This window comes from Lynx canadensis, chromosome D2 (genome assembly GCF_007474595.2).
Source record: "Lynx canadensis isolate LIC74 chromosome D2, mLynCan4.pri.v2, whole genome shotgun sequence".
NCBI lineage: Eukaryota > Metazoa > Chordata > Mammalia > Carnivora > Felidae > Lynx > Lynx canadensis.
In genome coordinates this window covers 8,308,193-8,379,506 of record NC_044313.2, presented here as the reverse complement: position 1 = coordinate 8,379,506, position 71,314 = coordinate 8,308,193, and the positions used below count along the sequence as shown (strand labels likewise).

Below are 71,314 nucleotides of genomic sequence, written 5' to 3'. Positions count from 1 at the left end.
GCAGTTGGAGAAAAAAGGGCCGTTACTTTCAAAAAGGGGAAGGAACAATAACAATAATGACTGACTCCCCCCAGTAGTAAACAGGAAGCCAGAGGGCAATGAAAATAACATCTTTAACGTGTTAAAAAGGACAAAATAAAAAGTAGCCATCTAGAATTTTATACCCAGTGAAAAATCTTTTAAACATAAATGGGAAACAGGATGTTTCCAGACACAGCAAAAGCTGAGATAATCCAAGAAATACTAATAGGAATTCTTCAGGCTCTAGCAAAACAAGCTCAGGCAGAAGTGCAACACCACAGGAAAGCAGAACTGGAGACTATTTGTAGGTTGTTTCCTCATTAGCTGCACCATGGCAATTCCGAGTGGATTGCAGGTGCTTTTACTGTAGCTCGGAGGCTTATATCATCCGTAACGGAGCAATACTGCTGGCTAAATATTTTCTACAGAAAAAGTAGTCATGATTATTTTGTAACAATAACTGAAGAATCATTGCCATTTTCAGGGGACTGATACCTGATCTGCTTATATGGGTCGGATATGTTTCATGACAATATCACTATTTGTGGGGGACTTGTTTAAGCATTGTCTTAGGTGTGGGTAATAGCTAAGTAAATATTAAATGCTTTCATGTGAGTGTGGGATGTTTGCCTCATATTTTCCCATTTGTATGAAGAGCTCTTGGAGTGGTATGTTTTAAGTAAGAATAGGCAAACTTAACACAGATAAATTTGAAAATGTACATATGGGACAATGCCTACATGTCCAAGTATATGCTGCAGTGTTGTTCAGTTCTTTTTTTTCCTTTTTGCTTATTAAAAAAAATCCCTAGGAGAGCAAATATGTCTACTACTTTTACATTTTAAACCTCAAATTCCTAGCAGTTAAATATTTTAAATCAGAATATTTCGTTTTAAATATTCATTTCCTCCATGGAAAATCCATGATATTTTTCATGGTGTAGTTCTAACTTTTACTGTGATTTTTTTGTTTTCTTTTCCTACAAAATCTTAGATTTGTGTGTTTTTAAAATTGTTGTTCACTGGTTAAGTTTGAACTTTATTTTGTAGCTGGTGTGAATGTAATACCTACCTTTCTTCAGGATTTTTTGTCTTTTACCAAAAAAAGGAGATGAGTCCATACACTGAATTTTAAAGATGTTTTTAAAGAAGATCTTTTTTATTTGTTTTAGTTAGTTAGCTTATTTATTTATTTATTTAGAGACAGAGAATGTGTGAGCATGGGAGGGGCAGAGAGGGAGAGAGAGAGAGAGAGAGAATGAGAGAGAGGGAGAGGGAGAGAGAGAATCCCAAGCAGGCTTCACACTGTCGGCACAGAATGGGTTCAAACCCACAAACCATGAGATCACAGCCTGAGCCAAAAAGAGGAGTTTGATGCTTAACTGACTGAGTTGCCCAGGTGCCCCTGACCTGAATTTTTAAAAAGCAAACATTACACTTCCCTAAAAATGGTTGAGAAAAAGATAAATTAAATCTTCAAAGTATCGAGCCATTTACATTTATTCAGATTCTGCTCCCATAATTCAAAATGTTTTCATTGTAATAAATGCACACATAATAAAAATTGATATTTTGTCTTTAATAAATACAAATCTGAAATGTGCAGAAATGCTTGATTTTGATTTTTTAATCGCTCCCAAATTACTTAGCAAAGTAGACAAGATGCTCTTGTTATGGGCATTTATTTATAGTTTCATAATTTTTCTACTTAAATGTTCTGTAATTGTGGAGTTTTTTGTATTCATAGTAATTAATGCTTAATTGTTCCCATATTCTTCTCTATCTCTTATGGGTGCTTTTTTTAGAATCACCATCATTTTTAAAAGATGGACTTTTTTTTTATAAAGTTGTTTCTCCTGGGTACAGAAAAATCACTCTAGAAAAGCAGTGCAGAGCTAAGCTGCTGACACAAGCTAAATGGAAAAAGAATACAGAAGGTTTTTCCTCCATATCAGCTGAGTGTTGTGACTGAGTGGAATGATTTAATAAGATTTCTGAAAGTTCTTTTTTAATCATTAAGGAATCTTTAGTAGGAAATAAAACATAAGGTTACCAAAAAAAAAAAAAAGGTGAAAGTAATAAGATAGGAAAAAATATATAATTTGCCAGGCAAATATTCATAAAAAGAGAGCTGGAATAGCTATATTAGTTTTAAACGAAAGTAATGTTAAGGTGGAAAAAAAATGGCATGAAGGATAAAGAAGTTCAGTGCATAATGGTAAAAGAAAAAGTTCTCTGAGAAGAAATAACAATTCTAAATTGGTATGTTTCCAGTCATACAGTCTCAAAATAGATAACAAAACAAAAACAGAAAGAATAAGAATCCATCCATCAGGTTGGCACAAGCCTTCATTTTTTTTTTCTATATGTGGAGCATAGCTGAAGGAAGCCACAGCTGCAGTGACTTTGGAAAACATCTGCACGTGGGCAAGGACACGGATGTTCACCTACTGAAACCTTGCTTGTAATGAGGAAAAAAATGGAAAGTGCCTAAGTGCCCCTTGGCGGGAGAATGGAGAAAGCTGGAATATTCACGCGACCGGCTAACACACAGCAGCTAAGGTGAATGAGTAGACCCTCATGCCACGAGGTGGGGGAATCTTGAAAACATAATGTTGAACCACCACAGAAGCCCTGATGGTTTATTGTGTTGTTTTTTCTGCATAACATTTCCTCTGACTGGTGGCACAGGGATGCCTGCATCCCTGGATGGGGGGATCTCAGGGCTTGGGCACATGTCAGACGTCACCAGCGTGTCCTCTGGAGATGTGGTTCTGGCAGGCAGTGTGCCCACTCTGGAGTGCACTCAACACAACCGCTTGGGAATAGGTGCACTGGGGGGGAGGGCAAGTCCAAAGTAGGTTCATGGAGAAATTCCCCTTAGGAGACTCAGAGAGAGCACCTGGAAGAGACCTTTTCAATCATCTGTGGTGCTCCCCCACCTCCTCACTCTTCAGGTAGAGAAAGAGGACTTGGAGAGGATCCCTACCCCCCACGCCCGAGGCCAGCAAGTGCAGCCAAGTGTGCGTGCACTCAGGTCTGTGAACAGCACGGGTAGATTCTCATCATCATGTGAGGCTGGCCAAGTTCTGGGTCATGTTCTGCATCTTGCAAAGCAGAGGGGCTCCTTTTGCCCTTTCTTCCAGTAGAAGAGCATTACCGTGAATGAGGCAGAACGAGCAATGTGTCAGGTGTTTCCCGGGGTGAGGAGAAAGGTGAATTCTCCCCCACCGCAGAGCTCGGACATTCAACAAAGAATTCAGATGCCAGGCTGCCCTAGAGCTGATGTGTTTATCAGGTGTGGAAAGTGGGGGAGGGAGCAGCATTAGAGAGTGAAGAGAATACTATATGACAATGAACCTGTCTGCATGTGGATCTAGGCCATGAGTAGGGTAGAAGAAGCATAACACAGAAGCTGGAGGAATCAGGATCTCAGTGTTCCCTCTCTGTTCCCTCACCTGTCACAGTTGGTAGAGAAGTTCCTGGGAGTGTCTTTGTTTCCCTTAGAGACAGGGAAGGGGCACAGAGTCTGGCCCATGATGGTCACTGGGGCAGGGACATCTGTGACCAATGGCTCCCCCATTGCCCACCCTTTCTCTGATCCCCCAGCTCTGGGTACTCCAACCATGGGACGCTGCAAAAATGGTGGAGAGTTAGACTTGGGCAGGGGGGCTGGGGGTCAGGCAAACAAACTGAAAGCAAAGCCCAGGGCCAAGACTCTGTGCCACCAGTCTTATACTCGAGAGAGAAGTTTCAAACAGAAAGCTGCATGCCCAGAGCCAGCGGGACCTGCAGGATCTCCCAGGGGATCCTAGGAATATGCCGGCTTGGCATGAGCTCCTGAAGAAATGCTATTTTCACTTTGGATGGTGGCATCTGGAAAAACATGATTGAGGAAAATCCCAGAGGGAGCAAAAGCTGTTCTGTGCCGACTCAAAAGTGCCCACGATTTCTCTTGAACTTAGGAGTTCTTTGGGCAATTGACCAGTAGGGCTGGACACAGTCGCCCCACCTCAGTTACGACATTTGGTTGAACACCACTTTCTAAAAGCCACCTGCCTGTTACACTGGGTGCATGTGTAGACTAAGAGTGAACTGACTGCCCTTCCATCAAAAAGCCATCCTGGTTGGTTTCCCCACTGCTGACACTGAACTGAATTTTCAGTCAATAGATGGCTCTGACCTCACTAACTGACCGGTTTCTGAACATAGTTGTATAACTGGGTGGGGCTTGTCTCTAGATTCATCAGAGCCCGAAGCAAGGTCAGATACGTCAGCTGAATCCTAGCATTTTCCAAACACAAAGGCATTCAATCGTTTCCTCAATCCATCAGTCTCCAACTTGCAGTCCACCACTGACCCACTAGTACTACCCGCAGCTAGGATACCAGTGCAGTGGACAGAGACAGTCCTTCTCAATGAGGAGAAGATGAGGGCTGGAGGTTGGGGAGGAGAGTGGAAAGAGAGGACATGTGCATCCCAGTGGAAAATCAGTGCCCTAAAGCCCCTTTCCTGCAACACTACTTTTGAAAGTAAAGATGCTGCAGAATGGAAACTCACTGCTCTTGACCCTGGGTTTTCTCTGCACATCTCCTCTTTGGGATGAGACAATTATCTCCATTTCACAGATGAATACACTGGAGTCCAGAAAGCGGGCATGACTTGGCCAAAGTCACACAGTAAGAGAAGAGTGGAGCTGCTCTGACATCCTCCTGAGTTGGGATGCAAAGCTCTTTTTGCCACATCGGCAGAGCCCACAACTTGTAGTGGTGGACATTGTACAAATCCAGCGACAGGTCCAAAGACTTACAAGGTCTAGTCTGTCCTTGGGGGGCTTTTGGCACAGCTGAACAGGGAGGAGAGGTCAGAATGATTGCATGTTACTGGCCAATGTTATATCCCCACATAAGGTCACATGAAAGAACAAATGAATAATAGACACAGCACCTGCTTCAGTATTTAGGGAGGGGCAGATGGCATTTAGAGAAGGCTTGCATGTGTCACACTTCACTAGATCTCCCTCCAGGAGAGGACCCAGATCCCATGTCTGTCTATGGTCTTGACACCCATCACAGTGCATGGCATCAAACAGGGGCTCAGGGCACGTCAGAACTAAGGAACACGCAAGTGACTTGGGGGAAGGGAAGCCCCCTCATCCGACTCACTTAGAAGCCTTTTGCTATAGGTATTCATGCAAAGTGGTTATAGTTATTTGCTCTATTATTCTTTGCAAAGTGGAAACAGTAATACTACCACCTCCCTCATTTTTGTAGGGCTAAAATGAGATAAAAAAAGACAGAGTGGACGGTCATAGCTAAGGCTCTCCAAAGTAAAGACTCATCCAGAAGACCTGCTGGCCCCAGGTGGCCGTCACAGCTCCCGGCACAAGGATCAGACGTGGCTTTAACACCTACCAGGTGAATGGACCAGGCTGAGTTTTGCATGTTTACAGTTTTCCTAGACTGGTTTAACTTCAAAAGAGATACAAGACAGAAGTAGCCTTGGTCAAGACAAACACTCTTTAATTGTTTATCTCTTGTCTTTTTAACTAGACTTCTTGACAGAATAGGCTGTGTCTAATCCCCTTTACTAACTGTTGAGGGGCCAAGCACTACCTGCTATGGGGGTTGGCTATCACCGACCTCTGCCTGATAGTTCCATGAACACACATTGAACCCATATTCATGCATTTATTCGTTTACTCATGGATTCAATAAATGCATCATAGTCACTAACTCTGCCAGCTACTGAGGACATAAGAATAAACAAGACCCGACTTAATATTCAAGGAGCAGAGCTCAGCGGAAGATGCAGAGATGGGCACCAAAACCAGCAGGTACAAGGACAGGTGCATTCAGAGCATGGCGCTCAGTGTGGTGCAACCCAGAGAAGGGACCCAGGGAAGGAAGTCCAGGGATGAGGGGCTTGAAGAGCCAAGGAAGGCTTTAAAAAAATTAACCTTTGCTTTAGGTCTCGAATGATGGCCAGGGGAGAGAAGGACAAGGCTTGTGAAATTACAGAGATGTCCATGAGATTATTAGTTAGTGAACAAGTGATTTTATGTGCGTGTAATGCAGGATGGGTGCCTGAGTTGGAAGGAGGAGAGGCTGGCTGGGGAGATGAAGCTGGGCCTTGGGGCTGTTGGGCTGGAGCCACAGATACCATGCTGAGGAGTTCAGACTCCATTGTAGGAACAGTGGGGTGAGCAAGCATCTAGAGGAGGGAAACAATCTAAGATGCTGTGGGCAGTGGTCAGGAATAGAAGGGACAAAGGTAAAGGAAGGAAATCAGGAGACTGTTGCATACCTCCAGGCCTGAGATGAATTCTGAACCAGAATCTGAGTTCTGAATCAGAGCAGTGATGCCAGGCTGAAAAAGGAAAAAGTACCTTGGTTTGGCTGTGTCCATCAAGAGGAGGGATTACTCATCTCTCTGGTACCCTTGACCTCTTTAACTACAAACTTAGGTTGGGTCAGCTGGACTTCAAACTGGATGAACTTAAAAGATCAAAATTGCCATCATTTCCTTGGTTAGGTAGCTTTGGAGACACATAAACTTGGACTGTGGTTTGACTTTGCATCAGGTTGGCCCCATCACGGGTGATTCATTCAATAAGTTACTCACTGCTGGAGGCTTTTGAGCAGAAGTTGGGGGGAACACTTGAGAGCTTTTTCCACTGGGAGATGCTACATTGGATGATCCCTACAGCTCTAAGACATAATATTCTGTGATTCGAATGCCCAGATAGACGGTCAAAGAAAAGTCCTGCCCTTGATGGGCTCATGTTCTGAGGACCTCCACTTGCAGCTCTGGGGCAGAGTGGAGTCTGTGTGATGTGACTGCACATGACAAGTTTCCCAGTGAAAACCAGTGCTACTGGTGACTCATCTTGTTGCGATGTCTTTCTGAGCTGCAGGAACTCAAGGGTGAGGTACACAGTTCACCCCCAGAAGGAGAAACTAGGCAGGGGAGAGAGTGTCAAAGACAACTTCAGTTTTCTTTGTGCCACATTTGACATATTCTTGCCTTTGTCAGCACTTCCTGTGCAACATCCTTTTCTAAAATGAGCAAGGAAGTCCCAGTGGAGCCTGAGGTGACTAGAATGCCACCAGCTCAGTGTGGGGTGGGACTGTTCCCCTGGATGACTAGGGTCATTTGAGTAGGAGACAGTGAAGGCAAGTGGGGAAGATTCCTTCCCTGCTGGAGCTGAGGTTAGATTTCCTGGGGTTCCATATTTTCTGGCCTGCACAGCATGGCTCAGGATCGAGCACAATGATCATAATTTGCTCAGACAATTCTCAAAACTGTCATGCTGGCTTTTGGGTCCACATCCAGATGGTCAGTGAGAGGACAACTGTCCCCGGACTCCTGGGAGCACTGAGGGCAACTTGACATTTGTCCTCATTCTCAGCTGATATCAGCCAATGATCCTCATGATGGAAGTAGTAAAGTCAGTGGGGGCTGCCTCATCACCTCAGTGCACCTGCCACCCTTGGCCCCAACCATGCTCTGTAACCTGCCTTGTCTTCCTCCTGTTACCCCTGTCCTAGGGCCACTCTTTGCCCCTCATGCCCCTCCAAGCCTCTGAGATTCCCCTTCCTTGGCATGCCAATCTCCTGCAAATCCAGTCACAAAGAACTCACCCCCTTTCCTCCAAACACCCCCAGACCTTCATACTTTTTGTCTCTCTTCATACTGAGCCATCAGTCTTGCCCGTTTCATACTGTTGACTTCTTACCCTTCCTCTGAAGCCCAGTTGGAAGGCCACTCCTTTCGTGAAGGCTTTTCCTAATCCTTGGTTGAAATGAAATTCTCTTTGGAGCTCTTACAACATGTTCTACCTGTACTGAGGCAGTGAAACCTCTCTGCCCATACTCCAGTGACCCAGATACATGTCCCATATCATTTCCACAAGCTCCTTGAGGTCATAAATAGAATCTTATCCAAATCGATATCCCTAACTCCATGTGTGGTACCTCTTACACAGTAGGCACTTCAGTAAGGATTATGACAATACAGGTCATGATGACTAAACTCTCCAGCACACAGTCATGCCTCAGATCTGGAGACTGGAACATTCCACGAAGGGCATATATTACCTGTGGAAGTTCCCTCCAAAGGCACGATGGGTTTACCAACACAATCATGAACAGACTCTGTTTATTATACACAGGCATAGTCTTACAATTTCCTTTAATAATACTATCAAAATGAGTGTCCTTTCAGTTTATGAAAAATTCCTTTTTCCTTTCACATTATGCAAAATCCATGTAAAGATGATATCCACTCAAGGGAAATAAATGCGGCAGGAAGTTCTCCTCCAACACCTCTGGGCTGGAACTAACTCTGCACATACTTCAACCCCCGTGCTCCGGGACTTTTGCCTCTGATGACAAAAACAAACAGCCTCGTGAAAATGGAAACGGCCTGTCAATTGTTTGCACACTGAGAATTTGCCTAAGTGCTGGAAATAAAATTGGCTACATTTTCACAGGTCGGACCCAATGTTTTCTGTCCGAAGAGCTATGGCAAAACTGGGCACAGACCAAACACAAGCTATTTGAAGAGTCCAAACGGCACACAAAGTTGGTATTTTTCCCTGGCATTAAGAAATGGAAAATAATTGAAAGCCAGGAAGAGAAAAGAAGCATTTGCCTGCACTGGGGAAAGAATGGAACCAAGCAGTTCAGTTGGCCACTGGAAAATGGAATATGAAGCGTATTTGCAACAGCTTCCTGATGGTCTCTGCCTACAAACCTGAAGTCTTCCGAAGGTTCCCTTTGCTCCTTTTCAGACCCGAAGCCCGGGTGCATCCCCAGGAGGTGTCAGAGGCACCCACATCTACATCTCCTCGGGGGCTGCACGGGGCTGGGACTGATACGTGCTGTCAGCTCCCCTGGTGGGGCTGGACCCTCTGGACTCTGGGAACCACAGCCCGAAGCTTTCTTCTTGCTGTCTGAGGGGACCTGAGCTGGGAAGCGGTGACCAGCCAGGAGGGAGGCCAGTGTCCTGGCGCAGGGCTCTGTTGCCATGGTTTGAGCCTTCCGTGGCTTTGGCTGTCAGTAGAAAGTGACGTGTGGAGATCCAAGGCTATCCCTCCCGCTTCCTCCTGACAGCCTCCTCTCGGAAGTGACTGCCGGGTTCCCATTCCTTTAGAGGAGATTGGGCCCACGCAAAACTCAGGGATCCATTTGTCAGAATTCTACTCCTAATGAGGGAAGTTTCAGCTGCTTTAACAGCCAGTTTCTACAAACTTAATTAGGTTGGCCATGCGGTCCGTCTAATCCATACCTTCCGATTGCTGCGCATGCAGGATGGGCGAGCATTAAATATTAGGAGGTTTTCTCTGAATTTCTCTGATCTCTGATATGAGGCTTTGCTACTGACCTTTCTTAAATGGCACTGTCGAGCCAGATGACTTCCACCCCTGGGGATAACCCTTCTGGGGAATGTAGAATAGCAGGTGAGGTGGCTCCCGTGGCAGTGCAAAGCTTTCTGAGGCAAGGGACGCAAAGATGGCAGTGTGGTTCGCTGGCTAGCCCCCAGCACAAAGAGGGAAATGAGAGCCACACGCAGAGACAGCTCTCAATGTGGGTTTCTGCCTTGCTCACACAGTTGGACATGTGCCATGGAATTGGGGACATTGGAGAGATCCCATGCCTCTCAGATCTTACTGGAAAGCTATCTCTTCTCTTAAAAGAGTAGGGAGCAGAGACTTCTAGCTACAAACTCTGCTGGGGTCAAGGCTAATAGGCCTTTGTGATGGATTCCAGTCTTGAACTCCCTGAAAGTAAACTTGCAAATAGGTTAAGTGAAAGGACAGACCTCATGACTGTCTGGGGGCAGCAGAACAAAGAGCAAAGAGTGGGGTTTACAAGTCATTTCATCTGACCTGGAATCCCAGCTCCTCCCCTCCCCAGCAGGAGGGAAGGGGAGATTTCATCTCTCCTGGCCTTAGTAAGCTCATTCACAAAGTAAGATGCTAATAACTCCCTTGTAGCATTGTGGAGAGGATGATGCAGAAAGTCCTGAAGTCTAAGAAGAGCTCAGTTAAGATGAGTTTCTACTTCTCTTGGCAGAGCCTAAGTCAGAACTGGAGCCATCTTGGGGCCTGGGTGGCTCAGTTGGTTAAGCGTCCAACTTCAGCTCAGGTCATGATCTCACAGTTCGTGAGTTCGAACCCCACGTCGGGCTCTGTGCTGACAGCTCAGAGCCTGGAGACTGCTTCGGGTTCTGTGTCTCCCTCTCTCTCTGCCCCACCCCACTTGTGCTCTGTCTCTCTCTATCTCCCCAAAATGAATAAGTGTTAAAAAAATATTTAAGATTATAGAAGAACTGGGGCCATCTCTGTGGGGGTTGGAATATGGTCTTCTTACCCAAGTGCTGGGGATGGAAGGGCAGGCCAGACTGCTATCATCCGGGGCTGGTGACAGGCAGCCAGTGGAGGAGAGCAGCTCCAGAAGCCTCAGGGTCGTCCCCTGAAACTAGGGGCAATCAGCTATGCACTCACGTATTATTTAGTGAGCGCTCTTTCTGTGCCAACTACGATGGTACATGGCTCAGGGAATGCCACGGTGAGCACGTCCCATGCTGCCAGCCTTGTGGAATTTACAGGCTAAGGCAGTGTTTGAAAAACAAAGAGCTGACCCTTTTTAAAAGTTGTTTTCTGGGGCTCCTGGGTGGCTCGATCGGTTAAGCGTCCAACTCTTGATTTCAGCTCAGGTCATGATCTCATGGTTTGTGAGCTCCAGCCCTGAGCTGGGCTCTGTGCTGACAGCGTGGAGCCTGCTTGGGATTCTCTTTTTTCCTCTCTTTCTCTCTGCCCCTCCCCTGCTCGCACATGTGCTCTCTCTCTGTCTCAAAATAAATAAATAAACTTCTTAAAAAATTGGGTTTTTTTACTTGAGTATAGTTGACACACGATGTTATGTTACTTTCAGGTATTCACAACATAGTGATTCAACTTCTCCGCATATTATGCTATGCTCACCAAATGTGTAGCTACCATCTGTTCCCATATGACGCTCTTACAGTATCATTGACTGTGTTCCCTACGCTGTGCCTTTTATTCCCGTCACTTATCAATTCCATGACTGGAAGCCTGGGTCTCCACCCCCACCTCCAACCCATGTTTGCTTATCCTCCACCCCCCTCCCCTCTGGCAACCACCAGTTTGTTCCCTGTACTTATGGGTCTGATTCTGCTTTCCGTGAGTATGTTTATTTCTTGGGTTTTTTTTTTTTTTCAGATTCCACATATGAGTGAAAATCATATGGAACTTTTCTTTCTCTATCTGACTTCTTTCATTTAGCGTTATATTAAAAAGCTGATTTTAAAGTTTATTTCTTTAGTTTGAGAGAGAGAGCCAGCATAGGGGAGGGGCAGAGAGAGAGAGAGAGAGAGAGAGAATCCCAAACAGTCTCTGTGCTGTCAGTGCAGAGCCCTTTGCGGGGCTCGATCTCACAAATCGTGGGATCATGAACTGAGACAAAATTAAGAACCAGACGCTTAATCGACTGAGCCACTCAGGCTCCCCAAGAGCTGAGTTCTAAATGAAAGTGTTGATTTAAGTTATTCTTATTCTAATGTCATTTAAATCTATTAAAATATAAAACTACATATCAATTCCTTGATTTTGTAGGTAACTTTTACACAACTAGGGAAATAAAGCAGATTAACAAATAAAATAAAACTGGAAAACCAATCGCACTTTAATCATCACAATTTGAAGTGACATTTGATGTGGTTTTCCTGAAGCTAACCACCCAATATGGGTTTTAAAAGTAGAATGATATTGCCTCACGTCGTATTCAATCTGAATATTTACTTTAATAAAATTTATGCATCCACAGAATGGGAAGAATTATTTTCAGATCATATATCTGATAAGGGCTTTCTATCCAGAATATATTAAGAACTCTTACAACTTAATAATAAAAAGACAAATAACCAATTGAAAAACAGGCACAAATTTGAACAGACATTTCTCCAAAGGAGACGTACAAATGGTCAACAGGTACGTGAAAAGACGCCCCACATCGTCAGTCATCAGAAATGCACATCAAAACCACAATGAGAAACCACTAGAATGGCTATAATCAAACAGTTGGACAATGACATGTGTTGACAAAAATGTAGAGGAATTAGAACCCTCACGCACTGCTGGTGGGAATTTTAAGTGGTGTGGCCGCTTTGGAAAAGAGACAGTTTTAGAAATGTTCCACACGGAGTTACCATAGGACCCAGCAATTCGACTTGTAGGTATGTAAACAAAAGAATTGAAAGCATTCGTTCACATAAAAATGTGCATATGGGGGCATCTGGGCCGTTCAGTCGGTTAAGCGTCCGACCTCACCTCAGGTCATGCTCTCACGGTTTGTGGGTTCAGCCCCGCGTGGGGCTCTCTGCTGTCCATGGGGAACCCACTTTGGATCCTCTGTCGTCCTCTCTCTGCCCCTCCCCTGCTCACGCTCTCTCTCTCAAAAATAAACATTTTAAAAAATGTGCACGTAAGTGCTCATAGCAGTGGTTCATAATGGCCAACGAGTGAAAATTTCCAAATGTTCGTTAACTGATTAATGGATACACAAAACATGTTTATCCTTACATGGTGTAGATTGTGTGCACACAATGGTCTATCCATACAATGGAATATTATTGGGCCATCAAAAAGAATGAAGCCCTGATACCTGCTACAGCATGAATGAATTTAAAACCATGTCAGATGAAAGAAGTAAGTCACAGGAGACCACAGATTGCCGGATCCCATTTATATGAAATGTCCTTAGACATTAGGCAAATGAATAGAGACAAAAGTTAGTGACTGTCTAGGCTGGGCTAGGGTGGGCTGGGGTGGAGGGGGGAGTCACTGTTCATGAGTATGGGGTTTCTTTTTTTTTTAAGTGTATTTATTTATTTTTAAGAGAGAAAGTGAGAGTGGGGGTGGAGAGAGAGAGAGAGAGAGAGAGAGAGAGAGATGCTGTCAGCACAGAGCCCAACACGGGGCTCGATCTCATAAGCTGTGAGATCACGACCTGAGCCAAAATCAAGAATTGGACACTAACCAACTGAGCCACCCAGGCACCCTGAGTATGGGGATTCCTAACTGTGGTGGGGGCAGGGAACACATCTACAAAATTAGATGTGATGGTCGTACCACCCTGGATAGACCAAAAAACACTCAATTATAACTTTAAATGGGTGAATTGTACCGTATGTTCATTATATCTCAGTAAAACTGTCAAAAAGGTAAAGAGAACACCTGCCCAGAATGCCTGAAAAAAATAAAGGTGTTGTATCCAGTGGCGTTAATTACCCAGACACTGTTTTCTAGGGCTGGATCCGGAGCCTCCGTATAGAACCGAAACTTTCCATGAACAATCCATGAATGTCAATTTTAATGAGGTGCCCCTTGATAACTCAAAAGTTATCTCAGGGCATCGAGGATGGTTAGCATTGGGGAAATTGAGTCGGGGAATTAAATGGGTGCCTAATCTGATGACTGGTGGAAGTGGGAACAAAACGTATTTACTACCGTCGTTGAAAGCTGGTACACGTGGAGATGAATCCCCACACTGGGCAGGTTTTCTGGCAAGACTGTTGCACACGAGGGCTGGGAAGATTCGGTTCTTCTCAAACACCGTCATGGACAGGCGCCCGGTGCTGCCCACCTCTTTTCTGTCCACCAAACTGTCTATACAGGTATCCTAATATCCCCTGGTCCTCACCTGGCCCAAATGTGATTATAAACACATGTGGTGACATTGCAAGTCTTGGGTAGAAATAGGTTTTTCAATGACCTCCCTAGAAATTGTGTGTGTGTGTGTGTGTGTGTGTGTGCGTGCGCGCGCGTGCGCGCACGCACACGGACACACATGTTTGTCATGCCCATACAGATACACAATTATTGTAGAGAAATCTCAGACCTGATTAAAGAAACTCAGATCAAGGGTTTACAGTGCCAGGAGTTTGGAAGGGAGACAGTGAAAATAAAAGCGAAGGTGCATGGGAGAGAATGGGTCCGTGGGCTTGTTGGGATACTGGGTTGGGGGCTTTACTGGAGGGGGATGGGCCAGAGTGAGGCACCGCAGGTTGGTGGGGGGTGGGGGGCTGGGGGAACCAGGCTTTAAGCCAGAAGGATTTGAAGAGGAGAGTTTAAGTGCTAAAATGTCACTCACCCCTGCTGCCCCATCAACTTTGCCTTAATGGACTCTGGAGGCAGCCCCTGGACCTTTTTGCTTTCATCCGGAGATTTCCAGCCACTTTCAGGTAAAAAGAAGAAAACGAACAGACACAAAGAGCCTTTTGGAAGGCACAGCCCACGACCCAGCAGCAGAAGTCTTCCAAAGAGCCACCAGAGGGGCTGGCCTGCGGCCAAGGCCTCGGGCCTGCTGCTTTTCCACACCTTCTTTGGTTCCTGGGGGTGGAAGGGAGAGAAACCAACTGAATGAGCTGAATGCCAGGCCGCTGATTAACATTCTGCATAAAGAAGGACTGAGACATCACTCCCTCTCTTAAGCAGCCTAAATGGTGGGGTGGTGCTGGCGTGTTTTCAACTTGCGCAGCCAACGTCCAATCTGTAGACCCCTCCTGGGCCCGAGCCTTTCCTATCCCCTTCTCTCAGTGCCGATGCCCCGGGAACAGGAGCCCAGGTAGCCAGAATGCTCTTTTGTATTTAGGACATATGACAGCACTCGTTGTGCTTTCAAAAGGCAGGTGTGACTGTAGCTGCTGTGGTTCTGGGAAGCTGAGGGGTGAGTCTAGATTGGGGGTTGGCAGGTCGGGGGGGCAGAGGGCGGTGGGGAGAGTTTTCTGTGGCACAGTTTTCTATCCTGGTGAGTCGGTGTTCTGTGCCCCAGCACCTGGGCCGGGATCTGGGAGACAGCGTGAGCGGGCTGGCGTGCCCAGGTGATAGGAGACCCCTTCTACCGAGTTCCCGCTTGCGGAGGCCCCCGGCATGGGTGATCCCGGGGTCCTGGCATCTAGGCAATGCCACCCAGCAATCTGCAAACAGGTATTGGACGCTTGCCACGGATGCGGAGAGGAGCTATCCAGCACGCTGGCTCGGGTCATATTCTGCCCCTTATTAGCTACACAGCCTGGAAAGTTACGGAGCCCTGTTTTCATCCATAAAGTGAAGATAACAATGGCTAGGGATGAGATCGTGATGGTAAATGGTGACACTGCCTCCCTGCCCTCAACCCCCAGCCCCAGAGGGGTGCTCTCCTCACCTCCTGATCTGGTTACAATCATCGCCTACTTTATGCCTGCTTATGATTTGCACGCACATCACCTTAAAGGATCATCCTCCAAACTGGGCTGGGGCACGGGGGTGGGTCTGGCTTATTATTGCTGTGTAACTGATGAGGAAACTGAGACTTAGAGAGGGGAGGTAACTGGGCACAGGTCCCAGAGCTGAGTTTTGTCAGCCCAAGCTCCCTGGGCTGTGCCCTCTGCTGCCCCCTGTGGGAGTGGGAGTGGAGGGTCCCCCTCTTGCACTGCACCCCACCCCTCCATGAGCCCTCAGCCCCCTGCTTCACTGTGAAGAACGGCCATCCCTTTCCAGAATGTATGCCCTCCTAGTGTCACGGTTCAGTGTTTTTACACAGGTAACATTAATGTACCTTGTTGCAAAAGAAGCAAAGAACGTGAGTGTGTTTGGAATGGGCAAGAAAGGTCCCTCATCAGCCCCCAACCTAATATTCTCCACACCCAGCCTGCCTCCGTGAAGGTTCTGGAACATCTCTGCAGCCCTCTTGCTAAGCTTCTCCATGCACGTACATGCATATATATGTTTTCATATGAATGTTGCCATACAACATATATTATTCTGAGAATTGATCTCAGTAATATGTCTGGGAGAGCCTTCTAAATCAGTGTCATTCTAAAGGGCTTTGCAGTGATCCCTTGTGTGGCTGATCTCTATTTTGCCAGTTCTCCAGTGACCGGCATTTAGATTGCTTCCTTTTTTTTTTTTTTTTCTTTTGCATTTTAAATAATGCTGCAATGACCACTCCTAGACCTTGGGCTTTGGGTAGATGTACAAAAATTTTGGCATTATACCATTTTACAGATGAGAAAAACGAGGCTGGGTGAGCTGAAGGGGTTTGCTGGGACCAAAACATGGGTGTTTATAATCTTCCATCAATGCTCTCATTCTTCAGAATTGTCAGACTTCCGCAGAGGGAACGATTCTCTCTGCCACATGAAATTCTGAGCACAGGTCACTTCCTCCTGTCACCCCATACACAGCAAAGCCCTGACGACCCACTGCCTGCTTAAACCTGCTCACTGCCCCCATTGCCTTCAGCACAGAGTCTCAGCTACGCCAGAAGTCTGTGCGACCCGCAGCCCCTCACCCCTCCAGTGCATCCCCAATGCCTCTTGCCGTTGAGAGTAGCCGGGCGGGCCTCTTCCATGTTCCCTGGCGCTCCTCCCATACCCCTGCGTGGCCCTTGTTTTTGAACTTCCTTTTCTATGCCCCCGATCACTAAGTGAACCGCCCTCAGCTCTCAAGTCACCTTGATCTGCCGTGCCCCCAAGAGACCTCCTTGTGTCCCTCTCAGACACTCCCAGCCTAGATGGCATCCGTCTACCTGCCGGTCTCACACCAGACACGAGCTACAGAAGAGTAAGGGCTGCTTCTGCTGATATGCCTGTGGCAGTGGTGTTGGCTCAGCAAGAACTATGGACTTGTGGAACGAGGGCATGAGTGCCCGAATGTGCAGCAGTCACACTCTGCCCCCCCGGGTTCCCTGAGAAGCGGAGGGACATCAGATACTCTGTGGGAGCACTGATACTTCAACTCAAGTCCACCCCCAGTGTCCGGGAAAGTCACAACCCAGAGAATTAGCCACTCACTTCACTTGATTCTATTTCTGATGCCGCAGTGACCACAGGACCAGAGTCTCTCAGTGGAAGGGGAAGAGAGAAAGGAAGGAGGCCAAGAAGGAGGGACAGAGATGCCCGGAGGGGCCATTGGTGAAGATGTCTTCGGACACTGGCACCTCAGTGGTTGTGCGTGTTGCGTGCTTTTCAGACGGCCGGTTGTGTTTGGAAGCCATGGATCATGGGGCGTTTGTGACGGCAGCGGGGAAGGAGCGGCAGAAGGAGCCATGACAGCGTGTGGTCACAAGTAAGAATCTCCTTGTAATCTGGGTACGGAAAGGACCAGCCCCGCGGATGCACCCCCTGCAAAGATGGGCAGAACTGGCGTCCCCCTTGCCCGGCGCATCTTCCTGGCACCGCTGGCTCCCCGGACATCGGCGCTGGGAACCGATGGAGAGCCTGCTGCCCAGGTACCGGCCGACCCAACAACCGCAGCATGTGGGTTTAACATTATTCCTGCCAAAGTGCATTCCTGCGATGTGGTCATTATCGTCTCCACTGTGCACCGGAACCATGGACATTGGAACTTGGAGGGATGAGCAACACGTCCCCAGGCTCGGGAGGTCCCAGCCTGGCCTGTCTGTCTCGGGGGCATCGTGGCTGGTTCTGCAGAGTGCCCGGAGGGTAGAGACAGAGGGGTGGGGGGAACCATCTGCAGTTCTCTTTCCCTCCCTCTCACCCAGCTTCCTCTCTCCCCCTCTGCCACTTTCTATGCCAAGCTTCTTCTCTGGAACAGACCCTGTGAGTAATTGCTCCTGGGAGCACGCAGTTCCCAGGAAAAGACCCTGCTGCCCTCGCGGAAGGGTCTGTGTAGCTCAAGCAGATTGAATGCTCGAGGACTGGGATATTTTTGATTTTGAGGCAGGTGGCTGAGGCAAGATAATCCCTAAAATTAGAGAAATGTGTAAGATATATTCTTTAGACTCTGGAGGAAGACTTCCTGCCCGAGACAGGCACATCCCTGCATCCCTCAGCCCGCAGCCAGCCTGGAAACGCCCCCCCACTCCCGCCCCAGGGCGTCCTAACGAGTTCCAGGGCAGCAAATACCCATCTTTTGTAGGTGGTTCAAAAGCTAGGATAATGCAAAGACCCCTTCAGGTTCAAAAGGGGTTGAATGACAGGTCCAACCCGTATAGGAAGGGACCAGAAGATCCAGAGAAAGGCTGTCACAACCCAGAGAGGGGAGGGATGAAATCAGAGAAAAAATGGCTGTATTTGTTAAGAAGCACTGATCAAAATTAAAGTGAGAAAACTGGTTACAGAAAATGCGGGGAGAGGGAAATAAGTTCAAGACACCATAAGGAAGCAGCCGGACAAATCCAGCTGGTGGGTGTGTCTGCAGGGGGCCTGACCTGGTGTCCTCCACAAGTCTGTCCCTTAATGGGGACTTGACTGAGGTAATAGGGACCCAGGGACATAGCAATATTCCCTGGGTGGTCCTCCATCAAATTCTGCTTTGAACGAGCCAGCTCCAGAGAACACTGTTGGGTCAATCCAGGAAATGAGAATATGGTCTGGGGACTAGATGGTATAAAAAATGTTCCCAAGCCAACAGCAAAGTAGAGATTAGTTACTGAAAACAATTGGATTATAAAACACGACGTGCAGAATGATCTCATTTGGGTGAAGTAAAAAAGGAAGGGTATGTACTGAGGTGTTAGGGGTGGAAAGCTCTGTGTGGTAGGAATGTGATAACTTTTCATTTTTACTTTCGCTTGACTGCATTTCCCCTTTTCCATTATGCACATGCAGGGATCCTGGTCTAGTCTCTCCAACAAGTCTGTTACTTTGCTAAGTAACAGGGACCCAGAGACAAAATGATATGCCCCGAGTGGTCCTGCAAAACTTCTGAAACAATGAAAGATTCGTTTAGAAGCCAAACGGTTTGGGCAGTATTTCTAAGCATGGCAGACAAAGGGTTAAGAACCCCTTGGACTGGCTAGAATATACCACAGGGAAAATGGAGACTGGGGGCCCAGGACACAAGTAGAAAATCCACAAGGAAATGTAAATGACAGAGCATTTGAAAAGGTTCAGCCTTGGGGCGCCTGGGTGGCTCAGTAGGCTTGACTCAGGTCATGATCTCACGGTCCATGAGTTTGAGCCCCGCATCAGGTTCTGTGCTGGCAGCTAAGAGCCTGGGGCCTATTCGGATTCTGCGTCTCCTTCGCTCTCTGCCCCTCCCCCCACTTGCGCTCTGCCTCTCTCCCTCTCTCCCTCTCTCTCTCTTTCAAAAATAAATAAACATTAAAAAAAAAGAAAATGTTCAGCCTCATTAGTAATCAAGGAAATGCAAACTAGAACCATGAACCAAATCTCTCTCCATCAAATTACTAAGAAAAATGGAAAGAGAAAGAATAACCCAGTTGAGGCTCTGAGAGAAGAGGGGCTGGTGTGCGCGCCCCCTTGCTGCCTCCATCACGAGAGTAATTTGACCGTAAACTTCAGGATCCTTGAGGTTGTCTGTGTTCATGAACTCCACAGCTAAGGAGATTTCTTTGAAAAAGAATCATAATATGAAAACACGGGATGCTTGTTACAACATCTGAAGAATTAAAACTCCAATCGTATGGCGTGTGAAGGATGCTCAGGTGGACAATGACAGTTCAATCGACAACCCAAGGACGTTGATATGTGAGACAGTCATTAGAACATCAAGTAAAAAGGGCAACTGACTACTTCATCCTCATCAAGAAAATCGAAAGAGCAACAAGACGCCTAGGAAAGGCGGATGAAGAAATGCCCAGGAATGTTTCCATCTCTGCCTGGAGGAGGGAGGTGTGTGGTCAGCTCTTTCCTTATTTCCAAATGTGGATGTATGCCTCTTCCTTCCATCGTGAGGAGCTAGAGAAAAAGGAAAAAGTCAATCGTGAAGGTTTATTGTTTGCTTGTTTTTTTTTCCAGTAAAGTTGAGAAAGCTCTCACTGTAGGAAAATCAACCCAGCCAGAGGCATGAATGACTGCTGCCAACCTGCTGGTCAGCTCTTCAGATGCCTGGGAGCCTCAGGGGCCTCCACATCCAGGATGGGCTCCTGTGCAACCAAGGGAAAGGACATGGGGTCAAGGGGCTCCCGTGCAACCAAGGGAAAGGACATGGGGTCAAGGGAAAGGACATGGGGTCAAGGGAAGCCCAGGACATGGATGTCCCGCAGAGGCATAGGAGCAGGCCTTGCGGAGGTGACTGTGGTCAGCCCCATGCCAGAGCAAAGCCACCGTGGGCAGAGGGGTGCCGAGGAGATTCCACCCCCTTGTCCACAGGACACAAGAGCTTCCAGAGCACCCGCCACGGTGGCCTGGAAGGCAGGACCGAATCGCATGGTTGCATCCCCTGTGGCCTGCTCCAAGCTCTGAGTCCTGGCCCCAGTCCCCCTCACATGCTGCTGCCTCTGTCGCCTCCTGGTGGGTGGCACTGGGCAAGGCGTGTTTTCTCCTCTATAAAGTGGTGCATTCACTCCTTAGGACTGTCCTAACCAATCACCAGGCATTTATTCTCTCACAGGTCCGGAGGCCAGAAATTTAAATTCAAGGCCAGAAACGTTGATAGGGCTGTGCTGGCTCCAGAGGTTCAGATTCAGATCCCTCCCTGTCTCCTCCAGCTTCTGATAGTCGCTGGTGGTCCTTGGTGTCCTTGGCTTGTAGCAGCATCACTGCAAACCTGTGCTTGTATTTCTACATGGCTGTCTTTCCTCCATGTCTGTGCGTCTGTGCCCCAGACTTCCTTCTTCTTATGAGGATAGCAGACCTTAGATTGGGGGCTCACCCTAATCCAGCATGACCTCATCTTGACTGATTAGCCCTGCCAAGGCCCTATTTCCAGATAAGGTCACAGTCTGAGGTGCAGGGTGGACATGAATTTGGGGGGGGGAACTGTATTCAACCCTGTGTGGGTGGAGACACTAGTCACACCTACCTTATGCAGTTGTTTGAGCTTTAAATGAGTTAGTACAGATAAAAGTGCTTAGAACGATGCCTGACATGTAGAACGCACCATCTAAGCAATGATTATGCTTCAGCTGAAGTCTGAAGCTGCCTTCTGGAAGTTTCCCTTCTCATAGGGAGATATTCAAAGATGCAAAACAGCAGGATGGGGTGCATGGTGGCTACCCAGGAGCCTCTGTAGTCCTCGGGTCTGCGCTGGGCCACCCTCACCTCTGTGGGGGTGTGGCCCAGCTTCTTGGGTCACCCTTATTGCTTTTTTGTAAGGTTTATTTATTTATTTCGAGAAAGAGAGAGAGAATGCGTGCACACAAGTGGGGGAAGGAACAGAGAACGAGAGAGAGAGAGAGGGAGAGAGAGAGAGAGTCCCAAGCAGGCTCCATGCCATCAGCGCAGAGCCCAATGCAGGGCTCGAACTCATGAACTGTGAGATCATAACCTGAGCTGAGATCAAGAGTCAGACGCTTAACCAACTGTGCCACCCAGGCGCCCCATCACCCTTCTTGCTTCTCAAAATGCTGTCACTCCCTGTTGGCAGCCACACCCTGCCTGTACAGGTTGAGGGGCTCAACCACACCAGGTGTCCACAAAAAAAAACCAGGGTCACACTGTTACACCTCCTGCTCCCTTCAAAAGGGAAACTTGGTGCCCTCTTCATCCTGCCATGGCCATGCCCCACGGGCTGCAGTGGACCCCATTGGAAAACCACCTCGGACTGATCTGCTTTCAGCTAAACTGGGGGCAAATGTATTTTATACTCTGGAATTTGCTCTCAGCCCCCGGAAGAACTCTCATTGGTCATCTTGTCCTCTGCACAAGTATGCAGCTCAAAGACGACAACTGATGGGCACTGCTTTCCGACTTACAGCTAATCTGTCTTCTCCAACAGCATTCCTGACATAAGACGGTGGTGCTCATGGCTTGGGAGTGAGTGCCGGATACAGCTGGGCCATTCAGGGCCCTTCCCTTGGATTTGTTCATGCCCAACGGCCAGAAAGGACTGGGTCCCCTTGGGAGGTAGTGGATGACATGTGAGGCTTATAGCTCTTCACTCATCACATTGTCTACCAGACAAATGAAACCAGCACAGAGAAAAGAGCTGACATAGAGAGAGGCAGGGGGCAGATGGGGACAGAAGGCGGAGGATGGTGCAGGGTTCCCGGGGTTGCTTACAGGGGTCTGTGAGGTACAGATACTCCCCAAACCGAGGTTAGGTGGCACCCCAGTTTCTTTCCAATAAATCTCTTCTTTTGCCGAACGAGTTCACATCAGGTTCCTGTCCATGAAAACACAACATTCTTCCTAAAATAACCAGCTATATGCTTGGGACTTGGGGTGTAGTGCCTGTTCTCTTGGGACAGATTTTTTTTTTTTTTTGAGGAAAAAGAGAAAATTGAATAAATGATTCCATCTGTGACCAGAACTATGAAAAAGAAACTTCAGGGACCGTGAGGTTTGATGCTACTGCCTTGGGTTTTAATGTAGGCTCTCCTGTTGCTACGGGAAAGAAAACAAAGAAAGAAGCGTGTGTGTGTGTGTGTGTGTGTGTGTGTGTATGATCAAACACAAAGACAGCATCCTGTCAGCCCTTGCTGAACGTTCAGAAATAGCCGAACAATCTTCACGAACAACAATGTGCTAAGTCGTCCAGGGTTTTGTTTCTCAGGTGTTGATGGTGACAGGTGTTTGCTAAATTCAGCCCTCGTCAGCTCTTCAGGGCGTATCTAACTGTATTTCACACAAAGACTGGTATGATGAACAAAAATGGAAGCCCTCCCAGCTAGGGATGGGGAGAGGCGAGGGGGTCCTCTTCTGATCAGAGGGGGCACTGCCACATGACCCATTGCCCACACACCCGAACCTTGTGTCGACAGGTGGCCTCGTTCCAACAGGATCAGTATCTACTGGGGCCGTCCGTGTGTGGCTACTGGCATCCAGCACCTTAACTCTGAGGCAAGGCTGAGGAGTAACAAGTGTGGTCTTTCCACCTGAGATACTGCAGACTCCCCACAGCTGCAGGTGCTCTCACAGTGCATGTGCATAAACTGTGCCTTCCACCTTAGCAGGCGCCTACTATGGGCGCATATCAGCCTCGAGGGCCAGGATTATAGCGCCTTTATCTCATGCCTTCAGTGAGGTCAAGGGACCCTTTGTACTGTGCCGAAGGGAAGAATGAACGCACCCTTGCCACATGGGAAAGTGAATGGAATTGCTTTATAATGACTTCTTAGAATTAGCTTATGAACACAGAGCTGATGCCCTAAATAATCAATGAAAACTAACTGTGAACTTCTCAAGAGACAAACAAACACTCTTACAGGGCAAGACTTTCTATAGGATTAATCCCAAAGCCCCACACCCTGAGGAACCCCACCCCAGCTTACTTGTATGAGCTCAATCCCTTCCACAAGAAAAGAATCTCTTGATTTCCCAATGGATTTGTACAGTAAGCCTTATCAAAAACCCAACCAAACTCGGGGAGCCAGGGCCCTGGGTCTTGACCCAAGTACCGTGTGACTCAACGTTAGGGCTTTGGCCCTGCTGGGTTCCCGTAGTTGGAAGCTGCAGTGATAGGGTAGGAGACAGCCCAGGGCAGTTTTGCAGGACTTCAGGACCATCAGACTGGCCTGCAATTCTGTTGTGGGCAGCGTACCCACTGATGGAGAGGATGCAATATCTGAAACCACTGCCAAGTCCACCTGGACACAACTGACCTGAGCCTGGGTAGAGCGAGTGGAAAGCTTCTGGAAGTAGTGGGAGGAACTGGCCAGCGGCCGTGAGCCTGCTCTCCTGAATTCACAGCTGACTGTTCCCGTTCCCTCTTTTGGTCGACAAAAGAGGTGTCCCAGCCTAGAGGCCACTTGGCAAAGGATATGGGCTTTGGAGCTAAATAGACCCCGGTCCTAATGTTGGACCTGCCAATTCTTTTTTATTTATTTATTTATTTATTTATTTATTTTTGGGACAGAGAAAGACAGAGCATGAACGGGGGAGGGGCAGAGAGAGAGGGAGACACAGAATCGGAAACAGGCTCCAGGCTCTGAGCCATCAGCCCAGAGCCCGACGCGGGGCTCGAACTCACGGACCGCAAGATCGTGACCTGGCTGAAGTCGGACGCTCAACTGACTGCGCCACCCAGGCGCCCCGGACCTGCCAATTCTTACTGAAGAACTTGGACCAGTTCTCCCAAACTCCATCTGTGAAATGGGGATAATAATGTGCTATGAAGTAGAATGACAAAATAGCATGGAATCACCTAGTATGGGAGTTGGGGAATCTGGGTGCTGGGCGTGTAACAGATGGGAAGGAGAGAGGGTCTTGCAAGGGACAGAAGGAGGTTGGTATCCACAAGAAGCCAGGAACTTGTCTCAAGGCCAATTTTCCTGGGCTGCAGCCAGATGAGCTCTTCTTGGGGCCTGGGACAATCTCAGCCAGGACAATATCACTTCCTGATTGCCTCCAGGGTCCCATTGAGGGACCAGGCCCTTCTGCCCTGTGTCCACAGACACGTGGTCCATTCCTAAAAGAGTCCTTCATTGCTGCTAATACACCCTGAAGTGAACCACCCAGGAGGACAGGGACTCAAAAGGAAGAGAATACTCACCTGGAGCCCAAGTGCTTTCTGGCCAACCTTCTCCCTCTTCATCCATCAGTGTTGGCCCCTGATGGTCCCTGTTTGTGAGACTTCTCATTGGCAGCTGCTTTGATGCATATCTCACTATCTCAGCATTACTAAGGGTGTTCTTTTTGAAGGCAAGTAAGTTACACTCTCTTCATGGGAAATGTAGCTCTTATCCCAAATCTCTCAGGAGCTATGGGACTAGGATGGGGGGATCAATTCACTTCATGTCTTGTCTTTTCTTTTATAAAATGGAAGTAAAGAGGGAGCCATTGATGCCGGGGGGTGTGGGTGGGGAGACTAGATTCTACGTCCCAGTGCAACCCTCACTAGTCTCATAATTTCCATCTGTAAAATTTGGAGGCTGCTGTAGATTATTCTCAAGGTCATATTAGCTTTCTATGGCCATGGCTCTCATGATATGGGCTTGCCTCATGAAGGACTTAGCTTTTAGTCATCTGAAGGGGAGGAGGCCGGAGATGCCTCGGGGGCACCAGATCATTCAAAATCCAGACTTCACCTCCCCAGCAATTTGGGCATGGAACTATAAGACCATGCGCTCAAGGAAAGACCGTGGGTTGCCAACAATAACCAGAAGGCTCTTGCTACACGCAACCCCAACAAAAGTGTTTTGCTAAAAAAACAAACAAAAAAAGGTTTTATTGACAAAATAGAAAGCTTCAGTTGGAGCTTTGTGCTGGCTTGGCCAGAACAATCAGTGTTTCCAAAGGCATGCAAGTCTTCTCTCAAAGCGTGGAAGGGCTTTGCCAAGAACCCTGCTCTTTCCTGAGGCCCACTTCTCCGTGAGGCTCCCTGCTCCAAACCTGGCCAATACATTGCATTCTCCTAGGCCAGCTGTTGCTGGTGGTACATTAGATCAAACCCTCTCAGGGGATGATGCTGACAGGGTGGGAAGAGCAGATGAAGGTTCAAATCCCAGCTCATCTGTAAAATGGGGATAATAATACCAACCTGTCTTTTGCTAGGCAATCAAAGTGAAAGCAATGCTTGCCAATGGGATTAGTAATACTTAATTTAATAAGATCCCTAATCTTATTAGAGAATGCAAGCACTAGAAGGTCAGTATGTGGAAAGTCTTCTGAATGTGATGTAGGAGGAATCCCTGAGAGCCTGTGTGTGGCCCACTTGCCTCTTTACCCAGCAGGTGAGCTTAGTCCTGAGCCTTTCTTCTGGGGTCCAGGAGCTGCTTAGCAATACGAAGACCAAATTATCTCAGCCTGGCATGAAGGATGCTTGTCCCTGGCTGCTGTGTTTGGCCCCCAAACTCTTCTCTTTCATGCTTGATTTTATACTATTATGGTGGTCCTCTCTGGTCAGTGCAGCCTGGCTCCCCTACACTGTGGCGTCAGGCGTGGGGACAGACACTTTCTGTCACCAGTTTTCATAGAGGGCTTGGCCTGGCAATGAAGTGTGTGTGGTGAGGTGGACCAGCATTTCCCAACCACAAGTTCTAGGAAGACTCTAACCTTGCTGCTTTCTTCCCTACTGCCTCTCCCATCTAGGCTGCCTCTCTCTAACACTCTCATGGAGCAGTGGGAGGGGCTCATGAAATGACATTTGCAAAGCACCTGAAACATCTTCTTTCTATTAAATAAATTGAATCCACACTTTAAAACCTTCCAACAAAAAAACAAATAAGTAATACTAAGTCTATGCAATATCTTTCAGAAATTAGAAGAGAAGGAGCACTTCCCAACTGATTTTCCTTTTTTTAGTGTTTATTTATTTTGGGAGAGAGAGAGAGAAGGCGCATGTGTGTGAGTGCGGTAAGGGCAGACAGAGGGAGAAAGAATGCCAAGCAGGCTCCAAGAGGTCAGCACAGAGCCTGACACGGAGCTGGATCTCAGGAACTATGAGATCATAACCTGAGCCGAAATCAAGAGTCAGCCGCTCAACTGACGGAGCCACCCAGGTGTCCCCACAACTGATTTTTCTGAGGCTAGTATTACCCTGATATCAAAACTGGGCAAAGATATTACAAGGGAAAAAAAGTAGACTAATGTCCTTCATGAACATAGATGTAAAAATCCCCCACAAAACACAAGCAAAAGGAATTCAGCAATATATGAGGAATAGCATATCAAGACCAAATATTTTTCCCTAGTAAAGTAAGGCTGATTCAACATTTAAAATCAATGTAATTCACTATATTGTGATTAAAAGAAAAAATATATGATCATCTCCATAGATGCAAGATAAGACTTGACAAAATTCAACATCCATTCATGATCCATACCACTGGTAAATTAGAAACATAAAGGAACCCTCTTAGCCTGAGATAAGGCATCTACAAATCACTTACAGGTAAACACAATGGATGGTGAAAGACTAAATGTTTCCACCTCAGACTGGGAACAAGGTGAGTGTGCTCACTCCAAACCAGTGAGATATGACAACCAAAAAGAAATAAAAGGAATCCATGTTATGGACAGTAAGAGTGCTTACATAGGAGGAAATCCCATGGAATCTGCAGAAAATCTTCTGGAAACCATAAAGGAACTTAGGAAGTTCTCAAAGTCAACATACAAAATCAATTCTATCATCTATCTATTTATCCATCTATCTACCTATCTAGCCTATCCATCTAAAAGCAAGGAACAATATGAAATTAACATAGCAACGTGGCATAACTTAAATAGCGTCAAAATATGAACTCACGCATAAATGAATTTAGGTATAAATATAACAAAATGTTTTCAGGACCTGTATCTGGAAACTCGATAGCATTAATGAAGGAAATCAGAGAAAATCTAAGTAGAGAGATATATTGTGTTTATGGATTAGAAACCTCCATGTTGATAAGATATTTATTCTTCTTGAATGTTCTACAGATTCAACACATTCCCAATCAAATCTGAATATGATTGTTTTGTAGATATCAACAAGCGAATTCCAAAATCTGTATGGGAAGAAGCAAACAGATTAGTCTAAATAATCTTGAGAAGCAAGAACAGCAAAGCGGAGTCACAATAGTTTATTTCAAGACTTATGATAGGAATTGAGATGTGATATTAGTGAAAGCGTACGTGTATCAGTGAAATAAAATAGGGCATCCAAAATAAGACCCACAAATCAATGAAAATATATTGAATCGCAAAGACAATTCAACGAAGAAAGGATGGTGTTCTGAACATGTGGGTGCTTGGGCAATTGGATATACATATGCAAAAGAATGAATCTTGACTTATCCCTCACACCTCATAAAAAAATCAAACTGACTGGGTGGCTCAGTCAGTTAAGTATCTGACTTCGGCTCAGGTCATGATCTCACGGTTCATGAGTTTGAGCCCCATGTCAGACTCTGCACTCACACAGCGAAGCATGCTTGGGATTCTCTCTCTCCCTCTCTCTCTGCCCCACCCTGCTCATTTTCTCTCTCTCTCTCAAAATAAATAAATAAACATGAAAAAAAGTTTACAACTTTACAACATGTGAGAAAAATCTCTGTGACTCGGGATTAGACAAAGAGTTCTTAGAACAACAAATGTACTATCCATAAAAGAAAAAAAATGAGAAATTGTACTTTATCAAAGTTAAATATGTTTGCTCTGTGAAATACATTGCTAAAAGACAAGCCACAGATCCTGAGAAAATACTTGTAAGTCACATATCTAGCAAGGGACTTGTATGTGGAATTTACAAAATAGTCTCAAAACTCAACAATCCGAAGAAAAAACATCCAATTTAAAAAGAGTGAAATCTGAACACACACTTTACCAAAAGTAAATAAGGAATGAAAAGATGGTCAATATAATTACTCAACGTAGAAATGCAAATTAAAACCACAGTGAGATGCCTCTCTATACACTACTAGATTGGATACTTTTTGAAACCAACCATACCTAGGGCTCAGAAGCATGCAGGGAAACTCAAGCTCTCATATATTTTAGATGACAATGTAAAAATATCATAACCACTTTGAAAAACAGTATGACAGCTTTTTATAAAGGGAGCATTTCACAAGTCTTTCCATGGGGAAGCACAACCCTGATATCGAAACCAGACAAAGCCGGCAGAGGAAAATAAAACCGTTGGCTAATATTCCTCAAAAACATAGATGCAAAAAACTTTGAAATCTTGGGAAAAAGAAAGGCCAACTGGGAATGCAGAGGTGGTTTATCATTAGAAAGTTAATTTTTTTCACTAGATTAACATTATGAAGGAGAAAATACAGAAGGTGACATTCTTCCCAAACTAATCTTTGGTTTCACTGCCATCCCCATCAAAGTCCAGCATGTTTAAAAAAAATTGGCGAACAAATTCTAAAATTTTTATGTCATCAAAGGACACCATTATGAAAAGGAATAGACAACCTGCCGATGAGGAGAGTCACTGCAACAGATAAGTCTAATAAGTGTCTTATATCCAAAATAGATTTTAGAACTCCTACGTCTCAATAAGAAAAAGACAAACAGCCTATTTTAATGTTGGTTGTTGCACTGCAAAATTGTACAGACACTTTGCCAAACTGTTTGGCACTTTCTCATAAAAGTTAAATATAAATGTAGGTATTTACTAAAGAGAACTAAAACATATGTATACTAAAAAAAAAGCAACAGACCCCCCCCCCAAAACTAGTACAGGAATGTCCATAGTAGTTTTATTGAGAATATTCCCCCAATTGTATATAAAACAAGTGCCCATTAATAGGACCATGTCTAGACAAACTGTTATACATTCATATAATCCATTTCTACCCAACAACAGAAAGGAATGAACTACTTAAATACACGACAGCATGGGTCAACCTAAAAAATAGTATACTGAATGAAATGAGACAAAGTAAGACAAGAAGATTGATATAAAAGAGTACAACATATGGTTTCATGCAGACGAAGTTCTAACTCTTTGAAAAATTAATCTATTATGATAGAAAGCAGGGCAGGAGTTAGCTGGGGTCAGGGGAGGATTGGAAAGGGGCATGAAGGAACTTTCTAGGGCAATAGAAACATTCTGAATTTAGTGTGTGGATTTCATGGATGATGCGTTTATCAGAACTCATCAGTAGTATGATTTGTATCTTTCACTATGTAGATAAAATCTTGGTCAGAAAAAAAAAAAAAGAATCTACACAGGAACAAAGAAGCTTCCAAAATCAGAGTCACAGCACATGAGCAGAATGACTCCAGCAATCTGCTTGGCTACAGAGCTGCCTCACCAATGCAGGAGGCTGAAGAGGGGGCAAAGCCTTCCACTCCCATCTGGGTTGGCCAGGCCAGTATGACACCTTTTGGTAGGATCCCTAAGTGCCAAAGCTATGACATCTGGTTGGGAGAGTGACTTCTGGTGCTAACAAGTGGTAATCGAGAGGGTATGATCAGCCTTGGGTGTGAGAGAGGCACACTCCTTTCTGTAACATCCCCTTCCCTATTTCTCCACCAGGAGCAAATGGTTTGGTTTTCCATGAAGTGCCCTTCAGTAACCACGCAAAATAAATGATGTTTTTCCTGATTTCTAAATCTTGCTAAGCCCCCAAAAGAGTTGAGTCATTTAAGAAGAGATTTATGCCTGCCTCAGTTTCCCTTGTTCTCAAACCATAAGAAAAGATTATTTTCACATCTTTAGCCAGTCTGACTCATTCTCTCTCTCTCTCCAACTCCCTCTCTCTCCTTCTCTCCCTCCTTCCCTCTCTCTCTGTCTCACCCCCCTCCTCGCTATCCCCACCAACACACACACACAGCCTTTGTCCCACTCACAGGGAGTCTCTCTTCCTGAACCATATACAGAACAGCACCTGATATGCATACACAGTCCCCTTAGGTGTGGTGAGGGCAGAGAGATGAGCCCCGTGATTGTTCTGACCAGTGCACAGTCAGAGGGGAGTGAATCTTCCTCCCCACACCCGCCCACACAGACCTCTTAAACTAAAGTGGTGCATGGGCTTCTGATGCCACTGCAGGGGAAGAGATTGAATTCCAGCCAGGTGGGGAAGGAAAGCCCCACGATGCCTGTCTCTGCACCCCCTTCCCTGCTCCTTCTCCCCTTATTAAATCCCTGGTGTGGCATCTTCAAGCAGCCTAAATTCACAAGTGAGATTGCCTCATCCACCCACTCCATTTCACAGATGGGGAGTCTGAGCCACAGGAGGGGAAAGAATTGCCCAAAGGCATATGGTCAGTTAGGGCAGTGACTAGACTAGAATCCTGAACTCCTGTCTTCCAGTGCAAGGTACTGTCTGCTGTATGATCTGGTCAGCCCAAGGTCTCTTTCCCATCAGAGAGATGGGCTCATTCCCACTGGGAATTACTGGAAAGTGGTACTTAGACCAGGGTTTCCTGCCATGGTTTGCTGAGGGTATCATGCAACTGTGGCCCCAGACTTGGGGTAGGCACAATCCTGGAAGACCTTCAGAATCACCAGTAAAGGATGTCTCCCTTTCAGGCCACAGGGAACATACCCACAGAGGTACAGGTCATGGGAACAGCCCTCAGGAAACCTGGTGGAGTCAGATCAAATCAGGCCACACGTAGGACAGGGAGCAGTCTGGTATGTGTTCAGGGTTGTATATGTTACAGGAGCTGCTGATGGGCAGAGAAAGTGGAAGACATGGTTTCCAAACAGACCACCTTCCAAAATGATAGAGCAGTATAGTTCAGTGATTAAAAGCATGAGCTTTGGAATCCAACAGGCTGAAATGTTGCCTCTCGCTAAATGTGTGGCCATAGCCTCAGTTTCTGAGTCTACTAAGTGGAAGAAAATAGCCTAGAATCTGCTCTGCTCAACAAATGGTAGTTGAATCCGTCTTGTTTTAAAGACCTGGTATTGGAACTCAAAAGACACAGCACCAGGAGGCCAGCTCTGGGTTTCCACCGCCAGTGTTTCTTGAAAGGGATCAGACAGCAGGAGAGGAGCTGTCCACTGTCTCAGTGCTGATCGGTCCAGAACTCAATGCTGGGCAAGAGCCCAGAGCCTTCCAACCGCTCAGGACCCCTGGTAAACCTCCAGTCAGCAATTGTGGGGGAGTAAGGACAGAAGTGGGACAAGAAACTGGGAGAAATAGCTCTTGCTGAATATTCTAGTCCTGGGGATATAAGACAAGCTCCACTGCTCCACTGCAGCTCAGAGACAGGAAATGAACAGAAGCCAGACATCCTTAGAAGTCAGTCCAAACTCCAAGAAGCCATTGTTCATGGACCGGTCCAATGCCTCACAGTCTAACACTCAGGAAGATCAATCACACACTTCTGTCCTCCTGGAGCCAGTATGGGTTGCAAATAAAGAAGTTGCTGCTGCCATGGGCAGGTTTCATGGATTTTCAAGGCAAAGTGCAAACCTCACAGGCTGGCTGTGTAGGCACAGTGAGTTCAGAGGAGAGGAAAGGCTCCATATTTTGGCTGGGCAGACTAGCTAGCTGGACTATGGCTCCTTCTATCTTCCCAGGTGTGGGGGCAACTGTGATGTAGATAGCAGAGCCCTGGGCTGGGGTGGGGGCGGGGATTGGCGCTGCAATCTCAGATCTACTGCGGCTATCTGGGAGACCTCGGGTAAGCTACTTAGCTGCCAGACTGTGTCATCTCATGCACAAGTGGGATGACGATTATTTCTGTCCTATGAGCTGTTAGGTTGGGAAATGAACATAAAGTGCTCAGCAGAGCTCCTGACCCACAAGGAGCTCTCAAGTTTACTTGTTTCACACACTGACTTTCTACGCCACCCAGCTGACATTCACCCCAAGGGTCCAGCTTGGGAAGGAAAGGTAGAGGAGGGAAGAATGGGAGGGATGGTTGATGAACATCATCGGAAGAGACCAAATCTGGGCAGCAGAACAGAATCGCAGTGATTACATACAAAGGGCCTACTTCCCTTCCCTCATTAACTGACACCTTGGGCACACTGCTTAACTTTTTAAACCTCGATTTCCTCATCTGTATTATGGCAGTAACTATAGCCTCTCATACAGGGTCGCTGTGAAGATCAAATGAGATTAGGTAGGCAGAGGGTCTGGATCATCGCCAACCTCTGATACATGTTTTATCATCATGAGTCCCCTCAGACAGAGGTCAACTCATCTCTCCCTGGAGATCACCAGCTAAGACTGCCAGGCAGCAGCCTTCCTCTTCTCTCTGCTGGGCCCACATCCTTTTATACCTGGCCTGTGGGGCCTGGGACACCCATGGAGATTCATGAGTGGCAAAAACTCTGTCCAGACAGCCAATTCCTTTCTTCCCTACTAATAGGCAAGTAAGCCAGAGGCCTGATGGTGTTGTTGGAAAAACTTGGTTCGGTTGCTTCTGCTTGCCCAGCTTGGAGGCTGGGCCATGGGGTATGCATAAACATCCTTCCAGGAGAGGTACCACTGCAGAGGTAGTACCCGCGCTGGGAGTGGGCAGAGGTCAGCAGCAGAGAGGCTGGAATTAGCAGCGTGTAAGTGCTTTGAAAATGGAGACCTGCTGGTGGGCTCAGCTGGTGGAGAGCTGGCAGAGATGTATATCCAGGATGGCTTAATGCTCCAGGTCCTAGAAGTCATCATCTGAAAGGGACTGACCTTTCTGTCCTCAGCCTGGCAGTTAGGACTTGCCACCCCCTTTCTTTCTGTCCCACCTTCTCTTCAGAACCACAAACACGCGCCAGACGTTGGCCTCTAGGCATTTGCTAATGGGCCTCCCTCCCCCCAGCTCCTAGGCCCTCCTCTGCTTGCAAAAATCCAGAATCCTCCAATTCCCTGAAGGGACATGCTGTCTGTGGCTATGGCGCTTCAGCGAGACCCCTCTCAGGGCATTGGTGATGTTCCAGGTTCTGTGCAGCTTAAATAAATCTTTCACATCTTTTTTTTTTCTTTTTTTTTTTATGAAATTTATTGACAAATTGGTTTCCATACAACACCCAGTGCTCATCCCAAAAGGTGCCCTCCTCAATACCCATCACCCACCCTCCCCTCCCTCCCACCCCCCATCAACCCTCAGTTTGTTCTCAGTTTTTAACAGTCTCTTATGCTTTGGCTCTCTCCCACTCTAACCTCTTTTTTTTTTTTCCTTCCCCTCCCCCATGGGTTCCTGTTAAGTTTCTCAGGATCCACATAAGAGTGAAACCATATGGTATCTGTCTTTCTCTGTATGGCTTATTTCACTTAGCATTACACTCTCCAGTTCCATCCACGTTGCTACAAAGGGCCATATTTCATTTTTTCTCATTGCCACATAGTATTCCATTGTGTATATAAACCACAATTTCTTTATCCATTCATCAGTTGATGGACATTTAGGCTCTTTCCATAATTTGGCTATTGTTGAGAGTGCTGCTATGAGCATTGGGGTACAAGTGCCCCTATGCATCAGTACTCCTGTATCCCTTGGATAAATTCCTAGCAGTGCTATTGCTGGGTCATAGGTAGGTCTATTTTTAATTTTCTGAGGAACCTCCACACTGCTTTCCAGAACGGCTGCACCAATTTGCATTCCCACCAACAGTGCAAGAGGGTTCCCGTTTCTCCACATCCTCTCCAGCATCTATAGTCTCCTGATTTGTTCATTTTGGCCACTCTGACTGGCGTCTTTCACATCTTTTTAAAGATAGCTATGGAAAGGACCACCTCTCATTGTGAATATGTGTGTTGTACGTGCGTGTCACCTGTGTGACAAATTGTGTGTGATAAATATAGTGTCCCAGTGAAAAGAACATGAGTTTTAATGTCCGATAGATAAGGATTCTAATCATGGCTCTCCCATCTTAATTCATTCCGCCCTATCTATTGATGCCTACCTGGAGCGACCTTGAACAAATTGTGGGTCTTTCTAGGTCTTGGCTCCTTCACTTGTTGAGATGAAATCATGATATTTACGTTGAACGGGTTTGGCAACAATTCCCAACCACGTGTGCATGTGTTTGCCTCTACGTAGAACTGTATTCAACCATCTAAAGGGATGAGACTCAGTTCTGTTTTTGAGCATGCCCTCCGGGCCCAGTTACACTATTTAATGGCTCACGTTAATGTTGTCACAAACATCCCGTCACTTCTGTCCAGCTCAGAGAAGCATGCAGACACACAAACCTGGCCACAGTGTGGCCCCAGAGGACATACTCCAAGCCCTGACACCTCATGTCCCCTGATCATGTGCCAGATGCTGAGTCCCCTCACAAGAGGCAAGGGGGATCCAGCATCCAGGCCTGGAGAGGGACAGGCCTCTCCCTTCCTTGGTGACTATGACCATACTGTTGGTGTCTGGGGCTATGTCACGCCCTGTGTCTGGTGAGGTCCAGCCTGGATGAAGCCACGGGGGCTGGGGACTTGGTCACCATGGAGGTCAGCCCTCCCTTAGCCCCACTAGAAGCAGGAAATATTGTTCACATCCAGAAGAAAATCAACTCTGTTCTTCAGGAAATAGAGTTAAAATATTCAGAGTGTCTTTCTGGCATTTTCACCTTTCAATGTTGCCTTTAAGAATTCAGAAAGCAACGGGGCGCCTGGGTGGCGCAGTCGGTTGAGCGTCCGACTTCAGCCAGGTCACGATCTCGCGGTCCGTGGGTTCGAGCCCCGCGTCAGGCTCTGGGCTGATGGCTCAGAGCCTGGAGCCTGTTTCCGATTCTGTGTCTCCGTCTCTCTCTGCCCCTCCCCCGTTCATGCTCTGTCTCTCTCTGTCCCAAAAATAAATTAAAAAAAACGTTGAAAAAAAAAATTTTTAAAAAAAAGAATTCAGAAAGCAAATGATCTTCAAAATGATGTGTGTGTGTGCGTGTGTGCACATGTGTGTGCATATATGTGCACGTTCACTGACTTATTGCTCTTAGACCGGGTTACCTGGTCACTGACATCATTTGAATGTTAAGTTCTTTCAAGTTCCAGACCAAGGACACCTGCTTAAGAAGGTGACTGAGGAACTTTTGGAGTATGCAGAAGGAGCAAATCTATGAAGCTAATGGTACTGGCTTCTGTCCTTACCAACTCTCTCACTTCTTTTAGCTTCGGCGTCCTTTTCTTGTCACTGTTGCAGGGATGAAATACAGTGTGATAATGTACAGATGTGTTCTGTAAATGCCAACGTGCTATGAGGGTATTAGTTAGCACCTGACATTGTACTTCCTGCACATACTGATGACCCTTCAGCGGGCGCCTCCAGGCCAGAATATCAGGCCTTTGTTGGAGGATGTGCCCAGAGGATGTGCAGACATCCAGCTGGCCCGCTGGCCCAGTCCTCAGAGAACGTGCCCCTAAGCATACTCATAGACCACCCTCACCGGAGTTACTTAAGGAGCCCGCTAACACTGCAGAGCCCCAGACCTGCTGATTTGGAAACCCCGAGCATGACCCAGGGATATCAATCTATAACCAGCACCCCAAGTTTAGCAGGTGAGTCTGATAAACACCAAAGTGTGAGAATCGTGGACCCAATGGTGCCCCCAGAAACATATTCCTTGGTTCATTTACTCTACAGCAGTACATGGGCACCTGTCTCACGCCACGGGCTATTTACGGGGACAGTCTTTGGGAGCAGGGGAGCTGCACAGGTGAACCCCTCACTCTGATGTCACACACCAAGTATCTAACGAACACACGTATCCACCTCTGGATTCTGTGGGCCACGCAAGGGGGCCAAGCGATGAGGGGGCTGCTGGCATTTGGTTCCGTTTCTCCCTCTGGAAGGGCCGAGCTCTGCACACATCGTGCGTGGTTACTGCTCACCAGAGCTCTGAAAGGTAAAGAAGGAAACTGAGGCTCAGCCGGCTTCCGTGACTTGCCCAGTGTCCTAGGACGGCAGTGGTGTGTCGGTAAGTGTTCAAGCAGGCTCTCAGGGTGGGGGAAGGAAGCCCTGACCCCCACACCTTCCCCACAGGGTCTTGGTAAAAGGAGGCAAGGGCTATCATCTCTGTGCACTTTCCTGAGGGTGGGCTTAGACCCCTGCGCGCCCAGAGTCCCCCAGGCTGCCACCATACCACGCCACCCACCATCTTCCCCTTTCTCTGAAGAGCTCTGGCATGTTGTGCTGTCCAGGTCCTTCGCAAACTGGAACTTGCTGTCTCACCAGACCCAGGGCAGATGGTGTGTGGTTGACAGACGGCAGCAGCTGGAACTCAGGCAGGGAATGCTGAGCCACACCGTGGCTCTGCTGAGGCTGGCTGTGGACAGACAGGCCGGCCCAGTTGTGAGCGCTCAGGGTCAAATAAAGTGCTCATCCTGGCTGAGGGGACGCCCAGAGGATGTCACAGTGAGTCTCAGCCTCCCTGCAGCAGACTTGAGAAGCTCTGGCTGCAAGGTGATAGAAAGAGGCCCCGGCAAACCGAGCGCCCCCAGGAGTTTAGCAGCTGCCCTGGAGCTGGGCCCTTGGTCATGCAGGCCGGAGGAACACGGGTTCCTTCCGCCCCCAGCAAAGGAGCCTACCCCTACAGAGTCCCCCCAGCACAGCCTGGAGAGGGAGGGCCTCAGCCCTGGGAAGCTCAGCCGGTGCAGGGGGGTGGGACCTCCACGTCAAGGTCTGGCTGGGCCGGTGCCCAGGCCGGGGCAGGTGGCACTGAGGCGTGAAGGTGCCCAGGCATCCGTCCCTTTTCTCAGACAGACTTCCTTGACTCAGCCTGTCTTCGAGACACACACACACACACACACAACACACACACACACACACACACACACACACACACACACACGCCGGAGGGCTGGAGGGGCGGGGGGAGCCACGAGGAGGAGCCAATCACCCTGCACCGGAGCCTTCAGGGCCGGTTCCCTCGGCGGCGCGGCGTGTGAGAGAGTGTGTGCGCATCAGCGGGGATTTCTGTGACAGAGGCAGCCAGGTTCCAGAGAGGGAGAGCAGAGGAGGGGGAAGAACGAGAGGGGAGGAGAAAATTGGGGGTGGGAGAGACAGACGGAGAGAACAGCAGTGGGAGAGAGGGAAGAGAAGCGCCGCCAGGAGAGAGGGGGAGAGGGCGGGAGGGAGAGAGCCGGCGGAGGGGAGAGAAGAAAGGGAGAGCGAGCAGGGAGAGCGCAGGACGCGAGAGCCGCGGAGCCGGCGGGGCGCGCGCGGAGAGGGATGGGGTGAGGGCCGGGGGGGCGCCTGCCGGCCAGCTCGGGGCGCGGGCGCGGGGGGGAGGGCATGGGGGCGGGGGCCGGGGGGGCGCGGGGCGGGGGCGGCGCCGCGGGGCCGAGCGGCGGCGGGGGCGCCATGGCGGCGCCGGGTTGCGGGCCCTGAGCGCCGCGGCGGCGGGGCGCGCACCATGAACTCGTGGGACGCGGGCCTGGCGGGGCTGCTGGTGGGCACGATGGGCGTCTCGCTGCTGGCCAACGCGCTGGTGCTGCTCTGCCTCCTGCACAGCGCCGACATCCGGCGCCAGGCGCCCGCGCTCTTCACCCTGAACCTCACGTGCGGCAACCTGCTGTGCACCGTGCTCAACATGCCGCTCACGCTGGCCGGCGTCGTGGCGCAGCGGCAGCCGGCCGGCGACCGCCTGTGCCGCCTGGCCGCCTTCCTCGACACCTTCCTGGCCACCAACTCCATGCTCAGCATGGCCGCGCTCAGCATCGACCGCTGGGTGGCCGTGGTCTTCCCCCTGAGCTACCGCGCCAAGATGCGCCTCCGCGACGCCGCGCTCATGGTGGCCTACACGTGGCTGCACGCGCTCGCCTTCCCCGCCGCCGCGCTCGCCCTGTCCTGGCTCGGCTTCCACCAGCTGTACGCGTCGTGCACGCTGTGCAGCCGGCGGCCGGACGAGCGCCTGCGCTTCGCCGTCTTCACGGGCGCCTTCCACGCGCTCAGCTTCCTGCTGTCCTTCGTCGTGCTCTGCTGCACGTACCTCAAGGTGCTCAAGGTGGCTCGCTTCCACTGCAAGCGCATCGACGTGATCACCATGCAGACGCTCGTGCTGCTCGTGGACATCCACCCCAGGTGAGGGGGGGGAGGGCCCCGGGGAGGGCCGTGGGGAACTCTGTTCCCGGGAGGGCTCGTGGCAGGAGGAAAGGGGGTCCCTGTGTTTCCCCCCGCCCGCCCCCCCCCCCCCGCCATACCCCAGCGTGCGACCTCGGGCAGGCCCCCTTGCCACGGTGCCTCCCTTCTTTCTTGGAAAAACTGAGGTGGGGGGAGGGCCCAATGCTGCCAGTCTTGAGACAGGTGCCTAGAACGTCCACCAAGCAGGGCCACCAAAAGCAGGGGTGACACAGTGTGTGCAGTGTTTGAAGCATCGGGGTGGAAAGCACAGAGTCAGCACTTCGGCGGGCTTCGGAGAGTCCTGCGTGTGTTTGTCGTTTTCACTTTAGAAAGCCTGCGGAGAGGGCAGTGATCTCTATTCGCTGCTTGAATAGGTTCTAATCAGGCCCCGAGAGTGTGGCCTGGTCGCTTGAGGAGCCCCTCTAGAGCTCTTCCAGCAAGGAAGTGCTGCTCTTCTGGGTCTTTCCTCTCTCTGGGGTCGGGGGCGGCCGCTGTCTCCAGATCCCCTGTTGTGTGAGTCTTCAGGCTGCACCTTCCTCTGTGGGACCTTAAAGGAGCATCCGAAGGGCTCTAAGGGGACCGGAGGGGGCATCTTGCTCTTCCCGGACAGCACTGTCCCGTGTCTCCCAGACTTGGAGCCCGGAGGTCCCTGCAGAGGGAGAGCGTCACCCACGAGGCTCCTGGGACAAAACCTGTCCACACCGCCTCCACCGTCACCTGCCGCTGTCTCAGAAAGGCAGATCAGGGTGGGTGGCTCAGGTGCGGCTATGCCCTGGGAGCTCCTGCCATCCTTGGGAGCATCTCAGGGAGGGAAGGAGGAGACTCTCAGCTGAGGTGTCCTGAGCTCACCTTGGTTTTTATTATGAGAGTAGGAAACCAAGGAAGGAAACGGCTGGGGTGGTGTCTCTGATTTCTCTGCTGTTTTAGATCCCATCGTCCCAGGGAAGGGCGGGCGCCCCCTCTGTCGCCCGGGTCCTAAGTAAGGGGGCTGTGGCTTCCAGATGGTGCAGAAAGTGAGGTAGACAGAGAGCTCCTAAGAGGGGTTGCTGGGGGCAGTGAGGGAGCTCCGTCCTCAGGGCGTGAATGCCCCTCCCCGTCCAAGGGGAAGCAGGCTCGTGACTGAGAGGGGCCACACTGGAAGTGTCAGTCTAAGCGAGGGTTCCTTCAGTGTGAGTTGTTTCTGCCCGTTGAGCCATAGAAAGAAAAGTCCTTAAACTTCACTGTGTCCGCACATACACAGGCATGCGTGTATGTATCCATTGCTCCCCCCCCCCCACCCCCCAGAATGGCCCTTCCGCATTACACGCTGGGCCAAAGCTTCTAGCCACAGAATCTTCCTTATGGAATCATTCACAGTATGTACACGTGAATGACCAATAGCACAGACACCAGGGCATATGAACCCATGTGTGCAAATGTGTGAGCTTCACTTACCCAATCGCATGTGGTCATGTGTAAACCGCGTGTCGAGCAGACAGGTCACCACATGTGCACATGTCCCAGGGGACATACATGCACACTGACCTGGGCTGACTCACTGCCTGTGTCTATTCATGGTTCAGTGTCGCTTAAGGAAATATTCTGCAGCCATAATTGCAGAGCTGTTCCCGTTCCGACCTCCTGGGGTGTGAGGACCTTGCTTTGGAAGGTGCATCTCTAGGGGACGCCTGGGAGACTCAGTCGGTGAAGCGTCTGACTCTTGATTTGGGCTCAGGTCATGATCTCAGGGTCTGTGGGATCGAGCCCTGTGTCGGGCTCTGCATGGAGCCTGCTTGGGATTCTCTCTCCCTCTCTCTCTGCCCTTCCCCATGTCTCTAAATAAATAAAGAAAGAAATAAATCTTAATAAATAAAACTTAATTAAAAAAAAAAAAACAGGTGCATCCTTAGGACTTGACCAGGGCTGTTTCAGATGCTGTAGGCAATGTTGTTGAACAATATAGATTCTCATAGCAGGGTCCCTAACCATGAGTCTAAGTAGAGGAGGGTTTGGGCCAGGAGAGGAATCTGTCCTTATTCAGACCAGGACAAATCCCATCCCTCCTGTCCCTCCTTGTTCCAGAACAGGAGGGGCTGTGGCTCCTTTTTAGCCCATGTAGGATATAGGGCCATCTCCACTCTCGCAAACATTGCAGATCTGTCACTGACTCCAGGCTGCTGCTCTGCTCGCCTCCAGTCCCCTGTGCTCTCTCTGATCCCCTCGAGGGGAACCTTGAACTCTTCTAAGCTCCAGGATGCTTTCAGAAGCTCCTGCTTCTGATGCCATGGGGCCTGCAGGGCCAGCATTAATCCGCACTGGGGAAAGGAAGGGCTTCTGGGACAGGAATTGCCTTTGGCCAGTTCAGACAGGCCCCGCTGGCTGAGGGCTGGCAAGAGGTTATGGCAGAGTGGGCAGATATGATGGCACTGTCCCTTCGATGAACCCAGTCTGCCTTCTGTCCCCAGGTCCCCAGAGCAAGAGGGTAGGTAATGGGCCGCAGAGGAGGGCAACAGCTTCCTGACAGCTTATCCACAGCCTTCTTTCTTGGCATCTCCAAACTCTTCCTCGCCACAAATGAGAAACTGTGCAGCTAGCGTGGTCTGATGGAGAGGCTGCATCTAGAACCTCCAGGTCCTAGGCGCAGACCCTCCAGAAACATCAGCCAAGCCTCCTGGGCTGGTTTCGTGCTGACAGCCAGGACACTGGAGATCAGCAGAACCCGGGTTTCCTTATCTGGACGGCCAGGGCGGCAGGTGGAGGCTCCGCTCGCTGGAGGTTTTACTTAACAGCCACCACACTAATGGCCTCCTGGGACCTAATTAGAAGGGACCCATTTTCAATTCCCTGAGGCCCGGGTGACGTTTGTCAGGAAGCTCCCCAGTGGTGCCTGTTCTTCCCACAGAGCGTTTAGCGTAGCAGCAGGTGGCGGTCTGGACTCCTTTGTTTCGATACCGTCAAAAGGTCGGGGACCCTCTGTCTTAAATTAAATCTGTCCCAAGAGACATTTCCCACTCCTGTCTTTCTACCGTGGTGTCTCAAGTTGTGACATTCATAAAGCAATTAGGAATTCCTAATATGTATTACCTACCTGGTCCCCTGATTGCTCAGTCTGTGTGGTTCTGTTCTCCCAGACCATAGCTCTGGACTAGTTGTAGCCGGTCCTGTCCCCCGTGCTGCCAGAGCCTTGGGCTGTCCTCTGACGTGGGACATAGCTGGGGGCTGGGGCACCGAGGCTGGATCCCTGCATCTCCCCGTGCAGCTGAGGGCTGCCACTCGGCCGGCACAGGTCAGTGATTTCACAGAGCAGAATGTTGGTGAAGCATACTTATCCTCGTGGTCAGGGTCGGCCAACGGTCGGCTAAGTGCCAACCCTGGAGGGCGTTGGAGTTGGGGCATAAGACTGGCAAGGGCCTGCAGAGATAACCCCCACTGTGCCCTTGATTTTATAGGTGAGGAAATTGGGAGACCCAGGGAAGGAAGGCAGGGCACTTCCTAATCGAACAGATCTAGAACGTGGCTCAAGTCCAAACTTGTGCCCAGTTCTGCCCCTGAGATTTATGGGTGGGACAAAGGTGCCCACAGAGGCTCACAAACCATCTATATAAACATTTAGAAGTTCTAAATTAAGCTTACAAACTGTTCAATGAAATATGTTCTATCCTCCTACCTTGACAAGTGTACATTTATAACACTGTGCAAGCCTGGGTTCAAATTTAGAATTCTCGAGCTCCTTGGAGTTCAGCCTCGTACGTGGCGGGGAGAGCTGGGCGGGCTCCGAGCACACAGCCCCTGCCTCTCCTCCCCACCCCTAGCCAGTACCGCAGGGAGCCTCCACTCCTCAGGCCCCGAGCCGGGTACGCATCTGGCATCGCCCACCCTTGTGAGGATGAATGGGCCCGGGGAGGAATGCTGGCACACATTCTGGACGCAGGATCAGGGCATCTGGGCGGGGAGTTCTGTGTTCCAGGTACGTGGGGACCAGGTTCCAGGTACTTGGTCTAGAATGGCTGCTGTGGGCTCTGGGTGGGCACGTGAAGTCTTCATTTCATGAGAGGGGCGTCGTCCGTTCAATGTCCAGGACCCAGGACAGGGCCCCTTCGTGTGAGGTCTGAGGACACGACTTTTCGCACTAGTGTGCGGACCCCAGCCTCAAGGTCTGCTCCACCGAGGCTCAGCCTGTCCCCTTGCCTTTTTTTTTTTTTTTATCCTAAAAGCCCAGAAAACAAATCTGGATCACCCCGCGAGTACTCGGAGCGTGTGCTCAGGACCGGCTCCAGTCATCTGGGGACCACCGAAGGCCCAGACCATTGTGCTGGGCATGGAGGTGTCTGGGACTGGAAGATTTCGGCCGTGACTTCCTCATTTACTCACTTTTCAGACATTACCTGGCTTCTCCATTCCCTTTGCCGTTTATTGAAGCCTCCTGGGAAGCAGCTCTCCGGCTCCACATGTCACAATGCTGGAGAGCCCATCTCTCTGTCACAAGGAAGCCCTGTGTCCTGTCGCAGCCCTCGGGAACCCCCACACTGATGTACACGCTCGGACTCTGGGTGAATGCTCCTGGCCAGGGGAATCTGGGGCCCCTCAGAATCTGGAGATTCTGCCCACGAGTCTGAGGACTCCAGCCACTACCCCCGTGCCCAGAAATATCCGGAGAAGGCGTTAGTGTGGCGAGACACAGCTTGCTTCTTGCTCTGTGATCCGGTGGGGGTGCAGTGGGATCTGGGGGAGACACCCCAGGTCCTAGAGTCAGGAGGGCTGGAATGAGTCCCCATTATTTCTGTCCCAAACTCGCTGTGGGATCCTGGGCAGGGCATAAACCCTTCTGGCCCTCAGTGTCCTCATCTGCAAATAAATAAAACAATAGCTCACAGGGCTATGAGATTTCAGGGAACTCAGTTTTGCAAAGCTACGGTGGGGAAAAAAATGAGAGCGAGAGCAGAATGATTTTATTATGTTGTTCTGGGCGAGCTGCTCTCCTACTGCGCTTAACAGTAATGATAAGGAAGAGGGTTGCCCTGCTGCCCTGCCCTCCTTCTCCTGCCATCCCCCGTCCTTCCCCAGAAATCGGGGGAGCTCCGAGCAGGGAGGATGGGTCTGTCCCCTTGCAGGGGCTCAGGGAAGCAGCCGTGTGGTTCCTGGCCAGGAGCGCCAGACTGGGCGTCCGCAACCTCACTCTCTCATCAGGGTCAAGTCCCTGTCTTCTCTGAGCCTCACTTTCCCCATCCGTGAGCTGGGTTGGGTGGATGCGGGGATTTTCCGTACTACACGTGACTGTGTGACCGTGGAGTCTAGCCAGTCTGTCTCAGAGCAGAGACATGACCCGGCCCGCGGGGATGCTAACGGGAACCCAACATCCACCACAGACACCTAAAGCCCGCCATGTGCTAATGGCCAGGTGCCATTAGGACAGCAGCCACAGGGTTCCTGGAGGCCACAGAGGGTCACCGAGCCAACATAAGAGTCAGGATCAGCTCACAGCCCCTCTGGCAAGCTTCTGGGCGCACCTGTTTCTGTCTGTCTCTCCCTCAAACAGGGCAGAAAGAAAACTTTTGCAGTGGGAGGGAGCCCTGTGATTTTGGAGTCCAAGGTAGTGCTAGAACATGGTAATTGTTCAGTAAACGTGTTGAATACATACTCTTCATGGTTAGCCCTTACTGAGTGCTTACTCTGAGTCAGGCACCGCCCTGGGTACTTTGTGGGTGTTCACCTCGAGAGGAGCCAGTGAGATGGGTACTGTTATAACCAGCATTTTAGAGATGAGGCAGCTGATGAACAGAGAGGCTGTGTGACTTGCCTACAGCCACACAGCAATGGAAGGGTGAAGCCTGGATCTGAACCCAGAAGTCTGGCCCGGGTGCCACATGCTTAGTACTTCACTATTAGTGATGGCCTTAACATCCATCGATGAGCCGTGCTTTGTCCTTTAATAGGCTCAAGACTTTTAAGGCTCCCTTAAAAGAATCTGTTTTAGAGACAGGTTTCTAGCATCTCTTTTGAGGAAGTCACTTAAAAAAATAATGGAGACTCACTTTTCCCAAGATGTATGAGGAAATGTACACGTGTACGTACCTAACATATACTCACTGGGTGCTTTCTGGGTGTTAGATGTCGAGCTTTGAACTGGGGGCACCCACGGAAGTAACATGTCTGCAGAGTGCTTGCTGTTTAATTCTCCCTGCTGCCAAAGCTTTGCAGGAACAGATAAAAATTTTCCCCATAGATTTTTACAGTGAACGGGAGTGACATTGATCATTCTAGCCTGTACAGTGTCCATTTTATTCCTCTGGGTCACTGCAATGCGTCCGTTTGTCCTTCTGAAGGCCTCCAAAGCTTTGCCAACATCTGCTTTTAAGTGTTCCTCATGGGGTTAAGGCAGGATTATCTGGTGCCGCAGGGAGAGGGGAGACCGTCGGGGTCCTCAGCCCTGCAGCAGCGACCTCGTTTCCTCCGGGGGAGTACTGGAGGAAGCTCCTCACTCCTCCAGAGCTTGGTAGCTGGTGAGTCATTTCTGTCCCTGATCAATGGTGGCTCTGCTTACAGCTATTATGAGATTCCCCTTGGATAAATGAGGAACCAGGTTCAGAGAGATTGAGTGACTTCCCCAAGGCCACACAGCAGTGAGGGCGGAGCTGGGACTAGGACATCCAACCCACAGCTCTTTCGTTCACTGGGGTTATTCCAAAGCATCTGCGAAACGGACAGCATCGTCAGGGCCACAGATGGGAGGAGGGCCCAGCCCCGGTGCCACCCTCATTTATATGAACTTGGCGCTCGTTTTTTAGGGGGTGCCCAGAATGCTCTGCTTCTCTCGTGGGGTGAGTATACCATGATGGCTCAGGACATCCGGCTCAGGTCTCAAATCTCCAACGGTTCTCGAGTCAATTACGTGAACGTTTGGAGGGCAATACCTTAATATTGAAACAAACAGGCCTGTGTTATGGAGACTGGGCCAAACACATTGTGCCCTAGGGCGACCCTTGCCCCGCTTTGCCGAGTACCGACAGGGCTCTCCTAGGATGCAGGGCTTTGGGTGTTAGAATCAGGACATCCCAGACAGACCAAGAGGAGTCGGTTACCTCACTGCACCCAGGCCTCCTGGGTAGGGACCTACGCTTTCTCTCCACACCCACCCATATCACGCACATGTCACAGGAGCCAGAGGACATTGGTAGGAGAATCTGCAGAGACCCACGTATAAATGGAAAGCGAGGTGATTAAGACTGTTGCTCTGTGGCCTCAGGCAAAGTCCCCCCAGTCTTCCTGCCCCATGAGCTGTATTCTTCAGATTTTTCTGGATGAGATGATGCCCTGGGGCCTCCCTAGGGGTATGTGATGACCCTATCTACTTGGGAGGTGACACTCAAGGCTCCAGAGTCAGATGGCCTGAGCTCAGGTCCTGCCATCCCCTAGGACGACCGACTGTCCTGGTTTGTCCTAGATGGTGTTGGGGGGGGGTTTCCTCAGACATGGCACTTTCCGTCTTAAAACTGGGACAGTCCAGGGGCACCCGGGTGGCTCAGTCGGTTGAGCATCTGACTCCGGATTTCGGCTCAGGTCATAATCCTGGGGTTGTGGGATCGAGCCCTGTGTCGGGCTCTGTGCTGAGTGTGGAGCCTGCTTGGGATTCTCTCTCCCTCTGCCCCTCCCCCACACTCGTGCCCATGATTGTGCGCTCTCTCTCTCTCTCTCCAATTTAATCAATCAATCAATCAATTTAAAAAACTGGGACAGTTGCGATTACCCAGGACAAGCTGGTCACCCTACCACCACTACTCACCAGCTGTGTGATGTTGAGCAAGTTACTTATCTTCTCTGTGCCTCATTTCCTTATCCAAAAAGAAGGCTACCATTGTACCAGTCCTCCATTTCTAGAGACATTGTGAGCATCAAACACACTCAAGCACCTGAGCCTCCCTCAGTGTCTGCAAAGGGCACGAATTAAAGACGCAAGGAACGTGGGTTGTTACTAACGTTGGTTGTTAGAAATGAGTAACGTGACTTAACAGTAATCATTTTTCAGCCAGTGTGAAACCTGTACGTACCGAGCCAAACTCCAGTTCCCAGCTCCACATTCTGAGCCGAGGGGAAACAATCCTGCAAGAATTTCAAGGGCCTTCAATCCAGTCTAATGTGGAATTGCCCACCTGTGATCAGAAACAGGGCGAAGAAGGGTTTTGATTCCGTGTTAAAATGATAGTCCTGGCGGGGGGCAGGGGAGGGTGCCCCGGCGTTAATGCTGCTGGGAACCTGGCTCGTGCACCTTCTCTCCGCACCTTGCTTTCCTTGAACACACTTGGCCTCGTTGTGGAGCCAGGTCACTGCAGCACGGGCCTGGATTTGCCAGGTTATCTCCACTTCCTGGGCAACTCTGTCCACGGTCTTCCCCCTTGCTCATTTTTGGAGTGATGTGATTTATTTCAAAAAGAAACGGTAGGAACACATGCCCGCGTGGAGTGCCAGGGGATAGGGCGTAGGAAACCCTGTGGCTGGCCTTGCCTTTCTGGCTCTCTGACGGTGGTAACGGACAGCTCACTGTTGCTCATGAACTACCCCGTGGCTGCAGGAAAGGGGTTACGCAAACCACTTCCCTCAGCTGGCGTGAGATGTCAGTTCTCGAAAGGTCCTGGCGCAAGTGGAGTCAGGACCAGGGTGTGGTTGGAAGCATAGACAGCAGGCTCCTGATTCCATCCTCAACGCTGTGTCCCTCGTGGGGACAGTCTCTTGGCTTCACTGAAGGAATCAAGTGACTTCTCCTTCAGTGACCCCAGAACGTAGTGTCTGTGGCTCCAGGCAAGGCTGAGGCTCTTGATGGAGGACGCAGGGCTGAAGACATGGCGGAAAGGAAGCCCCATGCCACACTGCATGCCCAGAGTCCAGGCCACCCCGGGTCGAAAGGACCAGCTTTGAGAAACATGGACGAGGGTTCAAGTCACGTCTCCACTTACCAGCTGAGCAAATCGTTGGGCTTCTCTGAGTTCCTGCTCTTCCTTGTAAAACAGGGCAGGTAAAACACATCTGGAAGGATCTATGTTGGTAAAGACAAGAGTTAGAGATATTAATGGGGCGCCTGGGAGGCTCGGTCAGTTAAGCATCAGACTTCGGCTCAGGTCACGATCTCTCGGCTTGTGGGTTGGGGCCCCGCGTCAGGCTCTGTGCTGACAGCTCGGAGCCTGGAGCCTGCTTCGGGTTCTGTGTCTCCCTCTCTCTTTGCCCCTCCCCCAGTTGCTCTCTCTCTCTCTCTCTCTCTCTCTCTCTCTCAAAAATAAATAAACATTAAAAAATTTTTAAAAAAGAATTAAGGATATAACTTAGAGAATATGGACTCTGGTGCTGGCATATTGCAGGTGATCGGTGAAATTTCATGAGGAATAAGGATGAGTTTATTTGCACGTGGGCACTGTGCTACTTGCTTTCTGTGCTTTCTGCGTTGAACGCCTTCATGCATCTGTGTGCTTTTTTGCATTCAAGTCTCAAAAGAGCCCTTGGTGGCATTCTATTATATTACTATGCACATTTTACAGACGATGACCCTGAAGGCTTAGCAAGGTCACGCCCGTGTCCAAGGTCACGCGCCTGGGGCCAGGACTTGACCTCGGGTCTGTCTGGCTCCTGTCTGAGTCCCTGCACGCAGCGCCCGGCCTGTGTTCGCTAACGGCAAGTCCTCTCGCCCCCTCTCGCGTGCAGTGTGCGGGAACGCTGTCTGGAGGAGCAGAAGAGGCGACGGCAGCGCGCCACCAAGAAGATCAGCACCTTCATAGGGACCTTCCTCGTGTGCTTTGCGCCCTACGTGATTACCAGGTGAGCCTGGCCTGCGGGCCTCTCGCTTCGGAGGGCAAAGCAGCATCCGCGCGACCGGGAGCAGGCACCCGCCTCTCTCGGACTCGCGTTTCCAGAGAGTGTGGGGGGGGGACACACGGGACGGGTTTGGTGAAAAGGAGGGCACGCGCTTTGCCTCTTCAGCCTCCAGCTGGGGATGGTGACTCAGAACCAAAGGGGATGGTGAAAGAGTCTCCCCCTGATTCCCAGCTCCCATCATCTAACCCTTTGGCCTCGGCTCCGGCCCCAAGAGGCAGGAAAGGAAAGGAGAGGAGAGGACAGGGGAGGGGAGGGGAGGGGAGAATGGAAGGAGGAAAACGCCCTGCCCCGGTTGGGTTCTCGCTGCCCACTGAGCACAGTGCGGCCCAGCCCCCAGACATCCTCAGCCAGGACACCCTGGTCAACAGCAGGGGCCACATGCCGTCTGCTCTGCCACACCGGGGGTGTCCTGCTTCTGGTACGGGTGTTGTGAGCTGGTGACCTTCTCTTCCATTCACCGACCCCCCCACTGCTGCCGGGGCGCAACACGCTGGCCTCAGGGCTGTGTGTACCAAAAGCCAGCCTGCTCTAGCTGCAGAATTTCCTTCCCGTGGTCTGGCCAGGGGGAGGAAAAAAAAAAAAAAAAAAGTATCATCCAATCAATTTTGCACACTGGAGGGGGGAAAAAAAAGCCCCAGGACTCTGTATCCAAAATGGCTTAACTATTTGAGAAGTTGACAATTAAAAAAGGGATTTTGATGTTTGAGTAGGAAGCGGATGTTGAGCCTGGGAAGTAGGATCTGTGCAGGTGTGTATGTGGGTGTGTGTGTGTGTGTGTGTGTGTGCGAGAGAGATTGGAAGAGAACACGGCCTAGCATCCCGGCATCCCCAGCTGGCAGGGACCTGGAAGGGACTCCCGGCCTCGCTGGCCCCCAGAGTGGGCTTGCCCACAATAGCCAGGTCTCCCCATTTCTCCCGTCCATACTTATACTGAGCTGATATCTGGTTCCCTGTGGTGCTGTCCGCTTTCTTTGGCCCAGGGGAGCATCTGTCCCCTCCTCTTACGGGTCCTGCCGATTTGCAGACAGTGAGCCTGCCCCCCACCCCCCACCACGGCAGCCCCCACCCTGTCTTCTCTTGGAGCGTCTTTCACTGTCTTTTCACAGATGCTTCCTCTGGGCGAAATCTCACTTTGAACGAAGGACCTAGGACCGTCTGCAGGTCTCTGGATAGGTCTGATCTAGGCAGAGCCGAGCCATCAATTCTTCCTTCTAGAACCGTCCACTAGACCGCAAGACTACTGACATCTTGTGTGGAGCTCCCTTTGTGGGGGGGCCGCTCTGTGCGTCGTAGGGTGTTAAGGGTACCATGTCCCCTACTCACCCACTACTTCCCTCCTGCTCCCCAGTTTTAACAACTAGAAATGTCTTCAGACATGGCCCCGGGGATCAGCCTCCACCCTGGTGGAGAACCCTTGGTCTAGACACTCCACATCCAGCCAGGACGCCAGAGCTTGCGTAGATCAGGTTTTCCAGGGGACACGAAACCCAGGCTGTAACAGAGGTGAGAAGGTTTCTGTTGCTGTCCAAGGGCGGGGCCACAGCACGGTTCCCAGCATGGGCTCTGGAACGTGCCCACTGGGTTCAAACCATAGCTCCACTCCTTCCTGCTGTGTGACCTTGGGCCAGTGATATCGCCTCTCTTTGCCTCCAGTCCCATCCAAGTGAGCAGTGCCTGCCTCTTAGGGTTGTTTTGAGGACTGATGGGATTTGAGCGTGGGCAGCACAGACCTGGCACGGTTGGTTGGCGCTCCCTCCCTCATCCTTGGAGCCCCCCGCCCACCCCCGGGCCGACCTGGGACTGGCTGGTGCGTGCAGTGAGGGCATCAAATCCACTGTGGAGGGAGGCACCGGGAGGGGAGGGCAGGCAGGCGCCCCTCCTCTTAGATCCCACAGGAAAGGGGACCTGTGGGCTAATGACGGGAACTTGAACCCTCAGAGGAGAATAGGTAATGTGGCTCCAACTTTAAACTATTGGATTTTTCTCTGGCTTAATCTCATTTCCCAACAAAATTTTCCTTTTTTCTGATTATAGCTCGGTTGCTCTAATGGTGCCCAGAAAATAACGTTTCAGTAAAATTAATGGTAGGTTCGCAATGCAATATGCTCCCTCCAAATGGATTTGATGCATTTGGGATTTTTAAAAATACTCACAGAACCGTTCATCCTTGATGGGGATGAATGGCAACGTACTAAGGAGAAAAAGCTATGCCGAGAAAACCTCACAGATACAAAATAGGGCTCTGGTGAAACTACCCTCGGCCCCACTACCACCATCTCCCCAGCTGTTGCCTTTCTTTCTTTTTTGGGGAGGTGGCAAATTTTTAATTTTATTTGTTTGTTGAGGTATAAGTAACATACCGTGCTATATTAGTTTCACGTGTATAATGATTCAACAATTGTGTACATTACTCAGTACTCATCGCGACAAGTGAACTCTTTTTTTTAATTTTTTTTAATGTTTTTATTTATTTTTGAGACAGAGACAGACAGAGCGTGAGCGGGGGAGGGGCAGAGAGAGAGGGAGACCCAGAATCCGAAGCAGGCTCCAGGCTCCGAGCTGTCGGCACAGAGCCTGACGCGGGGCTCAAACCCACAGACTGTGAGATCATGACCTGAGCTGAAGTCGGACGCTTCACCGACTGAGCCACCCAGGCGCCCCACGACAAATGAACTCTTGATCCCCTTTATCTGTTTCATCCTTCCCCCCACCTGCCTTCCCTCTGGCCACCACCACTTTGTTCTCTGTACCTACGAGTCTGGTTTTTTTTGGTCTGTCTCTTTTTCCCTTGGTTTCTCCTTTTGTTTCTTAAATTCCACACATCAGTGAAATCGTGTAGTACTTTTCTCTCACTGACTTATTTCACCTAGCACAATGCCCTCTAGATCCATCCACGTTGTTGCTAATGGCAAGATTTCATTCTGTTTTATGCTTCAGTGATATTCCATTGTGCGTATATATCGCCTCTTTCTCCATTCGTCGATCGATGGACACTTGGGCTGCTTCCTCATCTTGACTATTGAACCTATAATGCTGCTATGAACAGGTGTTCATATATCTTTTCCAATTGGTGTTCTTATTTTCTTTGGGTAGATACCCAGTGGTGAGATAACTTGATCAAATGGTACTTCTCTTTTAATATTTTGAGGAACCTCTACAGTGGCTGCACCAGTTCAGTGCACGAGGGTTCCTTTTTCTCCACATCCTCGCCAACACTTGTTGTTTCTGGTCACTTTGAGTTTAGCCATTCCGACAGGTGTGGGGTGATTCCTCATTGTGGGTTTGATTTGCATTTCCCTGATGATGGGTGATGTTGAGCATTTTCTCATGTGTCTATTGGCCATCCGTGTATCTTCTTTGAAAAAAAAATGTCAAGTCAGGTCCTCCGCTCGTCTTTTTATTAGGTTAATTGTTCTTTAGTGTGTTGAGCTATAGAAGTTCTTTATATACTTTGAATGTTACCCCTTTTCAGATAAGCCATTTCCAGACATCTTCTCCCGTTCCCTAGTTGCCTCGTCATTTTGTTGATGGTTTCCTTTGCCGTGCAGAAGCTTTTTATTTTGGTGTGGCTCCAAGAGCTTAATTTTCCTTTGGTTTCCCTGGCCAGAGGAGACAGATCTAGAAAAGTGTTTCCGTGGCTGATGTCAGAGACATTACTGCCCGTGTTTTCTTTTAGAAGTTTTATGGTTTGAGGTCTGACATTTAGGTCTTTAATCCATTTTGAGTTTATTTTGGGGTATGGTGTAAGGAAGCGGTCCGGGTTCATTCTTTTGCACGTGGCTGCCCAACTTTCCCAGGACCGTTCGTTGCAGGCACTATCTTTCCCCGGCTGTCACCACCCTATCCGGCTCCTGTCTTGGCTTTCTTTTTTTTTTTTTTTTTTTTTTTTTTTAATTTTTTTTTCAACGTTTATTTATTTTTGGGACAGAGAGAGACAGAGCATGAACGGGGGAGGGGCAGAGAGAGAGGGAGACACAGAATCGGAAACAGGCTCCAGGCTCCGAGCCATCAGCCCAGAGCCTGACGCGGGGCTCGAACTCACGGACCGCGAGATCGTGACCTGGCTGAAGTCGGACGCTTAACCGACTGCGCCACCCAGGCGCCCCCTGTCTTGGCTTTCTTATAGGCACAAAGGAGAGATCCTAAGCAAACCTCATCCAATATGCAAACATACCCTCATTTCATTTTGACACACATTTTTTCCGGCACCTTCTCTGTGCGCAGCGTATAAAAGGCCCTGCAGAGGAGGCATGGGTTGGTGCGGTCCTGCAAGAGATGCCCTCTGAGGGGACATTGACCCTGTAGACATGGCCCTCATACCCAAACAGAACACCGTGTCATGTCATCTGATAGGGACAGGGTCCAGTGGCTCTCCTGGAGGGAGCTTCCTGGACCAGGCTTGTGAAGTGGGCTCGGCTCTGCAGGAGGGACAATCCAAGCAGAAGGGACAGCATGAGGCAGTTAGAGCCCTGTGTAGGGTCCACCGGTCACAGGTCCTTTTAGAGCACTTGAACGTGGCCTGTCTGAATTGAGATGTACCGTAGTAAATGCATATTGGGTTTCGTGGCTTGGCATGAGCATACATACGCTTTTTGTACTGATTCCATAGTGAAATGGTGATATCTGGGATAAAATATACAGCTAAAATTAATTTTACCTGTGTCTTTTCCCATCTGTGGCTTGCCTTCTCTTCCTATTGAACAGCACTGGTCTTTAGTCAGGGAGGTCTGGGGTATGAGGTGTGTCGATGACCTTCCTCCCAGCACCCTCTTTCCCTTGACCTCTGGCTGCTCTTATCACTCATCCTTCACTGACCAGGAACCCCCTGGGATCTCCATTCCTGACGCCCTGCAAGAGTGCTCAGAACTCCCTGCCTCCCTTCCCTCCACGGTCAATGTCCTTCTCAGTATCAGAGTTTATCTAGGAGCGTATACAGAGTGGCCACATCACTGTCTCCCTCCACCAGGACAGGTGCACTGAGGCAGGGGCTCTTGGAGGGCCTGAATGAGGGGACATATCTGACCCCAACCAGGGGTGTCAGGGGAGTTTGTGGCTGGCAGATCCTCATGGTTAGTCCCCCTGAAGTTACACCCCTCTTGGAACCACCTACCCCCTCCTCACCCCTCCCCTACATCCCTTCTGCGACTGAGGGGAGAAGAGATTCTGGTGAGATGCATTATGTTGATGGTCACTGGAGGTCCCAGGCACACCCCAGGGGGATGGACATACGCCAGCGTGCTCATCACACATAGGGAGCTCTCTGGGCTCTAGGCATGTGCTGGGCATGGCCAGGGTCCCATCAGAACTACATTTCCACTGTCAGATGTCCACACGGCCACACGGGGTGCGGTGGGGTCGGAGTGGGGCAGGATTCACTCTCGTGCTCACTCCCAGAGAACCTGCCCCAAAGTGTCCCGTGTTACTGAGGGTCCGGGCTGAGAACCACACGTGGATTGCCTGCAGAACTCAATCGCTGGTAGGGAATACGTCAGGTAACCCATGCAGGGAACGCAGTGCAGTCTCTCCCCACCAACACTGGCATGGAGATTGCTAGCGCTTCTGGGGGCGATTGATTCTTCTGTTCTTCGCAAGCTAGTTTCCAAGTGTAGACTCGAGCCCCCGTCTCAGAAGAAGCTGAAGACGGGCCCTGCTCTGGAAATGTAGTTGAGAATTTAACTTCTCGCAGGAAATGATTCCTTATGGAGAACCTAGAGCCATGGGTACTGGAAGTGGAAGGTCCTTTCGTGGGCGTCTCATCCAGGGAGCGTAAGCCGGAGGCACCTTGCAGGCCAGCTGGGACCAAGCGTCGGTGGCCAGCCTGAGCATGTGTTGAGAGGCACCGTGAAGCCGGGCTGGGAGTGGCGGGGGCGTGCAGTGAAGGAAGGTCTCCCCTGCCTGAGGAGGTGAGACACGGGCTGTGCCGTCTTCAGTTCCTAATCTGGCATGGTGGTTTGCCAACTTGGAGATTAGAATCGCCAGGTGTGGCTCCTGGCATTGGTGGTTTCAAAATCTCCTAGAAGATTCCAGTCATGAGTAGTGTTGAGAACCACAGCTCCAGTTCTCTCTCTCTCTCTCATTCACACACACACACACACACACACACACACACTTCACCCAGGAGGAAACCGAGGACAGGGTTGCAGGGGGGCAGTTGCATTGCCTAGAGTCTCCCACTGAGTCAGTGGTGGGGCTGGGCTTCCAACCTCAGTGGGCCGTCTACCAGCTCTTCAAGCTCTCAGAAAGGTCCTCCCCTGCTTCTCACTCACGTCTGTGGCTGTGGCAGAGAAGTGCCTGGCATGCAGACATGGCTCCGTGAGCCCCTGCCCCAGAACCCTCTTACCCACCAGGGGTAGATTACCAAGGCTTGTCAATGACTGTGTTGTATAAGGACCCTCCAGACAAACAGACAAGTAGAATAGATGATAGATAGGTAGATAGATAGATAGATAGATAGATAATAGATAATAGCTAAATAATAGATAGATAGATAATGATAGATAATAGATAAATAATATATATAGATAGATAATAGATAATAGGTAGATAGATAATAGATGATAGATAGATAGATAGATAATAGATAGATAAGAGAGAGAGAGAGAGAGAGGGACAGAGACAGAGACAGAGAAAGAAAGAGTCTGAGAAGTCCCACAATCTGCCCTCTGTAAGCCGGAAACTCAGGAAAGCTGGTGTGTGTAGCTCAGCTTGAATCTGAAGGCCCAGCCAACTGGGAAAGCTGATGGTATAAGTCCTGGTCCAAGGGCTGGACCAGGTCCAAGGGCTGGACCAGGTCCAAGGGCTAGAGAAACTGAGCTAAGACATCTCAAGTCAACCAGTGGGGCAGGGGGAAACCGGGGGCGAATTCCTCTTCCCTCTGATGCTGGCTCTATTCAAGTCGTCAACGGAATGGCTGACGGCCACCCAGTTGGGGAGGGCAATCTGCTTAGATGTCTCTTGGATTATGCTCTGCCTCCCTCCTGTGCATGGAAATAACAGTCAAAACCACTGAGGCAGTAACTGGCTGACCGTGTGGAATCCAGAGGAAAAGAACCAGCCCCGTGTCTCTGAGAATAATCCCGTTAAGTCCCTGCTCTGTGCCTGGGGCTGTGCCATTCTTCGTGCCTCGATCACCCCCTCATTTCAAGATGAGGCTACTGAGGCTCAGACGGGAACTAGCCTTGCCTGGCAATGGACCCGGCCAGGGTTCCAGCTCGGGTCTGCCTGAAACCAAAGCCTGTGCAAAGCCTCACGCCGCACTGATCTGCTTCTCTTCTGGGAACATGGTGGTTCCCACTCTGCTCCCATAAGGCTGTAGGAAGGCACTCTGTGCCTTGACCCACTCAGAACCATATTGGTGCAGTTTTGGAGATGATTGGGAGCAAGCTGTTCGAGTGTCACTTAAACCCGACGTTGAGCTGCTAGCTGAGACACTAATATTTCCCACCACTGCAGTGACTGTCCCGGTGGCCTGCCTTGCTACTTTCACCCATTCCAGCCTTACAAGTGAGGACACGGGCAAGAGTTCAGGTCAACATCAGGACCCCTGTGGTGAACCCCGGGAGCTGGCAGAATTGGAACACTGGAGAAGAGAGGGGGCTTCTGCTGTGACCTCTGCCACCTTTTTGAGTTGATCGAGACCTGGTGGGCTGGGAGGGGGTCCTTCTCTTTGTCCCCAGTTAGTCACATCCGCCTGATAACTTTCTCAGGTAAGAAAGCGTCAGTCTCAAGTCAAGAACCATTCGGGTCTTCAAATAGGTTCTCAGGCTTCCCTTCTTGAAGAACACAAAGTCTTTATAACTGCACCTGTCACCTGTCATTGGACACCTGTAATGCACCTAGGAGGTACCAATGCCTACCTGGTTGCACCTAGTACAGCTCTCCTGCAAGGTAAGCACTAGAATCCTTACCTTGCAGAGGTTCAGAGAGGTGAGATGAGTTATCTATGGTCACAAGAGTAGCCACTGGCAGAATCAAGGGTTAAAGGTCAGTGTCGAGCCTATTGGCAATAATTTAGCCTCGCAGCCAGGCTACATGTCCAGAGCCTGGGGACCAGGCAACTGGAAATACAGAGATGGCCATTTGCAGGGTGGGTACCCATCTAACTTCCTGTGCCCAAGCACTTCGGTGTGAACCCGGCGTAGCACCTACAGCACCCATAGGTGAAGACAGGTAGGCACGTGAGACCTTTCACTAGAAGAAGTGGTGGGTTTGCATGGAGTCACCTCTGACCTCCCACACGGCTGACGGCAGCTTGGGTAGACCTAGACTAGGACCCAGAGGCCATCAGCTCTGGCAGCTGGAGCCATCAGCAGACTTGGTTGGCACAGTGCCGGCTGTGCAGCAAATACCTTTCAGAAAGACAGGTCCCTGAACTGTACCAAGCAAAGAGCCACTTGCACCTGTACCTTGGAGCATGTCGGATGACCGTGGAAAACACTTGGAAATCTCCACCTTTACTCTAAATAAGAGTCACTACCTTCTTTTTTCTTTTTAATTTTTTTTAACGTTTATTTATTTTTGAGACAGAGAGAGACAGAGCATGAATGGGTGATGGTTAGAGAGAGAGGGAGACACAGAATCTGAAACAGGCTCCAGGCTCCGAGCTGTCAGCACAGAGCCCGACGCGGGGCTTGAACTCACGGACCGAGAGATCATGACCTGAGCCCAAGTCGGACGCCTAACCGACTGAGCCACCCAAGCGCCCCCACTACCTTCTATTACAGACACTGGCTCTTGTGTCCCTCAAAGCCCTGCTAGGTCACATTTGACTTTTTCCAAGTGTTTGAGCAGAGTCTGAAGATCTGCAACAGATTCTCGTCCAAAAGCTCTAATTAAATTTTTCTGAATTAAAATTCACATGTCTAGAAGCATTTGTAAGGCTATTATCTTTGCAGCAACATATGCTTAGAAACAATTATGGTTGTCCCAAATCACCAGAGTGGGGCTTTGAAGCATTAGTGGATCTGACAGGACCATTGTTGTGGCTTTTCAAAGTCATGGAATTATGTAGATGGCAGAGGGGTTTAATATGCAGTTGGTTGTCCAGAGTTAATACTCTTTTAATAAAATGCCTTCTGTTCTCATGTCTCACGAAAATGTAAAGTGTCAGCTTATTACTTACAGGTCTTCAAATACACAAACCAAGGTCTCCAGACCTGAGGCTGGCTTCCCAAAGAATGTTCTGAGGCCCGTGTTGCTTTTGGTGCCCAGTGTACATGTGTGTGTATACACGTGTGCGTGTGCACACAGCAGTGGGGGCAGGAGAGATGATGGAGGCATGTAAGATAGAAAGAGAGGGTGCCAATTTACCACTTCTTTCATTTTTTATGTCCAATGATATTTTATTTCTGTTTTTGTTTTTTAATTTTATTTAAATCCAAGTTAGTTAGCATATAGCAGAATAATGGTTTCAGGAATAGAATTTAGTGATCCATCACTTACATACAACACTCAGTGCTCATCGCAACCAGTGCCCTCCTTAATGCCCATCACCCATTTAGCCCATCCCCTCAACCACCTCCCCTCGGGAACCACCAGCTAGTTCTCTGTATTTAAGAAACTGGTAGAACTGATACGTGAATTCAACAAAGTCTCAGGATATAAAATCACCATACAGAAATCAGTTGCACTTCTACACACCAACAACGAAGCAGCAGAAAAAGAAATCAAAGAATAGGTCCCATGTACAATTGCACCCAAACCCATAAAATACCTAAGAATAAACCTAACCAAAGAGGTGAAAGATCTATGTGCTTAAAACTGTAGAAAGCTTATGAGAGAAATTGAAGAAGCCACAAAGAAATGGAAAAACATTCCATGCTTATGGATTGGAAGAGAAAATGTCTGTACTACCCAAAGCAATCTAGCAACACCAGCATTCTTCACAGAGCTGTAACAAACAATTCTAAAATTTGTTTGGAACAGAAAAGACCCCGAATAGCCAAAGCCAAGTTGAAAAAGAAAACCAACGCCAGAGGCGTCACAATTCCGGACTTCAAGCTGCATGGCAAAGCTGTCATCATCAAGACAGTGTGGTACTGGCACAAAAACAGACACTTAGATCAGTGGGACAGAATAGAGAACCCAGAAATGGACCCCCAAATGTATGGTCAGCCAATCTCTGACAAAGCAGGAAAGAATATTCAGTGGAATAAAGACGGTCTCTTCAGCAAGTGGTGCTGGGAAAACTGGACAGCGACAGACAGAGGAATGAACCCGGACCACTTTCTTACACCCTACACAAAATAAGCTCAAAATGGACCAAAGAGCCAGTTTACCACGTGAAGTGTAAGAGTTGAAGGTAAAGGTCTTTGACGGTACCCTGGAGCGGGGTCCAGGAGGTGGGAGGGGCAGCCTGGCACCAGGCAGGCACCTGGTCCCTGGCGCCCACAGCCCCGGCTTCAAATCCTGGTGTTTCCACGTCCAGGCCATGTGGACTGGCGCATCACTTTGCCATGGCTCCTCCTCTGTACCGTAGGGGGAGCACTCTCAGGGGCTTGAGGCAGTGTTTGTGAAGTGGCTATTGAAGCACTGAGCCCTGGGGGACCCAGAAGTGTTGCCGGGCCTACAGCTGCCCGTATTACTGTTCCTATCCTCACCCCAGAACTTGGTTTCTTTGGGGACTCTCATTGTCGAGCAGAATTGAGACATTGGTCTCTCTGGGCGTCCAGAGAATGGAGTTCTGGCAAATGTACCCCCATCCTCCTTCCAGAGGCGGGGACTGGCCCGGATGCTGGGTGGGGGTGGGGCCTGCAGGGGAGGGATGAGAGGGGAGGGCTTCCAGCCCTCGGCTGTGACAGCCAGGACAGAGACCTGCCAGTGACCCAGATCAGAGGGTTTGTTGCCAAGAGAGAAGAGCATGGCTCCCAGGAAGAATCCCTCACCCCCTGCAACAAATGCAGAACAAAGGGGTGTAGAAGGGCGGCCGGGCACATTGGACCGGTGGAGGTGGGGGATCTGCGGGGATCTGCTCTGCAGTGCCCTGAGTCAGAAAAATACACATCTCTGTGCTGTGCTTCCGAGTTGTGAACGGGCCCACACCCTGTAGCATTTCACACCTCCCACCATCCTGGCAGTGCTGGGACGCCCCCAGGGGCTCACAGAGCAACTCTGACCTGACCTGCCTCAGAGTCGCCTGGAACCCTTGGAAAAGCAGATTCCTGGCCCCCTTCCCCTCTCCTCCCCCTGCCCTGCTGATGAGAGTGTGGGCTCTCACCCCAGGGGACATGCACGAGGAACTGCGGCTCTGGGAGCAGGCCTGGGTGTATTTTGAGCAGAGAAGCATAAATGTCTCCCCCTGCACAGGGCCTGCTGGCAGAGGTCTTTCTGGTTCACATCCCAGACAGTAAGTACATGGAGAGTCACTTCGGTGCTTAACGGAAGGTCAGGGGCTGGGGGCAGGAGGCTCAGGGAAGAGGCAGTGCCCTCACGGTTCTGTAACCCCGGCGTCCACCTTGCTGCACACGGGGCTCTAGGACTGGGGTGGGGGCTCGGTGCCACGTTGTGCTGTTAAAGGCAACAACAACCGGTCCTGCCTAACAGCCTCCTACATACCCATGGGCTTCCTCAGGCTACCATTAACCGAGTGGCTTGAACGATAGAAATGCATCGTGTCAGTTCCAGAGGTTAGAAGTTCAAGATCAAGGTGATGGCAAGGTTGGTGCCTTCTGAGGCCAGGGATGAGGGGGAGTTTGTTCCAGGGCTCTCCCCTGGCTTCTGGGGGTCTGCTGTCAGTCTCTGGCGTCCCTTGGCTTGGAGAAGCATCACACGATCTCTGCCATCACCCTCACATGGCCTTCTCGCCGTGTGCATCTGTGTCCAAATTTCCCCCTTTTATAGGGACACCAGGCGCACTGGGTTAGGGGCCTACCTGACTCCAGTCTGACCGCATCTTAACTGATTACATCTGCAACAACCCCATTTCCAAATAAGGTCACATTCTGAGGTATTGGGGGTTAGGACTTCAACATATGAATTTGGGGGAGATAATTCAACCCAGGAGGTGATATGGCAAAGGAAAACAAAGGACTGCTTTGCACCTAAGCCCAATAATCCCTAAACCCAGGGCTCGTGGGTCAGAGCTGTCGGTAGGGGCAGGAGAGGGGAGTTCAGTAATCCACCACGTGGATTTTTCTTTCACTAGAGAGAGAAGAGGCAGAGCATGGCAGGAACCTTCTAGCACGCAGTGACCTTGCCCACGAGGAGAATATGACTGATCAGAACTGGCAATCTCCCTCTCCTGGAGGGGAGGGCGCTCGGAGGGGGTGAGCGGAGCTAGACTTGGTGTAAGATGGGCTGGAGGATTCCCTCTGTAAAAGGTCAGCTGGAGGGAACCACGTGCTATCCCTGCCCAGATCTAGAATTAGAAAGAAGCAGTTGTGGCAATGTGGAAATCCTTGCCCCTTCTCGGTCCCCTCAAACAAACGGAGACTTGGAACCGTCAGAGCTAGGTCCGAGCAAAGCTAGCCACAGCAGGTGCACAGCGTGGGGTGGGGGGGTCCCATGTGCACAGGAAAGGCAGGAAGTGGGTCAGCCAGCCACACCCGAGCACGGAAGGGGTATCCCCACTTCAGGCTGGCCCAGCAGCCACACCAGAGCAGTGTCCGGGCCTGTGCTGGTCCAGAGCATCTCTTTGCCCGGAGGCCTTGACAAGGGCCACACACTGGCTTTTCGGAACGGGAGTCATTGTGTGTACTGTGGACGGGGGCAAGTGACAAGGTTCTGGGGAGCGCGTAACCGTGGAGAAGCGGTCCCGGGGCTGGGAGAGATGCAGGGCTCATCGGGTCCAGTCTGCGGGGCCGGATCTGAGTCCCAGCGTGGCCTTTAGTCAGGACTTGGGCAGCCGTAGAGTGGAACCGGGTTTCGCTGGCTCTCTGAGCCTTGATTTCCTTGTCTGCAAAATGGGAATAATGATACCTCCTACAGGACACAGGATACAGGATAATTGTGAGAGGAGAGATTGTGCACGTCAGTTGTTTTGCTCAAAGTAGACACTCAGCTGGCAATGATTATTACTGAACCAGGCAGAGGGTTCAGACTTCACATAAAATCTCCGAGAAGCGATTGAAGTAGATTTTATCTCTTAATTATCCAGTGGTGAAATCTTACATTGCCCTGAATAGTTTTAGCCTGTGAAATCTACAAAGCCTGCAAATAATGTTGCCGATCTTGCCGGATGGCTTAATGATACTTGGCTCTTTCAAGAATCCTCTCGGGAGGGCCAGGGATGCAAAGAACTGAATTCAGCGACACAGAGAAGAGCAGACATTTTGGAAAGGCCATTCGGCATTGTGTAGCGACAATGTGTTGGCATTCAGCTATTCCATTGTCATTATTAGGTGTGAATTCTAAATTCAGGGTTTTCGTCCCCTTCAAGTCCTCACTTCCCAAAATAGGTTTCTTAAAGTACAGCTTTCCCAAATGCTAACAGCTCCATTTCCCCATCCGGGCTAACAAGGACATGAGCAGAAACGAGGCCACGTCCCCCCACGAGGTCAGAGGGCAAGGGTAGCCAATGGCGCCCGAAACAGGAGGCCAAATGGGGGGCTTCAGACGGGCTCGTTAAGGGGCTGTTCAAAAAAGGGGCATTGCACAGGAGGCTCAAATCCTGCCGGCTTTCTCCTCCTTCCCTTCGTGAGCTTGTCCCCACAGCCTCGGCCCGAAGCCAGGAAAAGCACGCAGGTTGGCCGCAAAGAGTGACAGCCCAAGCTCAGTCCTTTCTGAAGCCGGGGCCTCACCTGGGCGGCCCGCCACACTGAGAACCACTGCTGCCCATCATCCTGCACACACCCCCTCCCCCCGGAGAATACAGGTGCCAGATCCCAGGGCACAGACGCTGGACCTTCCTCTCTCACAATCTGCTGTGTGACGCTGGGCAACCCCTTCTCCTCTCTGGGCCTCAATTTCCTCATTTGACAGCGGACAGAGGGTAACTTATGATCTTCAGTCTGTGGCCTTTTCTACCTTGTGCCAATGCTGCATAATGTCCAAATATGGCCAACGGTGCTGGACACAGTAGAGAAAGGAGAGTAGGAACTTGATTTGGGGGGGGGGGGGTTCCATTACACAGAGGAAGGCCTTTATTCCCCCACAGTCTCGCATTAGCACCATTAAATGGAGTTGTTCAATGGGCACTGGGGGACCTACAGAAAAATACCCCTTTGAGACATGGGCTGTGTCTCCCCTTGTCCCCTCCCAAAGAATGAGGGTCACTTTAGGGTGCCTGACTGCTGCTGTTGCCAAGGGCCCCCCCGAATCCCAACCCTAGGAAGAGGCCTTCCTCATCTGTAGATTCTTCCTGATGCAAGATGTACTGGGAACTGGCAGAATGGTTGCAAAATTATTCGCAGACCTCCCTCCCAGGCCACCTTCTCAGGAGGGCGGAGCCGGACTCGAAGCAGAGAATCGGCCTCTTCCGGTTACAGTGATTGTAGAGATGGTCTTAATTAACTGCCTCGGTTTTCATCTAAAACCTCCGGGCCCAAGGAAGGGAAGCGACTTGCCCAGGGTCACACAGCAGGACAGCAGGAGAGTGGGAGCCTGCGGCCAGGACACTATTAGCCACTAGCCTATTTCTCAGGTAAGCTTATGCCCCAGAGTCAGACAGACCTGGGTTCAAATCCTGCCTTTACAATGTGCTGGCCGTGAGACCTTAGGCAAATTACTTAGCCTCCTTGGACATCTGTTTCCTCACTCGTAAAACAGAGATAGTCACATCTCCGGCCAGGGGTGGTGGTGGTGGGGGGGGGGGTGGTGTCCAAGAAGTCACGTATGTAAAGTATGCAGTGAGTCCGGTAGCCGGAACAAACTAAGTGCCTGGCGAATGTCCACCGTCCGTTACTGTTACTGTTGTAAATCGCAGTTGCCATCGTTGTTGTTGAGGACGCAGTCCCGGCAAGCTGAGGCTCGCCAGGAGGCTGTGCTCTCAGTAACGGCCTCCCCGTGTCTCCGCAGGCTGGTGGAGCTGTCCTCCTCGGTGCCCATCGGCTCCCACTGGGGGGTGCTGTCCAAGTGCTTGGCCTACAGCAAGGCCGCGTCTGACCCCTTTGTGTACTCCCTGCTGCGACACCAGTACCGCAAAAGCTGCAAAGAGATCCTGAACCGGATCCTCCACCGGCGCTCCCTCCACTCCTCGGGCCTCACCGGCGACTCCCACAGCCAGAACATTCTGCCGGTCTCCGAGTGAAGGCCGCCGCTCCTGCTGGAGAGTGAGGAAGGAGACAGCTGGTGAGAAGCGGGGAGGGGGGGCTCGGGGTCCTGGGTGGGCACCCCCAGCTGCCACCCACCTGGCCGGCCCAGCGGTCCCGGTTCCCTGGCTTGTAGGGGCTCTGAAGCCTGCTTCCTGGTTCCTCAAGGGCAGAGGCTGGACTGTCCCTATTTTGCACCAAAGGATGACTGTGGCTGCTTCCTCTGGCTTTTTTTTCTGAGAAGCTCCTTTGAGGGCCTGGGCTCACCAGAGGCTCCCCAGTAGTGACACTGAGTCCAGTCATGATCAAGGACACGCAGTGCTGGTGGCAGGTGGGAAAGCATGGCGTCCACCTGCTTCCTAACCAGTAGGCATTGGGCTCCATGCTGAAGAAAAGAGGCGGTCTCCATGGGACATCGGTCATGCTGCAAGTAAGGTTGGCAGTGGCCGTTTGGCCTTACGTCTAGCATGGCTGCTGTTCTCCACATGGTCGTGGTGGCTGCTTTGACCCAAATATTATCCACCTGGTACTCACTCAGTTGTGCTCAGCCGGGACTCTTGGGACTCTGAGCCCAAGGGGAAAATGTTTAGCAACTAGTGGCTACCCAATTGTGGTCAAGCAGTTGTCTGAGACACGGTTATATTGGATTAAACTCTGGTCCCTCTCTTCCCCCCAAAAGCTGACGTTTGTGTGTGTAGACAATCTTAGCATGAAAATGGCTTAAATAGGCAGGCAATACATGTAATAATGTTCTTGGAGGTCTGACCTTGAAGTCACCTTCTTCTGATTCACATGTCATAACTGTTGGAGCCAAGGAGAGGCAGAAGGAAGGCAGCTGCTTGGTGCCCCCACCCCTGGTCGTGACCTGAATTTGCAGGAAGCGTTTCACCTCGTGTCGCACATCTTGTCCAGCACATCCTGTGTGATGCACCCCCAAGAACTGGCCTGAGCAGGGTTTTGGCATTGATTCTAAGGCACTGGATTCCATCATCCTATGGGTTCCATTCCTATTCTCTTTGAGTCTATCAACAGAAAGTAGAGGCTGTCCCAGGTGATCGAGAAAGTGCCCCGTGCTAATGAAGGGAGAGTGACATTTTCATTGAAAACTGTAACTTCAATAACTATGCCAATCCATTCGCAGCCCCTTCTTGATTGACTAAAAGCCAAGGTGTGTGGGCCATGCTTTCGGCCCATCCATCTTTGTTTACCATTTCAGATGACCTGTGGAGGCTAAGAACAGTTACTTCTCAGCGCTCCCTTCTGATGCCTCCAGGGTGGAAAGGATGGGGAGCAATAGATTCCGATGGCTCCTTCTCTCTTTCCAGCCCTGTGTGTTCTGACCTTGGAAGTACAGAGGGGAGGACACGGTCCAACAGGGACCAACTGGGAAGAGCCCGACGCTTTTTACTGCCAGGTGGCCCCCGTACGGAAAGACAGGGAAATGTTGTGTGAATCTATTTGCAAAGATGTCTTATTCACCTCAGCTCCCCTTTTTGACAAACAGAGAGCTGATCCCGGCCTCGTCTTGCCTACTTTCAAGGTTTTAATGCAGGTTAGGACGGGAACAGACGTAGCCTCTGATGCCCTGGCACCGTTCGGTTATAGTTGGAGGTGTGCTCACACCTGCCTTGGGGAGCCAGTGGGGCACGTCCCTTCCCAATTCCATGTTCAGGGATCTCACGTTGGTAGCTTGAAATCAGCCGTGGTGAGAATATTTACACCAAGAAAATTCACAAAGGCTACAAGGAAGGACTTCTGCCCTGAGAGCTGGTTGTAGAAGCATCTACCAGCACACCACTGCCCAGACGTGACTTTGTGTGTGACTGGAAACTTGCCCTGATACGGGGCACGTTGGGCTGCACGCGTAGACGTTCATTTTTGCGGCTCTTTCCTAGTGACAGGTAGCTGTTCACCCCCGCCTTGTCCCAACGCCAAACAAGTACCAATGAGGTCGAAGACAAGTAAGGAGCCAGGAAAATATGCACAATTGAATCCGCCTAGCTCCCTTTTCACACAAATATCCTCAAACTTGGCCAACAGAGCAGTAGCGACCTAGTGGATGAGGTTAGTAGACAGTCAAGTTCAAGCAGCAAAATGTGTTTTCATCAATGTCACTTCCTCTTCCTGCTTATTCCATGTGGGCAACATATTAAGCTCCTGGAAGCAACTGGATCTCTTTTAGCTCTTCTTGAGCTAAGAAACAAAAGACGTGTCACCCACACCCCCGTGTATCTTAAAGATACATGTCATAACTTTTGCCAGACCCCTGGGACTGCTAAAAAAAAAAACAAAAAAACAACAACCCCACAATAAAACCAGTTATAGTGGCGTCATGGAGACAAAAGGCTAGATAAGCTGAGAGGGTGTTTTCATTACCATTTAGACAGGCATTAAAAGCCAAGGAGAAGTAAGGAGAAAATCACCACATTGACGGGCAGCACCAACCAACTCTGTTATAATTACCCTTACCTGGATGTTGGTATTCATCTATACGCAGTCTATAAAATCTTCCCCTGGCTTCATTTTTCCCAGGCGAATTATCTACCTCATTTGGTGATTTAATTTATCAAAAGTAACATGGGTTTCTCAGGTAAAACACTCAGAAACAGCGAGAGCAGGGGGCCTAGGATTACTTACTTGACTTTAGTCTAGCATGAGGCTCAAGGTTCAAGGCCCAGACTCTGGGGGACAGCTGGACCAGGTGGGAGAACATGCCAGGAAGCTTGGAAATCAAGCCTGGCCTGGAGGGGCCATCCGATTCCTAACCCCACACTTAAGGGCTCCGTTTCTAGCCCGACATGATCAGAAATATAGGTTTAATCCCAGCCCCTGGTGGCTTTTTCAGTCACTCTGCAACTATTCCAGCTTTTTCCTACACTTCTGGAAAGAGGTAATTTCCGAGCCCTAAGGCCCACTAAAGGAACTGTTAGCTCAGGTGAGGGTCATGGCTTCTGGGGTCTGTATATCACATGCTCGGCTGACCTCCCAAAGATGTTTCACTAAGAGCCAACCTGTTTTTACTTAGAAATGGGCCGGGTCATGAGGGAAGTTGACTTCAGCCACCTGATACCAGTGGAACATTCCTTGTGGGACTCCGCTCAGCCTTCTTTGTCTTGAAAAAATGCTTTTTAAACATTTATTCAATTTTTGAGAGTCAGAGAGACAGAGCATGAGCAGAAGAGGGGCAGTGAGAGAGGGAGACACAGAATCCGAAGCAGGCTCCAGGCTCTGAGCTGTCAGCACAGAGCCCGACGTGGGGCTCGAACTCACAGACCATGAGATCGTGACCTGAGCTCAAGTCGGATGCTTAACTGACTGAGCCACCCAGGCGTCCCTCAGCTCAGCCTTCTGTCACCCTGAGCAGTAAACCTCTCTCCTCATGTTTGTGACATTAGTTTTCTTTTTCATGGTGCCTTTCTCTCTGAGAGGAGACAGAAAGAACAGACCGTGCCCATGGTCTGGTTGCCACCCTTTTACACACGTGGGAGCAGGTAGCCAGTGCTGTGGTGTGGCCTGTGGCTGTGCATTTCTAGAATTTAACCCAAATGCAGGATAGCCAGTTTGCCTATGGTTTTAATGAGGATATTTTATCAGGTGCCAGATATTCCCTGCATCAGCTCATATCCTTTGGACCACGAGCACCACAGGGAAGAGTGAGGTCCTGGATACATTTGTGGCTCCCACCACCTTTGTGCAAGGTCTAAAGCACCTGGAACAGAGCCTTTGGCTCTTGAACTTCATTATCCACAAGCATCACCAAGGGAGCTTGTTCAAAATGCAGATTCCTGTACTCCCTCCTCGGAGATCTGTCCAAGAAGGTCTGGGAAGGACCCGGGATTCTGCATTTTCAAACATCAGTGCCCTGGGGACTGCTGCGGGTGGCCTCCGCGCTATTCCCTGAGAAAGATGATCTTGGACACCGGGATAAAACTCTGCGGAAAGCTGGGCCTTCCTAAGTATCTCCGCTTCAGCCGTCCTGTATCTCTCCCTAATTCTCCAGACAGTTCAGTCTGCAGCCTCATTCGAGGGCTGACTCATTTTGTTCTCAGAGCCGCACACAGAGTGCTCATTCCACGAAATTCTCAAAACCTGTCTTCGGAAGACTCTGAGGGACCAACACAAGCTGCCACCCGCCCCTCCGAAGGTATTTACGAAGCAGCCTCTTCCCATCCGGTGACACTGTGTTCAGGTCGTGAACACAGATGTACGAGGCTGTTGGTAGAGGATGTCAGCCCTGGCTGGCTCGGGGCCAGGACGCTCTGTTCGAGAGAAGGAAGCCGGTACTCAGAGGGCCCCGCGGGGACACTTGCTCGGGTCCCGACTCCACCTGTGCCCCCGGCAGCCTGGCTGCGGGAGCCGGTGGCATCTGGCCCCTCGGCCGCTAACCACAGTTAGCCCGACACCCTTCCCACCCCGCCTCATACCCCGGGAGTGGAGCCAGGCTGAGGCAGAGCCAGAGAGAGACAGCGCTGAATGCCAAGCTCTGGGGGCGGGCCTGCTTTGGGTTCCCCGCTTCCTCCAGCAGGGCTGACCCTGCCGGGTCCCCCGGGAGCAGCTCCTGGTAATGACAGTGGTCCACAGTCCTCTAACAGCTGGTGCCTCCTACAGAGTACGTACCAGGCCCCATGCTGAGTGTTTTGGGGTGGCGTTTCCATCAACCCTCATAATAATCCTAGGATGCAGGTACTCTTAGCGTGTCCTTTTCAGACATCTGGGACATTCTGTAAGTCCCGGGGCAGCAGACTCTTGAGGGGCAGCACAAAACAGGGGCCATGGTCTCCAGGAGGGTAGGTTGGTGCCAATGGGGAGACTCCAAATGCACCCAACTCGGGGCAGCTGCGGGCGCAGCGGGCGTCTGTCCATCAGCAGCACAGAACACCCTTGCCTTCCAGCTTCTGCGCTAAACACCCACACCCACCGGCTGGGCCCCGGGGCCCCTCCCATCGTCCGGCCACCACTTGCTTGGAAAGGACTCCCGCAGACTCCTCTCTCTCTGTACCTCTTTCTAGGGAAATGGGGGAGGTGGGGGCTGGTGCTGAGCAGCATCCTCTGTACCCGGAATTTAAGGCTCACGGGCCCTTTTCAGCCCCAAGAGGCCTACCTGACTCGGTGTTTCAGGTGTCGAGGGGCTCACCGCCAACCTGAATTTTCCTGAAAGCCTGAGCCAAGAGCCTTTATGACATTAATAGAGCGCAGCACTGTCCCGCCACCAAAGTCAGCCTCTTCGTGCCCTGAAGCCAGAAGGGTTTTCATGGAACACCCCGGTGTTGGCCTAGGACCCCGGGCCGAGCTGGCCGCGAGGAGAGGATGGGCGCAGGCGGTGTCCTGGTTTGCTGTTAGGGGTTCAGAGGACGAACTTGGCCGGGAGCAGTGTGGTTTGTAAGCTTCTTCACATCTCCAGCGGGCTCCCACTTTCTCTCCAGGCCAAGTGGCCTGTTAGCCCGGAAAGAGCCGGTCCACCCCTTAGCCAGCTGCCCTCGCTGCGTTGTTGGCCGAAGCCCTGGCCTGGAAGACGCGCGGGGGCCTCGGGCCTGCTGCTGCCTCTGCAGGGCGGACGTAGCCACGAAGTCAAAGCCCTCCTCATGCCTCCTTCCATAAATACAGGGTGAAGGAGCCAGACCTGGACCCTTCTGGAGGTCGGCTCTCCAGGAAAGAGAAGTCCACGGCATGGGATTGCCCATCTTTCCAGGGAATCTGTATCGGGGGAGGGACGTGGTGAGAGCCCAGGGTTTTGTGCAGCCCGGCCCAGACATCACTGAGCAGAAGCAGTGATCTTCGGGAAGCGGGGAGTCCCGGAAATCAGAGTCCTGGAGCAGTTCAGGGAGTGGCACGTGGCAACGGCAGAAATACTTGCCTGTCACTCCTCACACATTTATGGAGCACCTTCTGTGTGCCCAGCCCTGTGCTGTGTCAGCCTCTGGCGGAGACAAGAAATTATAGTGTAAGACGGGGCTGCCCCGGGGGGGTGTGCACCCTGCTGGGGGGTGCAGAGGAGGGCTGAAGCCCTTGGCCAGTGGGAAGGGCGGGTCCCGGAAGGATTTTTAGAGGTAATGACATGGGCCCAGAACTTGCAGTCGGCAAGAACATATGACAAGACACAGAGGGGACGTGAACATGCCTGGTAAGGAGTCTGATGGGCTTAGAGCTTCGTGTGTGTCCGGGAATGATACCGGGTGAGCGCCGAGGACAGAAAGTGTCTCCCGAGAGAATGAATGTGATCTGTGGCCCATGGGAGATGATGCAAGTCTTGAAGTTAGGGAGTACCAAAATCAGGTCCCTTAGAAAGAGAAAACGTGGGGGAAACCCACGTGCATTTAGCTACAGAAAAGAAAAGGAAGAGAAGGAAGGAAGGAAGGGAGAAAGGAAGGAAGGAAGGACCAAAATGCATTGCATTCATTTTGAGGGGCATCTCCATTTACGGTGACTAGGTGGGGGACATAATTCACTCTTCAGAAACAACCCACGTTTGGCCAGGGCACATCCCCTGACAACATACCTGAGTAGGAACAAAGGTACATCTTCGGCGGTGCGCGTCCACGTTCCGTGTCAGTGCAAGGTCCTCACGGGCTCTGCTACATACCCCCGGGGACAACTGGAAGAATTCACACAACAGAAACAACCATATTTGCAAAAGTTGTCCTCGGGTTGCATAGCAATGCAGCCACACTCCCTGCACACCCACACCGTCTCCGGGCTTTGTACAGTTGGCTCGTGCAGTGCATCATGTAACTGTGTCTCTGGCATTTAAAGGTCAAACATTTTGAATCCAGTCAATCTTAGCAGTGCTGTCGTTTACCGCATTTACCAGTATTTAAGGATTTTTTAAATAATTGAGATTTTCGACTCCAAAGACCAGGTGTGCGCCTTTGGGAATGCGTGTGCTCTTAAGAACACAGGCTCGTGGTACTTCCTGTGTCCTTTCTCCCGTGGGCCCGTGACTCTGTAGCCAGTATCTTCCTTATCCCCTGGTGCAGAAGAGTTGTTGCACCACATTTAACAGAACCTACAGTCCATGTTCCGATAGTTTCAAAGAACCTAAAATCTGTATTTGGACACAGAAGCCCACTCTGGGTTGTGAGAGTCAGATTATCATCATCAAGGCCCTGCCTTCAATAACACCCCATCCTGTCCGTAGGGAATGTGTTTGGGAGAGCAGCAAATGCCATCACAATGGCACACCATTGACTGGTTGACCAGAGCCGGTCCATTTCCTAATGACCAGAGCAAAGCGAGGGCTCGTGCCTGGCTAAGATACCAACCACTCAGCCCCTAAAGGCTCAGCTCACCGTTGCCTTGAGTTCAAGTCGTTTAATACCAAATCTTTGCTTGAATTACTTGTAACCAAATCCCATGCTCTAAAAACCTGCTAATGCCAAGTTCCCCTGAAAACTGATATCTTTCCAAACCTCAACAATCCTGTTTTACAACAAGCATATAAATATAATCTCTTCTGGAACATTTGAGGGACGTTTAATGCGGATGGTGTCTCACCAAGCCCGGCAAGATTTCCCCCAGGGGAAACCTGCTTAACTGCAGGTCACAAACAGCTTTGGAAGTCTGGTGACATGTCGTAAAGGTGCCTTGCCTTCCCCTCATTACCACATGGGGCATTTTTCTAAATATTGGAACAGGCCATCTTTACTTCTGTAGGCTCATTTGGGAGAAGAGATTCAAATCCTTGCCATTTGGATGTGCATTATCCATTTTGGTGAGACAGTTTGTGGGGGGACATGAGTCTATCCCTCTGTTGTGGTGTCGTATGGAGGTCAGCCCCCACCCTGTTCATCCTCCCTGATGGGACATGCCTGCCTCCCACACAGAGGCTTTACCCTGCTCAGTGCCCAATGGGGGAATCATCACTTCTCTTAAGCAAGAGGAGACTAGTTCAATTTTATCCTTAGAACTCTTGGAAGCTCCACATAACGAGAACGGCAAAGTCAGATTCTTTGCATTGCTTGAGTT

The 71,314-nt window shown here is 50.1% G+C and overlaps 1 protein-coding gene across 1 annotated transcript; it reads left to right on the top strand.

Annotated features, from left to right (window-relative positions):
• The first annotated feature begins 37,623 nt into the window (after positions 1 to 37,623).
• Positions 37,624 to 66,514, top strand: GPR26 (G protein-coupled receptor 26). Its single transcript, XM_030335526.1, has 3 exons — positions 37,624 to 38,291; positions 47,997 to 48,110; positions 63,120 to 66,514. The coding sequence occupies exons 1-3, from the start codon at positions 37,624 to 37,626 to the stop codon at positions 63,349 to 63,351; spliced, it is 1,014 nt and encodes a 337-aa protein (XP_030191386.1). The 3' UTR covers positions 63,352 to 66,514.
• The last annotated feature ends 4,800 nt before the right edge of the window (positions 66,515 to 71,314 follow it).

Bases quoted from the DNA above. Each gene is read 5' to 3' on its own strand.
- GPR26 (XM_030335526.1), top strand. From the start codon at position 37,624: ATGAACTCGTGGGACGCGGGCCTGGCGGGGCTGCTGGTGGGCACGATG. The intron at 38,292-47,996 runs GTGAGGGGGGGG...TCTCGCGTGCAG, and splicing joins CTCGTGGACATCCACCCCAG to TGTGCGGGAACGCTGTCTGG. The intron at 48,111-63,119 runs GTGAGCCTGGCC...GTGTCTCCGCAG, and splicing joins GCGCCCTACGTGATTACCAG to GCTGGTGGAGCTGTCCTCCT.